Here is a 72,089-nt window from a genome sequence, read left to right on the forward strand (position 1 = left end):
CAACGCACGAATAGAGAGCGCACTGATACCACAGCACGGGCTCAGACTGCAGTATACCTACCGACTGCGACACTATATCTGCCGACTGTGAACCACTCTTGTTGCAAAATTCTCCACCATAACCGATGATTGTGTGGTCACCAAGTGGTGTAATATTTCTCTGGTCAGTTCCTGCAACTGATGTGGTTTGGGAAAATAGCAGTAATAGGTCATGGAATCATGGAGTATTAAAGAAGGCCATTCAGCCCATTGTAAATGGGTCAGCTGCTTGAAAGAGCAAAGAAATTGTTTGATCAAATTTGGAGGATTAGTGAACTCAGAAATTCTTCCTTCATTCAAGCTGCGGTTACATAATGGGAAAGGGGAGCCTGGTGCCTTCCATTGTCTGGATCAATGAAAGTGACTGAATTTTCACCATAGTCCATGTTTATAATCTGGAAATGGGCAAATATAATTATGTCCTCTCTAAACTCAGGTTCCAGGTTCAGAAGAAAATTCATACTGGACTTGAAACATTAACTCTGTTTCTCTCGCAACAGATGCTGCTGGACCGGCTGAGTTTCTCCAGCACTTTCTGGGACCGGCTGAGTTTCTCCAGCACTTTCTGCTAAATCACAGTAACCTGAGATTTTATCTGTTCCCTGATGTGCAGACACCCCCTAGGGGTAGGCTCAGGATTCTCAATGCAGCGTGATTGTCAGGTATTCTGCGCTTTAGTGGCAAGTCATAATTTTACATACAATTTTCACTTCTAATCATTAAAGTCCATGCCACTTTAGTTCAGGCGTACCAAGTGGGCGATTGACCAATACATTTTGATACAAATTTCCGAATAGCATTTTAGTCGATGGGGAACTTATATTTATAAAGTGGCATTCGCAACCTCAGGATGTTCCAAAAGCCTGTACTGTTAATGAAGTACTTTCGAAGTGTGGTCACTGTTATAATGTAGACTAATGGAACATGAAGGAAGTTTAATACCATCCAGGGCAAAGTAGCTCACTTGACTTGCAACTGATTCACTACCATCACCATCAACTCCTTCTACTAACAACTTTCAGTAGCAACAGTGTGTACCTTCAATAACACCTTCCAAACCAGCAACATCTACCAGCTAGAAGGTCCAGGCCAGCAGATACAACTCTTGCTAACTGTTGCAAGTTCCCCTCCAAGCCACTCACCTTCCTGACTTGGAAATATATCGCTGTTCCTTCACTGTCACTGGGTCAAAATCCTGGAATTCCTTCCCTAAGGGGCATTGTGGACTGCAGCGGTTCAAGAAGGCAGCTCACCCCCACCTTCTCAAGGGGCAAACTATGGATGGGCAATAAATGCCGGGTCCAGCCAATGATGTAAGAGCAAATGAAGTGTCAGAAAGTGTGCTTTGATGAGTCTGGTTTCACCATAAATGTTTTACAAGGACACACGAGAGAACCAAGATATATTTTTATGGAAATCACAGACAAAAACAAGGATTAAAACAGAATGTGAAGAAAATATTCCACAGGTTGGATGACATTGGTGAGTTCGAGTTTTAAGTCAGTGAAGTGGAGCTTTGATGCACTCCTCAAACTGCTGTTTGTAAATACATAAATGACAGAATTACAGAAATGTTAGAGTGCAGCAGGCCATGCAGCCCATGATGTTTATACTGGCTCTCCAAATGAGCATCATGATTTTGTACCTATCTTCTGCCTTTTGCTCCATACCTTGCACATTATTTCTATTGAAATAATCCTCCAATGTCCTCTACAATGTCTCAGTTGAACCTGCCCCCACACTCTCCCAGGTAGTATGTGACGGCAAAATTTGTATCCATTAATTAATTCATAAAACAATTCCTTCATTACCCAGATTTTGGTGTGAAAACAAACTGATTGCAACCTGAGATGTGAACTCTCAACTTGCTGACAATTTTTGGCATTTTCAGATTTCCAGCAAATGCAGTATTTTGCTTTCATATGAGGGGGAAAGGTTTCCATGTATTGGGAAAGGCAAGGGTTGATTAGGAATAGTCAGCATGGCTTTGTACGTGGGAAATCATGTCTCACTAGCATTTTCAGATTTCCAGCAAATGCAGTATTTTGCTTTCGTATGAGGGGGAAAGGTTTCCATGTATTGGGAAAGGCAAGGGTTGATTAGGAATAGTCAGCATGGCTTTGTACGTGGGAAATCATGTCTCACTAGCATTTTCAGATTTCCAGCAAATGCAGTATTTTGCTTTCGTATGAGGGGGAAAGGATTCCATGTATTGGGAAAGGCAAGGGTTGATTAGGAATAGTCAGCATGGCTTTGTGCGTGGGAAATCATGTCTCACTAGCTGACTGAGTTTTTGAAGAAGTAATGAAGATGATTGATAAGGGCCAAGTGGTGGATATGATCTACATGGACCTCATTAAGGCATTCGACAGATTTTCTCATGGTAGACTGGTTAGCAAGGTCAGATCACATGGAATACAGGGAGAACTAGCCATTTGGACAAAGGATTGGCTCGAAGGTAGGAGACAGAGGGGATGGTGGAGGATTGTTGTTCAGACTGGAGGCCTGTGACCAGGGGTGTGCCATAAGGATTGGTGCTGGGCCCACTAGTTTTCATCATTTATATAAATGATTTGAATGAGAACATAGTGGGTACGGTTAGTAAGTTTGCAGATGACACTAAAATTGGAAGTGTAGTGGACAGTGAAGAAGGTTACCTCAAAGTACAACAGGACCTTGATCAGATGGGCCAAAGGGCTGAGGAGTGGCAGATGGAGTTTAAGTTAGATAAATGTGAGGGGCTGCATTGTGGAAAGGCAAATCAGGGCAGGGCTTATACACTTAATAGTAGGGTCCTGGGCAGTGTTGCTGAACAAAGAGACCTTGGAATGCAGGTTCATAGTTCCTTGAAAGTGGAGTCACAGGAAATAGGATAGTGAAGAAGGTGTTTGGTATGTGTGTCTTCATTGGTCAGTGCATTGAGTATAGGAGCTGGGAGGTCATGTTGTGGCTGGACAGGACATTGGTTAGGCCCCTTTTGGAATACTGTGTTCAGTTCTGGTCTTGTTGCTATAGGAAGGATGTCATGAAACTTGAAAGGGTTCAGAAAAGATTTACAAGGGTGTTGCCAGGGTTGGAGGGTTTGGGCTATAGTGAGAGGCTGAATAGGGGTGTCTATTTTCCCTGGACCATTGGAGGATGAAGGGTGACCTTATAGAGATTTATAAAATCATGATGGGCATGGATCAGGTAAATAGACAAGGTCTTTTCCCTGGCATGAGGGAGTCCAATACGAGAGGGGCACAGGTTTAAGGAGAGAGGGAAAGATTTAAAAGGGCCCTAAGGGGCAACGTTTTCACACAGAGGGTGGTGCCTGTATGGAATGAGCTGCCAGAGGAAGTGGTGAAGGCTGGTGCAATTACAACATTTAAAAGGCATCTGGTTTGTATATGAATAGGAAGGGATTAGAGGGATATGGGTCAAATGTTGGCAAATGGGACTAGATTAATTTTGGGTATGTGTTCGGCATGGATGAGTTGGGCAGAAAGGTCTGTTGCCATGCTGCCCATCTCTATGACTCAAAGTGTTGAATTCACTGTCACTTGTCTTCCAGGGAAAGTTGCTGAGAACAGATCCTGCTCTTGGACATTTCTTTCTTTTATCAGCTTTGTTGGAAGCTCATTATGATGTGGAATGCACACTCTAGTTTGTTTACCTCACACTCTGCCTGATCTCTTTGGTATTTCCAACGTTTTCTGTTACGATTTTCAGATTTGCTGCAGCTTCAGTATTTTCCTTCACCAGGTGTGAAGAACGGCCTCTTATCTTTGGACTGTATAACACCTGAGGCTAAGGTATTACTCATAGGATCGAGCTGAGAGACAAGTCAGCGAGACAATTACCACCAGAAAGAATGTCCAGCAGCAGCCAAGCCTAATCCCACATAGACCAGGAATAGTCTTCCCAACTGAAAATTCTTCTCATTATACTCAACTGTTGAAGTAAGTAAGTATTTATTGGAGAGATTCTTGGACTCAGAAGAGCTGAGAAGGTTAAGGGGAAATTTAATGGAGTTGCCTAAAATCATAAGGATTTTCATGCAGAAAATAAACCAGAACTATTTCCACTGGCAGGAAGGTCAGCAATTGGAGATATTGAAGATAATTGACAAAAGTATCAGAGGGGAAGCGGGGGGGAAGAGTGTTTTTGATGCAGTGAGCTGCTGCGATCTGGGACACTCTTCCTGAAAGGTGGTGGAAACTGATACAATGGGAACCTCCAAAAGAGAACAGGATAAACACCATAAAGGAATACATTTTCAGAGCTATGTGGCACTAAAGCCAGAAAGTGAGGTTAATTGGGTAACTGGTTCAAAGGGCTGGCACAGGTACAATGGATCAAATGGCCCCCTGCTGTTTTGTACATTATTCCAACCAAAATAAAGGTCTGTAGCAACAACCGAAAGAACTGCAGATGCTGCAAATCAGGAACAAAAACAGAAGTTCCTGGAAAAGCTCGGCAGGCCTGACAGCATCTGTGAAGAAAAGAATCAGAAGTGACGTTTTGGGTCCGGTGACCCTTCTGAGGAAGGGTCAGCGGACCCGAAGTGTTAACTCGGATTTTTTCTTCCCAGATGCTGCCAGGCCTGCCGAGCTTTTCCAGCAACTTCTGTTTTTGTTAAAGGTCTGTAATGTTTTCCCCACCCTTACAATTCTGCTCTTGACACTCAACCACAAACCCCATGGTTCACAAACTTGAGTATTTACCTTTGACTATACTTATCCTTACAACCTTCAAACCCTCTCTCAAACAAATAATTATGTGTCGTTTTATCCAATTTCATCTGCACTGTGTGTATAGAAATATTTTTCCCTGCCACACCATTCATGTTGAGAAGTAAACCTTGCAATCTCTAAGCTGGCTTGATGTTATTCGGGAATGTAGTCTGCTTGTGGGTGCTTTGCATCGCGAAGTGATAGCTATTCCAAATGTCCCCTTTCTCACTCACACATTTCACAAAATAAAATCTCCAAATATGACGATGACATCTTAAATCGACTCAGCTTGAAACCAGGTATCCTTTCATAAATTGTTACAGCATTCAGAATGAAAACCTTTAACAGAAATAAGCTGTTTATTTTAACAACCAAAGTCATACCAGTTTACCATAACCTGACTTAGTGATTTGATCACAGCATGTGATTTCCCTCTAGAATATTCAAATAAAAGAGAATTATAAACAGGTAGTTAGAACTGCCAATGCTGGAGTCAGAGAGAACACAGTGTGGAGCTGGAGGGACACAGCAGGCCAGGCAGCATCAGAGGGAACGCAGTGGAGAGCTGGAGGGGACCTCAGGCCAGGCAGCATCAGAGGGAACACAGTTTGGAGCTGGAGGGACACAGCAGGACAGGCAACATCAGAGGGAATGCAGTGGAGAGCTGGAGGGAACAGCAGGCCAGGCAGCATCAGAGGTAACACAGTGTGGAGATGGAGGAACACAGCAGGCCAGGCAGCATTACAGATAACGCAGTGTGGAGCTGGAGAAACACAGCAGGCCAGGCAGCATCAGAGGGAACACAGTGTGGAGCTGGATGGACACAGCAGGCCAGGCAGCATCAGAAAGAACACAGTGTGGAGCTGGAGGAACACAGCAGGACAGGCAGCATCAGAGGGAACGGTGTGGAGCTGGAGGAACACAGTAGGCCAAGCAGCATCAGAAGGAACACAGTGTGGAGCTGGAGGAACACAGCAGGCCAAGCAGCATCAGAAGGAACACAGTGTGGAGCTGGAGGAACACAGCAGGCCAGGCAGCATCACAGGAGCACGAAAGCTGACATAAAGGGGTAGTTGTTTCAAAGTTTTCCTTGAAAACATTGGATGTTTGTAAACATTGTGTATTTATCATTTATATCCACATCAGGACATAATTACACTCCGAAATCTCATTCCTTCAAGTTTTGATGAGAAGGGCATGTTGTAAAATGTTAACCTGTGTCTAATATTTTTCAAATGCGTGACTGACGGCCAATTTTTCGCACTTTCAGCACTTCTGTCCTTTTTGTTATCATTTGAGACGACACTGATGGAGAAAAGGGTTTATAAATTGAATGATAATATTTTACAATGTGGTGCAGAACTGAGAGACATCAAGGACCAGATTTTTAAGTTTAGAAAGTGACAAGGCAAGCCAATGAAGTTGAAAAAACGCAAATGAGGCTTGAAGTTTTGTAATTAAGAGAATTGAGTACACCCTAGCTCTTTCATAAAGATCTTGCTAACCCTGTCCTTAATCCCCTGCAATTTACTTCACTTATTCCTGATGATGTGGCCATGAAACATCTTTCTACACTTACAATATGTCAATGAAGGTTGTTACGATGCTAAACATTTACAGATCATTGATTAAGCTAATAACAAATGGGAATGGGAGAAAGCTATTCAGGCCCTCTAACTCATGTCTAGTCCCTACTTTCCTGCCTTACCGCATAGTCCTTGGTTAGACCACAGTTGGAATATTGCCTCCAGGCTGAGGTGCCCTAAATCAAAAAGGATATGTAATCTATGGAGAAAACACAGACGAAATTCACCAGAATGATAACAGAGACCAGTTATTTTAACAATGAGGTGGAACCAGAGAAGTCGAAGCAGTTTTCACTTAAGGAAGTAGGCCATTCAGCCCATCAGAGATAATGGGAACTGCAGATGCTGGAGAATCTGAGATAACAAAGTGTGGAGCTGGATGAACGCAGCAGGCCAAGCGGAACTCTGAAAGGAAACCTCAAAAGCTGCGGATGCTCTAAATCAGGAATAAGAACAGAAGTTTCTGGAAAAGTTCAGCAGGTCTGGCAGCACCTGTGAAGGAAAAAACAGAGTTAATGTTTCGGGTCCGGTGACCCTTCCTCCGTTCTGAGGAACGGTCACTGGACCCAAAACATTAACTCTGAAAGGGACTACTAAGGTCATTCAGCAAAACACTATTTCCACTGTCTTATGAGTCAGGACATAAAAGGCATACATTCAAATGCAACACCGACGTAGAAAACAAAAGAACAATCCTGGAGGGATTTATTTAAAATAGTAATGTTACTAGGATATTGAGTGCCATTTCAGAATAAATCATCAGTTGTAATGGAGAACATGATAAATATGTTAAACGTGTAACAGGAGAAGGGGCGAAAGAAATAAGACAAAGTGGATCGCTCATTAAAGGGCCAAAAGTATTATGATGTGCCAGAAGACCAGCCTTTGGCATTATAAAATGTAATAATCTCAATGAGAATTTAGACTCTCCTGGGTTGTAATTCCACCCTGCCCTATCTAATTATTTGTCAATATAAATGTTAACAAGTGTGTTACAAATTTTAGGTTTTTGTATGGTTATCTACTGTATAAAATTACATACAATTTAAAGTACAGAAACATTCAACCCAACCAGTCTATTTTGATGTTAATGCCACACACAAACCCCTTTCTTTCAACGTGTCTCTCATTCCTTTCTCCCTCTTGTGTACCTTTAGCTCCCACTTAAATGTATCTCTGCAATTCACCTCAACAACCCATCCAATCATTTCCTATATACTTCTTTCCCACCTTGTATCCTGAAACCGTTCCTTTCCCATTGCTCTGCTCCTTATTTTAGTCACATCTGCTCCAATGGGCACAACCCATCTCCAGGGCTGTCCTGCTTACTGTTCTGCCCAGGGTTTTCTGTTCAGGGCCCAAAGCTGGAGTGTCCCATTTCCCACACTTTTACCCCATTGCTTCCCTCTCTCAGAATCTCCACCCCACTGGCTTCCACAGTCTATCAAGCCTCTTTCATTATCTCTTTGAGCAAATCAAAACAGGTCTAGGCAGATTTTTTAATCAGTAAGAGAATCAAGGGTTATGGGGAAAAGGGAGGAAAGTGGAGTTGGGGATCGTCAGATCTGTCACGATCTCATTGAATAGTGGGGCAGACTCAAAGGGCTGAATGGACCACTTGTGTTTCTCTATCTCATGGACTTATTTTTTAAACTCTTTTTTCTATAGTCCAAAGGCTCTGCTGCCACCAATACACCTGAATGGCATTCTCTCAATCGTTACCTTCTGCTCCAACAGTTAACAAAAAAAATTCCAATCGTTAGACAGGAAGAGACCATTCAGCCCCTCCATGTCTAACATTTCATGTGATCATGGCTGATTTGCAAAAATACAGCATATGTTGGAAATCTTGAAGTAAAAGCAGAAAATACCAGCAATACTCTGTTTGAGGGAGAAAAAGAATGAATGTTTCAGTTCCTTCTGAAGAGTCCCAAGCTGAAACATCAACTTTCCTGCTCCTCTGATGCTGCCTGGCCTGCTGTGTTCATCCAGCTCAACACTGTGTTATCTCTGACTCCAGCATCCGCAGCTCTTTCTATCTCTGAATGTTTCAGTTCAGTCTCTTTCATCTATTTCTCTCTCCACAGATGGTGCCTGAATTGCTGAGTATGTGGACATTGCTTTTACTTATAACTCACTTGTAACGACATGTATGCAAGGATAAAATAAAAATTGTTGGAGAAACTCAACTGGTCTGGCAGCATCTGTGAAGAGAAAAACAGAATTAATGTTTCAGTACAATATTATATGTGGAATGTCACAGCAGGCCAGGCAGCATCTGGAGGAAAGGAGCAGTCACCGTTTCGGGTATTACCCTTCCTCAGGGCTGGATGTGGGGTTAGGGGGAGCTGCAGATAAAGAGAGGTGGGGAAGGGGGTAGCCAAATGGTGATGACAGATGGACACTTGTACAACATACGACCTAGTTTGTCAATGGAAGAGATTAATCCGGTTGGTGGCTGGAAGGGAGGTGAGAAGGTGGAATGGAAGGGAGGAGGTGGGGCTGGAAAGGGAGCTGGGGGATGGGTGGAAATGTTATTCTTCAAATGGGCTTTCTGAGTCTTTGTGGCACCGGAGGAGGCCCTTTCAACTCCATCTTCCACTGCCCCTCCGACATGTTCATCTTTGGCCTCCTCCAGTCACGTGAACACAACTCTTAAGAACAACACCTTACCTTCTGCCAGGGCACCCGACAGCCCAGAGGACTCAACACTGAGCTCTCCAATTTCAAATAACCTTCCCATCCATCCCCCAGCTTCCTTTCCAACCCTTGCTCCTCCCTTCCTGCCACCAAACAGATGCTGCCTGGCTTGCTGTGTTCTTCCAGCCTCCAGTTTGTCTACCTTGGCTTCCAGCATCTGCAGTTTTTTTCTCTGGATATTTGTATTTGGAATGTTAGCTCTGTTTCTCTCTCCACAAATGCTGAGTTTCTCCAGAATTTAGCAGGCCAAGCAGCATCTCAGGAGCACAAAAGCTGACGTTTCGGGCCTAGGCCCTTCATCAGAGAGGGAGATGGGGCGAGGCTTCTGGAATAAATAGGGAGAGAGGGGGAGGCGGACCGAAGATGGAGAGAAAAGAAGATAGGTGGAGAGAGTATAGGTGGGGAGGTAGGGAGGGGATAGGTCAGTCCAGGGAAGACGGACAGGTCAAGGAGGTGGGATGAGGTTAGTAGGTAGATGGGGGTGCGGCTTGGGGTGGGAGGAAGAACAGGTTAGGGAGGCAGAGACAGGTTGGACTGGTTTTGGGATGCAGTGGGTGGGGGGGAAGAGCTGGGCTGGTTGTGTGGTGCAGTGGGGGGAGGGGACGAACTGGGCTGGTTTAGGGATGCGGTGGGGGAAGGGGAGATTTTGAAACTGGTGAAGTCCACATTGATACCATTAGGCTGCAGGGTTCCCAGGCGGAATATGAATTGCTGTTCCTGCAACCTTCGGGTAGCATCATTGTGGCACTGCAGGAGGCCCATGATGGACATGTCATCTAAAGAATGGGAGGGGGAGTGGAAATGGTTTGCGACTGGGAGGTGCAGTTGTTTGTTGCGAACTGAGCGGAGGTGTTCTGCAAAGCGGTCCCCAAGCCTCCGCTTGGTTTCCCCAATGTAGAGGAAGCCACACCGGGTACAGTGGATGCAGTATACCACATTGGCAGATGTGCAGGTGAACCTCTGCTTAATGTGGAATGTCATCTTGGGGCCTTGGATAGGGGTGAGGGAGGAGGTGTGGGGGCAAGTGCAGCATTTCCTGCGGTTGCAGGGGAAGGTGCCGGGTGTGGTGGGGTTGGAGGGCAGTGTGGAGCGAACAAGGGAGTCACGGAGAGAGTGGTCTTTCCGGAAAGCAGACAGGGGTGGGGATGGAAAAATGTCTTGGGTGGTGGGGTTGGATTGTAAATGGCGGAAGTGTCGGAGGATGATGCGTTGTATCCGGAGGTTGGTAGGATGGTGTGTGAGAACGAGGGGGATCCTCTTAGGGCGGTTGTGGCGGAGGCGGGGTGTGAGGGATGTGTTGCGGGAAATGCGGGAGACGCGGTCAAGGGCGTTCTCGATCACTGTGGGGGGAAAGTTGCGGTCCTTGAAGAACTTGGACATCTGGGATGTGCGGGAGTAGAATGTCCACAACCTCCACAGCCAGCAATCCCAGAGGAGACAGCCACACTGAACCCTGCCGCATCTTCACCATACCCCAGACCTCCCACTAACTGAGAACGAACGGTCAGTCCTCAGTAAGGGGCTCACCTTTGTCCCCCTACAACCACACATCAACGAATACCAGTCACGATTGGACATAGAGCAGTTTTTCTGCCATCTTCGCCTCCATGCCTACTTCTTCAACCGGGAGCCTAACCCTCCCTCCACTGACCCCTTCACCCGCTTCCAACACAAGTCCTCCTCCTGGACACCACCCCCAGGCCTCCTACCCTCCCTCGACCTCTTTATCTCCAACTGCCGTCGAGACATTAACCGCCTCAACCTCTCCACCCCTCTCACCCGCTCCAACCTCTCCCCTGCAGAACGGGCAGCCCTCCGCTCCAACCCCAACCTCACCATCAAACCCACAGACAAGGGTGGCGCAGTGGTAGTATGGCGCACTGACCTCTACATTGTCGAGGCCAGACGCCAACTCTCCGACACCACCTCCTACCGCCCCCTCGATCATGACCCCACACCCGAGCACCAAACCATCATCTCCAACACCATTCATGACCTCATCACCTCAGGGGACCTCCCACCCAAAGCCTCCAACCTCATTGTTCCCCAACCCCGCACGGCCTGTTTCTATCTCCTTCCCAAAATCCACAAACCTGCCTGCCCTGGTCGACCCATCGTCTCAGTCTGCTCCTGCCCCACCGAACTCATCTCCACCTATCTGGACTCCATTTTCTCCCCTTTGGTCCAGGAACCCCCTACCTACGTCCGTGACACCACCCACGCCCTCCACCTCCTCCAGGACTTCCAATTCCCTGGCCCCCAACACCTCATATTCACCATGGACGTCCAGTCTCTATACACCTGCATTCGGCATGGAGATGGCCTCAAGGCCCTCCGCTTCTTCCTGTCCCGCAGGCCCGACCAGTCCCCCTCCACTGACACCCTCATCCGCCTAGCCGAACTCGTCCTCACACTCAACAACTTCTCTTTTGACTCCTCCCACTTCCTACAGACTAAGGGGGTGGCCATGGGCACCCGCATGGGCCCCAGCTATGCCTGCCTCTTTGTAGGTTACGTGGAACAGTCCCTCTTCCGCGCTTACACAGGCCCCAAACCCCACCTCTTCCTCCAGTACATTGATGACTGTATCGGCGCCGCCTCTTGCTCCCCAGAGGAGCTCGAACAGTTCATCCACTTCACCAACACCTTCCACCCCAACCTTCAGTTCACCTGGGCCATCTTCAGCACATCCCTCACCTTCCTGGACCTCTCAGTCTCCATCTCAGGCAACCAGCTTGTAACTGATGTCCATTTCAAGCCCACCGACTCCCACAGCTACCTAGAATACACCTCCTCCCACCCACCCTCCTGCAAAAATTCCATTCCTATTCCCAATTCCTCTGCCTCCGCCGCATCTGCTCCCACAATGAGGCATTCCACTCCCGCACATCCCAGATGTCCAAGTTCTTCAAGGACCGCAACTTTCCCCCCACAGTGATCGAGAACGCCCTTGACCGCGTCTCCAGTATTTCCCGCAACACATCCCTCACACCCCGCCCCGGCCACAACCGCCCTAAGAGGATCCCCCTCGTTCTCACACACCACCCTACCAACCTCCGGATACAACGCATCATCCTCCGACACTTCCGCCATCTACAATCCGACCCCACCACCCAAGACATTTTTCCATCCCCACCCCTGTCTGCTTTCCGGAGAGACCACTCTCTCCGTGACTCCCTTGTTCGCTCCACACTGCCCTCCAACCCCACCACACCCGGCACCTTCCCCTGCAACCGCAGGAAATGCTACACTTGTCCCCACACCTCCTCCCTCACCCCCATCCCAGGCCCCAAGATGACATTCCACATTAAGCAGAGGTTCACCTGCACATCTGCCAATGTGGTATACTGCATCCACTGTACCCGGTGTGGCTTCCTCTACATTGGGGAAACCAAGCGGAGGCTTGGAGACCGCTTTGCAGAACACCTCCGCTCAGTTTGCAACAAACAACTGCACCTCCCAGTCGCAAACCATTTCCACTCCCCCTCCCATTCTCTTGATGACATGTCCATCATGGGCCTCCTGCACTGCCACAATGATGCCACCTGAAGGTTGCAGGAACAGCAACTCATATTCCGCCTGGGAACCCTGCAGCCTAATGGTATCAATGTGGACTTCACCAGTTTCAAAATCTCCCCTTCCCCTACTGCATCCCTAAACCAGCCCAGTTCATCCCCTCCCCCCACTGCACCACACAACCAGCCCAGCTCTTCCCCCCCACCCACTGCATCCCAAAACCAGTCCAGCCTGTCTCTGCCTCCCTAACCTGTTCTTCCTCTCACCCATCCCTTCCTCCCACCCCAAGCCGCACCCCCATCTACCTACTAACCTCATCCCACCTCCTTGACCTGTCCATCTTCCCTGGACTGACCTATCCCCTCCCTACCTCCCCACCTATACACTCCTCTCCACCTATCTTCTTTTCTCTCCATCTTCGGTCCGCCTCCCCCTCTCTCCCTATTTATTCCAGAACGCTCACCCCATCTCCCTCTCTGATGAAGGGTCTAGGCCCGAAACGTCAGCTTTTGTGCTCCTGAGATGCTGCTTGGCCTGCTGTGTTCATCCGGCCTCACATTTTACTATCTTGGATTCTCCAGCATCTGCAGTTCCCACCATCTCTCTTTCTCCAGAATTTTGTGTTTTTAGAATCAAAACATTTTACAGCATAGAAAAGGGCCCTTCAGGCCATCACACCTGTGCCAGTTTTCAAATATCATTTATTCTAATTCCAGTTTTCAGCACTTGGCCCCTAGCCTTGTATGCCATGGTGTTTCAAGTATTCATCTAAATATTTCTTAAATATCATCTCTACCTCCCTTTTAAGGAATGAATTCCACATAAATACAAACTTCTGGATGAAAATTCCTCAAATCCCCTCTAAACTTTCTGCTCCAAAGGGGAAAATGTTTCTATTTACCAATTCTATGCCTCTCAGAACAGTTTGCTTCAGATCTCCAGCATCTTGAGTTCTTTGAGAAATTCAGCAGGTCTGGCATTTAAGTGTGGAAACAGAGCAAAAACTGAGTTCTGGTGAAGAGTCACTGGACCTGGACCTTTAACTGTGCATTCTCACGCAATTTCTGTTTTTCAGATTCTCAGCATTGGCAGTTTTTTGGTTTTTTTTAAAAAATATGGTTCCTTGTTTAATTATCCCCACCTCTCTACATAGCTGATCACTCTATCCCAGGCAACATTCTGATGATAAAATGTGAGGCTGGATGAACACAGCAGGCCAAGGAGCATCTCAGGAGCACAAAAGCTGACATTTCGGGCCTAGACCCTTCATCAGAGAGGGGGATGGGGAGAGGGAACTGGAATAAATAGGGAGAGAGGGGGAGGCGGACCGAAGATGGAGAGTGAAGAAGATAGGTGGAGAGAGTATAGGTGGGGAGGTAGGGAGGGGATAGGTCAGTCCAGGGAAGACGGACAGGTCAAGGAGGTGGGATGAGGTTAGTAGGTAGATGGGGGTGCGGCTTGGGGTGGGAGGAAGGGATGGGTGGGAGGAAGAACCGGTTAGGGAGGCAGAGACAGGCTGGACTGGTTTTGGGATGCAGTGGGTGGGGGGTAAGAGCTGGGCTGGTTGTGTGGTGCAGTGGGGGGAGGGGACGAACTAGGCTGGTTTAGGGATGCAGTAGGGGAAGGGGAGATTTTGAAACTGGTGAAGTCCACATTGATACCATATGGCTGCAGGGTTCCCAGGTGGAATATGAGTTGCTGTTCCTGCAACCTTCAGGTGGCATCATTGTGGCAGTGCAGGAGGCCCATGATGGACATGTCATCTAGAGAATGGGAGGGGGAGTGGAAATGGTTTGCGACTGGGAGGTGCAGTTGTTTGTTGCAAACTGAGCGGAGGTGTTCTGCAAAGCGGTCTCCAAGCCTCCGCTTGGTTTCCCCAATGTAGAAGAAGCCGCACCGGGTACAGTGGATGCAGTATACCACATTGGCAGATGTGCAGGTGAACCTCTGCTTAATGTGGAATGTCATCTTGGGGCCTGGGATAGGGGTGAGGGAGGAGGTGTGGGGGCAAGTGTAGCATTTCCTGCGGTTGCAGGGGAAGGTGCCGGGTGTGGTGGGGTTGGAGGGCAGTGTGGAGCGAACAAGGGAGTCACGGAGAGAGTAGTCTCTCCGGAAAGCAGACAGGGGTGGGAATGGAAAAATGTCTTGGGTGGTGGGGTCGGATCGTAAATGGCGGAAGTGTCGGAGGATGATGCGTTGTATCCGGAGGTTGGTAGGGTGGTGTGTGAGAACGAGGGGTATCCTCTTTGGGCGGTTGTGGCGGCGGCGGGGTGTGAGGGATGTGTTGCGGGAAATACGGGAGACGCGGTCAAGGGCGTTCTCGATCACTGTGGGGGGAAAGTTGCGGTCATTAAAGAACTTGGACATCTGGGATGTGCGGGAGTGGAATGTCTTATCGTGGGAGCAGATGTGGCGGAGGCAGAGGAATTGGGAATAGGGGATGGAATTTTTGCAGGAGGGTGGGTGGGAGGAGGTGTATTCTAGGTAGCTGTGGGAGTCGGTGGGCTTGAAATGGACATCAGTTACAAGCTGGTTGCCTGAGATGGAGACTGAGAGGTCCAGGAAGGTGAGGGATGTGCTGGAGATGGCCCAGGTGAACTGAAGTTTGCGGTGGAAGGTGTTGGTGAAGTGGATGAACTGTTCGAGCTCCTCTGGGGAGCAAGAGGCGGCGCCGATACAGTCATCAATGTACCGGAGGAAGAGGTGGGGTTTGGGCCCTGTGTAGGTGCGGAAGAGGGACTGTTCCACGTGACCTACAAAGAGGCAGGCATAGCTGGGGCCCATGCGGGTGCCCATGGCCACCCCCTTAGTCTGTAGGAAGTGGGAGGAGTCAAAAGAGAAGTTGTTGAGTGTGAGGACGAGTTCAGCTAGGCGGATGAGAGTGTCGGTGGAGGGGGACTGGTAGGGCCTGCGGGATAGGAAGAAGCGGAGGGCCTTGAGGCCATCTCCATGCGGAATGCAGGTGTACAGGGACTGGACGTCCATGGTGAATATGAGGTGTTGGGGGCCAGGGAATTGGAAGTCCTGGAGGAGGTGGAGGGCGTGGGTGGTGTCACGGACGTAGGTGGGGAGTTCCTGGACCAAAGGGGAGAAAATGGAGTCCAGATAGGTGGAGATGAGTTCGGTGGGGCAGGAGCAGGCTGAGACGATGGGTCGACCAGGGCAGACAGGTTTGTGGATTTTGGGAAGGAGATAGAAACGGGCCGTGCGGGGTTGGGGAACAATGAGGTTGGAGGCTGTGGGTGGGAGGTCCCCTGAGGTGATGAGGTTGTGAATGGTGTTGGAGATGATGGTTTGGTGCTCGGGTGTGGGGTCATGATCGAGGGGGCGGTATCTTCTCTGCACCCCTCCAGTGCAAACACGTCCTTCCTACAGTGTGGTGATTAGAAGCATAACACCAAAGGATGATAACAAATAGGCTGTTCGGCTCCGCAAAACTCTGCGGAATTTCAACAGGATCACGGTCGACCTGGCATTCCTCACATCCATTTTTCTGCCCTTTCCCCATTATTCATCATTCCCTGACCGATCACGAATCTATCTCAACTAACAAGGTGTGGAGCTGGATGAACACAGCAGGCCAAGCAGCATCTCAGGAGCAGGAAAGCTGACATTTTGGGCGAAACGTCAGCTTTTGTGCTCCTGAAATGCTGCTTGGCCTGCTGTGTCCATCCAGCTTCACACTGTGTTATTTCAGATTCTACAGCATCTGCGGGTCCTATTGCCACTAATCTGTCTCATCCTGAAATATTCCACACACAACTTTATTTTAGACTTCCAGTATCTTGTTTTTATCCACACGGACGTAAGTCTAAAGGAATAACCCTTATCTTTCCCCAGCACTGGATAAAGCCTAACACACCTAAAATCTTCTCCCATTCAATGTATCAATCCCGCCCTCTTCTGTATCCATTTTCACTGTAACCAGTTCCGCGCCTGCGCACAGTACAGGTTCCGCCACGCCGTCGGCCCTGCGCTTGCGCACATTGCCATGATTCTTCCACGCCGCCGGTTTTACGTTTGCGTACAACGTCAGGGTTTCCTCGCCATCGGCCGGTCCTGCGCCTGCGCCTTCGCCTTCACCTTCACCCTGCCGGCGGGGTGGCGGCACTGCGGCTGCGCGATTCGTCTCCAGGTGACGGGGCCTAATGGCGGCGTTGGAGCCTGGGTGCGCGCTCCTGAAATGCTCTCATTATACCCGCTCCTGCAGGCTTCAGGTAAGCGGGATCTCAACCTCCCACGGGACATCTGGGTGGGAAGGAGAGGATACCTGCGTTTGTTCACCCCACCCTAATCAGTGCACAGGAAGATCCCAGACTGCAGGTTCCCTCCCCCACCTTTAACGATAGTGTTGGCCGAGGAGAACTCCCTCATCCCCCTCAAGTTTAAAACCACAAGAAATCGCATTAGGTGCGGGCTGTGTCCCCATGCGCGGGGCCAGTGCTGTTTCAGAGGGTTGGTGTTGATTCGATGGACCGAATGGACCACTTCCATGCTGCAGGGATTCCCTGAAATTCTCTTCCTCAGCGAGTCATAGAACCAAAGATTCTTCACCCTCTGAGAAATCTCTTGTAGAATACTGTGCCTAGTCCTGGTCGCCCTGCTATAGGAAGGGTATTATTTAAACTGGAGAGGGTTCAGAAGAGCTCTACCAGGATGTTGCCAGGAATGGGAGGGTTTGAGATATAAGGAAGAGGCTGCATTGGCTGAGACTTGTTTCACTGGATTGTGTGGGAGGTTGAGAGGTGACCTCCATGGAGGTTTATAAAAATCACCAGGGTTGTAGATAAAGTCAATAGCAGGTGTCTTTCCCCAGGGTGAGAGATTTCAACATAAGGGGTTGTACTTTTAAGGTGAGAGGAGAAAGATTTAAAAAAAACATGAGGGACAATTTTTTTTACCACACCAGGAGTGGTTCATGTTTGAAATGAACCTCTGGAGGTAGTGGTGGATGTAGGTACTGTTAGAGTTTTTAAAAAATTGAATATGTTCATGAATAAGTCTATTTGAATCTATCATTTAGGAAGAAATAGGAAAACATCTGGATATAAATTGTCCCATTGGGAACACCCAGTATGGGTTCATGAAGGGTAGGTCACGTATAACTAATTTGGTGTAATTCTTTTGGGACATTACTTGCATGGTAGTCAATGGGGAACTTGTGGATGTGGTGTATCTGGATTTCCAGAAGGCAAGTAATGTATTGGCATAGAGAGAGGATTGGTTGACCAGTAGAAAGAAAAGAGCAGGGGTAAATGGGTGTTTTTATTTTGTTTGGTCGGTGGCTAGTGCTGAGCCGCAGCGAACAGTGTTGGGACTGCAATTGTTTACAGTTTACATGGATGATTTAGAGTTGGGTACTAAGTATAGTGTGTCAAAATTTGCAGATGACACTAAGGTGAGCGGTAGAGCAAAGTGTGCAAAAGATACTGCAAGTCTGCAGAGGGATGTAGATAGTTGGTGAGTGGTAAAAAGGTCTGGCAGATGGAGTACACTGTTGATAAGTGTGAAGTCATCCATTTTGGTAGGAATAACAGCAAAATGGACTATGTTTTACATGGTAAAAAATTGCAGCACGGTGCTGTGCAGAGGGACTTGGGTGTCCTTGTACATGAATCGCTAAAAGTAGGATTACAGGTGCAGTGGGTTATTAAAAAGGCAAATGGAATTTTGTCTGCCGTTGCTCAAGGGATGGAGTTTAAAAACAGGGAGGCTATGCTGCAGCTCTCTAGGGTCCTGGTGAGGCCGTTTGGTCTCCTTACTTGAGAAGAGATATACGAGCACTCGAGGGGGTGCAGAGGAGATTCACTTGGTTGATTCCAGAGTTGAGAGGTTCGGATTATGAGGAGAGACTGAGTAGACTGGAATTATACTCATTGGAATTCAGAAGAATGAGGAGAGATCTTATAGAAACACAAGATTATGAAGGGAATAGATAAAGTGGAGGCAGGGAGGTTGTTTCTGCGAGCAGGTGAAACTAGGACTAGAGGGCATTGCTTTCCTTTATATTGAAGCAGATATATGACTGAGGCCCAAGAGGAGCTTTTTCATGCAAAGAGTTGTGAATCTGTGGAATTCCCTGCCCAGTGTAGTGGTTGAAGCTACCTCACTGAATGTTTTTTAAGGCAAGGCTAGATAAATTTTTGAACAGTAAAGGAATTAAGGGTTATGGTGAGTGGGCGGGTAAGTGGAGATGAGTCTCAAAAAGATCAGCCATGATCTTATTAAATGGTGGGGCAGGCTTAACCGGCCAGATGACTCTACAAAATGGGAAATACCAACATTTTAAACTGTGCCCTATGTAGTCCTAGTATCCTCTGCAAATGAAGGAATCGTCTCAAATGTCACCTTATCAGTCAACAGCCTTTTGTTGATACTTGTACAGTTCTGAGGGGACGTGGCAGGCTGGATGTTGAGAGGATATTTCAATTTATAGGGGAATCTAGAACTAGAGAATATAGTTTCTGAATAAGGATTTTCCCATTGAGGACAGAAATTAGGAGACATTTCTCAAAGCCATGACCTGTGGAATTTGGTTTGCCATTGAGCACTGTAGTTTGGATTGTTGAATGTATCAGTAGTCGAGTTAAACAGATTGTTGATCAATAAGGGACTGTAGGCTTGTGGGAGACAGGCAGGAAAGTGAAGTTGAGGCCACAACCACAGGTACATCACCTGTGACCATATTGAATGACAAAGTGGGCTCAAAGGAGCCAGATGACCTACTTGAGTTTCTAATTTCTGTGTTCTTATTGACCAGAGCTGATAACATTGAAATAGTATATCTGAGTTATAGAAGTTGGCTGTAAAGCACTGAGATCTCCTGATGTTGTGAAAAGCACTATATGTGGAGATAATGGTCTGGTGGTACAAACTCTACGCTTATAATCCAGAAACCCATGAAACAATCAAGGGACCCAGGTTCGAATCCTGCTATGACAGAATTGAATTCAATAAAAATCTGGAATTAGGAATCTGGTGATGACCATGAAAGTGTTGCCAATTGTCAGTGGGGGGGACAGAAAGCACATATGATTCACTGATGTCCTTTACAGAAAGAATCTGCTGTCCTTACATGGTCTGGCCTACATGTGATTCCAGACCCACAGCAATGTGGTTGACTCTTAACTGCCCTCTAGTCAATTAGGGATGTGCAAAAAATTTGTCTGACCAGCAATCCCACACCCCATAAATGAATTTTAAAAATTGCAAATATTTCTTGTCTCTTGATGGGGCTAAGTGTTGTAGATGCAATTCTGGAGACACGCTGTAGCCTCCTTCCTTCCCCAGCCAACTGTGCTTGACATCCCACACCTAATCAACTACACACCAGGGCCATCTTCCCTCCTTCAAACAGGGAGGGCCAGTTGGAACCTGATTTAAGTAGGTTCTAAGATGTCATATTCTATTCACCATTTATCCTAATGAACATACCTTACTTCACTAACAGTGAGAAATATAAAATGCTGTGTTCTCAATGGTCAGGAGATGGCCTCAGGTGAAGGTCTAATGGTGTGGCTACCTGTTGAAACAAGAGTGGTTTACTCCTTGAACTACCTCAATATGACTTTCCTGCACACTCTTCACATTCTTCGCTGTCATTAGTCTGCAGAAAGCTATTAATTTCTGTCTTTACACTGCTCAGTGACTGAGCGCTCTCCACCTTATGAGTGGAAAAATACCCCATCATTTCAGTTTTAAATGGCGTATACCTTCTGAGATTATGCTCCCTGGTTCTATACTCTCCAACCAGGAGAAACATCCTATGTACATCCAGCTTGTCATGGCCCTGTAAGAATTTTGTAAATTTCACTGGCATCACCTCTCATTGCTTGTTTCATCCGCATGCTTTTAGTGACTTGTGGACACAGACATCCAGATCCGTTTGAAACCCCATTATGTCCCATTGTCTCAACTATTTAAATATTTTCATCTTTGTTGTTTCTACCAGAGTGAATACTTTCACATTTACTCACATAATATTTCCCCTGCCATGTTCTAGCCCAGATTAGCCTGGCCGCATCCTCTTGAAGCTTCCTTGCAGCCTCTTCACAGCTTGTGTTCCCATTTGGTGTTGTCAGCAAATTTCGAGATTTGGTCGCCAGGTACTGATCATTTGTATCAATTGTGAACAGTCGTGGACCCAGCACTGACATATACTTTGCTTCACAAATAAAGTAATGCCCCCTGAGACTTGTTGGTTCAGCCCTACTGTTCGCTTTCTGTCTGTTAATCAAGTCTTATCCATGCCAATATGTTCTTCCCAATCCCATGTGCTTTAATTTCGTTTACTAGCCTCTTGTGTGACATGCTATCAAAAGCCTTCTAAAGATATAAATGCTTCACATCCATTGAAGCCTATCCTGACACACTGAAGGTGTTTTTAAATTTCAGTGTTGATGTCTGCCATTGGTGTCAGTTGGCTCCCAGGATAAAGAAAGTGATCCATGTTGCCCAAGGCTGTCTCTTGGACTTTGATAACGGGGGGCCGTGCACAGTAGTGGAGCCAATTTAGTACAGGACCTTTGTTCACAAATGTTTAATGAAAAGCCCATTTTCTTAATTGCCTTGGTGGCATGTTAGACAGTAGCAGAGTTAAGCCACTAGTTGCGTTGTACAATAGATCTATGAATTTTCCGTGTGTTATCCTTTAGATTTATTCTTTTTCATTTTTAGCATTGAATTTTACTGTGTTTTATTCCTCTGACTTCAACTTTCTTGTAAATGGGGATTAGTTAAATCTCGAAACTGGCTAGCTTTAATTTTTAATAGAAGCTGCTGAAAAGGCAATGGCTAATTACTTCATCACAAAATAGAGATTTGTTTTACCACATTCAACAAATTAAGTAAACACGTCAAAGACTGAGCTGTGCATTGCAAGCTCTTGGTGAATTTTTAATTCGTCTTGGAAAGTGACAAAAGAAGCCTACAATGCTGTGCTCTTTATCTGTTAAAAACTACAATATCTCTGAATTCTTTGTCCTATCAATCGGTCCTCTAAGTTGGATGTAACAGATCCCTGAACTCTATTTTGAAGCAGTCTTGGAGACTTCGCCTCAGTGTCTGTCCAATAGTTATTACTTAACCACAAAAACCAGACTATTTTGTCGTAATCGCATTGCGGATTGTCAGAATTTGCTGTATTTCTAACATTACAGTGACAAAACTTCAAATGTAAAGTCACTACGGAAATACAAGTTGCTGCTTCAGTTAGAGGAAGCCAGGATTCTGATCTGGAGCTAATTCTCTAACTGCATTCAAGAATGTAGAAATCATTGTACATTCCAGCCTTAAAGAGATAGACATGTTAATTCTAATTCGAACATGATCTTGTCATTACGAAACAGCACACCAACATTAGCATAGGTCAGCACTGTTGAGAAATCCATCAATATCTGTATGCAATAAAGAAAACTGATCTGGGGAAATGAGAAGGACGTTGTTTTAATTTTTCAGGCACCATGCTGCGGGAATTTTTACATTTGCCGACTATGTCACGATGACACGGAGAATCATCAGATGGATCGCTTCAAAGTTACCCAGGTTCAATGTGCAAAGTGTGAGACCATTCAGCAGGTTGGTAAATACCGGAAAATCTGTTTCAGAGCACCAGTGTACCAGTTAAGCTGTGAGCTGTGGAGCATGTTAACAAGTGAAGTGTGTGTGTCGATGTGGAAGCCACTGTACAGCAATGGTTTCACTTTCCACAGTTTAAAGAATATCCTGCTGTTGGTAATTATACAATTTGTACAAAGCAACACCATTAATAACATGGAATAATATGGAAACTAGGAGCAGGAGTTGGCCATTTGATTCTTTGAGTCTGCTCCACCATTTGATATGCTCACACTGGTCCTCTATCTCAATGACATATTCAATTTTCTCCCCATAACCTTGAAGCTTTTGTCATCCAAAAACACAATCACTCTCCTGCTTAATCTCCATGTTCCCTCACCCCTTAAGTGTCCAAAAAATAGTATACAGACTATCCTGTGGAATTTTGCAGTGTTGCAGTATGTTTCTGAAAAACATAGATATAGGGAACACACCATTTTGGAGGGTTAGCTGAAAAAGAATAAATCTTAAGTACAGTTTTGAAAAACAGGAATACTTGAATATGCAGTTAGAGTTGGGCCAATGTGATGGGAAACCCACAGTAGGGATGAAGCTTGCTGGAGGGTAACTGGTAGAGGCTGCAGTGGGTGTGTGAGTGAGGTCATGGTATAAATCAAGAGGAGGAGGAGGAGGAGGATCATATAGTAATAGGCAAGGCTCCTTCCACTTTCCATATTAAGCAGAGGTTCACCTGCACATCTGCTAATGTGGTGTACTGTATCCATTGTACCCGGTGTGGCTTCCTCTACATTGGGGAAACCAAGCGGAGGCTTGGGGACTGCTTTGCAGAACACCTCTGTTTGGTTCGCAATAAACAACTGCACCTCTTAGTCGCGAACCATTTCAACTCCCCCTCCCATTCTTTAGATGACATGTCCATCATGGGCCTCCTGCAGTGCCACAATGATGCCACCTGAAGGTTGCAGGAACAGCAGCTCATATTCCGCCTGGGAACCCTGCAGCCCAATGGTATCAATGTGGACTTCACCAGCTTCAAAATCTCTCCTTCCCCCACCGCATCCCAAAACCTGCCCAGCTCTTCCCTTCCCCCCACTGCATCCCAAGACCAGCCCAGCCTGTCTCTGCCTCCCTAACCTGTTCTTCCTCTCACCCATCCCTTCCTCCCCCCTCAAGCCTCACCTCCATTTCCTATCTACTAACCTCATCCCACCTCCTTGACCTGTCCGTCTTCCCTGGACTGACCTATCCCCTCCCTACCTCCCCACCTATACTCTACTCTACTCTCCACCTATCTTGTTTTCTCTCCATCTTCGGTCCGCCTCCCCCTCTCTCCCTATTTATTCCAGAACCCTCACCCCATCCCCCTCTCTGATGAAGGGTCTAGGCCTGAAACGTCAGCTTTTGTGCTCCTGAGATGCTGCTTGGCCTGCTGTGTTCATCCAGCTTCACACTTTATTGTCTTGGATTCTCCAGCATCTGCAGTTCCCATTATCACCAAGGCTCCTTCCAGCTTCCCTTCCCTGTGTGTAACCTGTTTGGTGAGCTCCATATTACATAGAAACAGAAAGTGCTGGCAAAACTCAATACGTCTGACTCATCTGAAGAAAGAGAAACTGTTAATGTTTTGTGCCCAGTATGACCATTCTTCATTCTCCCTTGACAACTTCAACAGGTGCATGCCATAAAAGAATCACTTTTTGAGCCCAGTCGGTTTGTCCCTTGCCCGTTAAACTCTGGACTGATGTGTGGCCATGCAACTTCGAAGCAAATATTGATGGGAAAGAAACTGGTACAAATTCATGACAAAAGAAATGATGGATATATTGGGGTTTGTGTGAAACAGATGCATACAGTGGTGTTTTGATCAAATGGAATTTATGGAATATGAAGGCCAGTAAGGGGAACTTTGGAATTGGTAAATACTTCTAGCTACAGAAACTTCATGGGTGTTTGAAAACTTAAATATTGAAATTCAGGATCACAAGCACGACAAGTCTGTTGTCTCTCTGTCATTAAATCATTTATTCTAACTTGATGTTTCTGGTTGCAGTATTGACTAAGGAACTGTTTGTTCAAGTTTAGTAATTAGCACACAACTTTTGAATGTTGGTACAGCTACGAATAGTTATCCTTTGAGCATAATTCAATGGAATAAATTCAATGAGCATGCATGTTAAGTTTAGATTGGTTTGTAAATACTACACTCTATAGGATGAATTTAGTCGTTCTACAAAATCTAGCAATGCAATGTATGGTTTGAATAATGGAAGTTTTCTTTTCCAGATCCTTATTAACTTTGCACTCCTTCTTGATTTCTTGAAGGCATTTGTTAAGAGGATGGATTTAGGAACAGCAAAATAAATGCTTTAATATTTTATGGTTAGTCCAAACCTTGTACTGCATTTTAGATTGTACAAACAGGACGTTCGCCGTATTGCAACTAACAGGCCAGCTTAGCAACCACAGATAAAGATTCAGAATTTTTAAATAATTGCATATGTGTTGTCATAGAGTCATGGGGGGATCTATAGCACTGAAAAGGGCCCTTACGCCCATCGAGTCTGCAACAGTTAAAAACAACAAACTAATAAATTGAGTCCCAATTTTCAGCCCTTGCCCCATAGCTTTGTGTGCCTTGGCATCACAGGTGCTTATCTGAATATGTTTTAAATGTCATGAGGGTTTCTGCCTCTACGATCTTTACAGGCAGTGAGTTCCAGATTCCCACCATCCTCTGGATGAAGAAGATTTTCCTCACATCCTCTCTAAAGCTCATATCCCTTGCCATGAATCTGAGCTCCCCCCCCCCCCCCCCCCCCAGTCATTGATCCCTCCACCAAGAGGAAGGTTCTTCTTACCTACCTCATTTATGTCCCCTATAATTTTGCCCATCTCAGTCACGTCCCCTTCTCAGTTTTTTCTAGAACATAGAACATAGAACAGTACAGCACAGAACTGGCCCTTCAGCCCACAATGTTGTGCCGACCATTGATCCTCATGTATGCACCCTCAAATTTCTGTGACCATATACATGTCCAGCAGTCTCTTAAATGACACCAATGACCTTGCTTCCACAACTGCTGCTGGCAACGCATTCCATGCTCTCACAACTCTCTGCGTAAAGAACCTGCCTCTGACATCCCCTCTATACTTTCCACCAACCAGCTTAAAACTATGACCCCTCGTGCAAGCCATTTCTGCCCTGGGAAATAGTCTCTGGCTATCAACTCTATCTATGCCTCTCATTATCTTGTATACCTCAATTAGGTCCCCTCTCCTCCTCCTTTTCTCCAATGAAAAGAGACCGAGCTCAGTCAACCTCTCTTCATAAGATAAGCCCTCCAGTCCAGGCAGCATCCTGGTAAACCTCCTCTGAACCCTCTCCAAAGCATCCACATCTTTCCTATAATAGGGCGCCCAGAACTGGACGCAGTATTCCAAGTGCGGTCTAACCAAAGTTTTATAGAGCTGCAACAAGATCTTACGACTCTTAAACTCAGTCCCCCTGTTAATGAAAGCCAAGACACCATATGCTTTCTTAACAACCCTGTCCACTTGGGTGGCCATTTTAAGGGATCTATGTATCTGCACACCAAGATCCCTCTGTTCCTCCACACTGCCAAGAATCCTATCCTTAATCCTGTACTCAGCTTTCAAATTCGACCTTCCAAAATGCATCACCTCGCATTTATCCAGGTTGAACTCCATCTGCCACCTCTCAGCCCATCTCTGCATCCTGTCTGCTCCAAGGAAGCTAACCCCAGTATATCCAACCTGTCTTCAGAACTAACTGTGCATTTTTTTTCTTTTCACTCATAAGATGCAAGGCCAGAGTTTATTGCCAGTCCTTAATTGTTTTCAGAAGGTAATGATGAGTTGCTTTTTTGAACAGCTGCAGTCCATGTGGTTTATGTACATCCACAATGCTGTTTGGGAGGGAGTGCCAGGAGTTTGCTCCAGCAACAGTGAAGGAAAATGGCATGTAGCTTTGAGGAGTTGGGGTCTCAAGCTAAAATGTTGGTGTCACGAGCTCTGAAGTAGTAACGGTCTCTGAGGAGCTCTGCCCTCCTTTGCCCCCTTCTTCCCCACAGGTGGTCTGTCTGCCCCTCTGCCTTCATAGTTTTTACTGAGGGATTCTGACAGTTTGCACTTCTCAAAATGAAATCATGTTGGGGAGAAAGCTTGGGAAACACTGTTCTAGGCAGGAGAGGTCCCTGCTTTGTTGTGGATCAAAGAAATTTATGTGTATGTTTCACAGGAATTGATTATCTCCATTAACATTACTGGATAATACAAACCTGGAGACTGAAGGTTTCTTTTTTTCTTAGCATCATTTTTTTCAATATGTGTAATAACATTGTTTGATAATTTATTTGTAGGTTACTGTTTTGCATGTGTGATCTAAAAGACTAAAGCTTTCTGGAATCTGTTACTTTACCCAATAGGTGAAAAAGACCTGTGAAAAGTGTAAAACTGTGTTTGGAGAATACTACTGCGACATCTGTCATCTCTTCGATGTAGACAAGAAGCAGTATCATTGCCCTCCATGTGGAATTTGTAGGTGAGCTTTAAAAGAGCTGACTCTAGTATATTATTTTAGCATATTTTGTATTTTAATAAACTATGTTTATTTATAATGAGCACGGTGGCACAATGCTTTAGTTACTCTGCTAGTAATCTAACGGTTGCTTTTAAAAATCTGGAAATGTGATTTCAAATTCCAGCAGCTGTGGAATTTAGATTCAATCATTAAAGTCTAGAATAAACAGTTAGTGGCAGTGATGGTGAACATGAAACTACTGCATTGTTGTCAAGAGTCATCTAGTTCACTCATGTCCTTTAGTGAAGGACTTACCAGAGCTGGCCTACATATGGCTCCACAGCCTCCTAACTATTCTCTGAATTGGAGATAGTAGGAACTGCTGATGCTGGACAATCTGAGATAACAGGGTGTAGAGCTGGATGAACACAGCAGGCCAGGCAGCATCAGAGGAGCAGGTAAGCTAACGTTTCGTGTCAGGACCCTTCTTCAGAAATGCATTTAAAGTTGATTATCACTGATGTACCATCAAAGAATGATTGTAAGGTGAATATTTATGTACGTAGCTAATGAAGCCAAAGGGCAACTTAGGAGTGTGGTGAGAATGTGGCAATTGTTGCCCCATAAATGTGTTATAATCCCAGCCAATGAACAAATCAGATACCAAAATGAGACCTGGCTTGAAAGACCATAATTTTTGTTTTGATTTTTTTTTTTACTGTAGTGGTCAGTCACAGTGATTTCACAAGAGGCTGCCAAAGTATTTATAAGGGAGGTTGCAGATAGATTACATCATACAAGAACTGTATGGAAAACTCATTTATTACAAATATGAGAAATAAAGGTTCAGCCTTTCACCCTCAACAGCAATCTTACGGATACTCAAACCTCAGTGAAGGGCCACCCTTACTCTGTTTACAAACTCCTTGTTCAGTTGACACAACCATAATTGGTTTCTCTTTGCCAAATTTCTGAATTCACGCAGTGTCTTTTTTAAAAGGTTCATGTCTCTTCCTGAACTACTTAAACTGGTAAAGCAACTTACCTACTTCTAAGATAGGTTCTTTAAATGTCTCTGCCATAACCTTCTGTCTCTGGAGATTTTCTCCTCACTTTTAAGTTTGTCAGGACTTCTTTTCAGCACAAACTGTTTGGAGACTACCAAGCTAACAGAATCTCTGCCGCTACTGATCTGTTCTTTCTGACTGCAAGCTGCTCAATTTCCTCTGGATGTTTCTGTCTTTGTATTACTGGAGGATTTCTTTTTCCTCTACCCATTTTTTCATCATACATTGAACTGTTCACCTCCAGGGTTTAACCACCACCTTAACGTGCACGTAAGCAAACTTGGACGCCCCAGCACTACTCTCAGAGCAAACCTAAGATGATACTAAAACTGTCTTCCTCTTTCCAAACCTGCGCAGTGTAGCAATACAAATCGTGCCTAAAGGCATGGAATGCTCTTCCACTTCTCGAACTCAAGTTTCCAAATGGAAATAATACTACAAGATGAATATTCATCACAAATCAGGCCAAGAGGTGCAAGTCCAATAAAGATACGAGGCAAAATGGAATTGTATGATCCGTCATTGGGTAAGATGAAAATGAACTGGAGGAAGGTTAAGCAGAGTATAAACTCAACCAGGAATCAGATAGGCTGAACAGGCTGTTTCTGTGTTATACGTTCAATGTAAATTACAACCTGCAAACAACCTGTTTGCCCAAGCATTCTGTGTTTATCCTTCATTTCCTTTTAAGTGTTTATTCCGGTTGAGCTTTAATAAGTATTTTTGAGATTATAGTATTTTCTGCAAACATTGTAGTTAGCCTGTTTTGGACCATGAAGTATCCAGGTAACAGTATGAATCCCAAATTTAGGAAACTGAAGATTGTCAGTTCTTTGTGACAAACTGAAATGATCAGTTTGGACACGAAGGTTGCTGATTGTGCCGTGCCAACGGATAGCAGATGTTGACAGAATGAAATGTCTTGTGCCTGTGGTATAGTGATAGTGTCCCTACCACTGAGCCAGGCGGTCCAGCTGCAAAAGTCCCACCTGCTCCAGAGAGATGTAATAACGTTGCTTAACAGGTTGATTAGAAAATAACTTATTCTGCAAATGACCTTTATCGATATAGATAAGTTAAATGTTAGGCCCTTATTAAATAAACTCTTCTAGATGTTCAGCTTATAACAATAAGTCTCCTTTTTCGGCTGAAGCAAACACTGGGTTGCTTGAAATTGTAGAAAATCTTGCAACACAGAAATCAGCCCATTTAATAAACAGTGAGAACCTCATAGGAGTTCGTGCAGCATTTACAGAAACAGAGCTATTGCTTTTGGTTCTGACAACAAATAATCAATCTTAATTCATATCTCTGCCATTGAAATTGGGTGAAGGTAATGTTTTTGCTCCTTTTTCTTAGCCTGTCTATCAACAATATATAGTAAAATTAGTAAAAGCTAACAAAATGAACAGAGACCAGAGTAGGTTGTTAAATATGGGTTCAGGCTTCCTCAGTGAGATGGAAAAATTTTTTAAAAAAGAAAACGTTTTTACCTGCTTTGTAGCATCAGCCGGAAATGGTTTAGCCTCAAGGAGGAGCTGTGTAATTGTAACAGTGTTAAGTAAAAGTGTGCAAAATATTGAATTGTTAAATCCTGGAAGTTACAATGTTAGTGAGACAAAAGTTCTTTCATTTACTGTACCAGATGGAGTTTTACTTCACCTCACACCGAACATCCACTGTCGTAATGAGACCATACAAAAATTGGAGGAACTACACCTTATTTCGCCTCCGGAGCTTACAAGCCAACGGTCTCAACATAGAATTCACTAGCTTCAAAATCTCCCCGAACCCCGGCCTCATCCCATGTCCACCCCTCCCTCTCATTCCCTGCCTCCTTGACCCGACACAACCTGTTCATCTTCCTTCTCACCTATCTGCCCTACTCTTCCCATTGACCAATTTTCACAAACCCTGTCTGCATTCACCTATCATCAACCCACATTCCTTCCCTAGTCCCACCTCATTCCTTATTTATTTTTGAGCTCCTTTCCCTCCCCCTAGCCCTGAAGAAGGGTCCTGACTCGGAACCTTGACTTTCCTGCTCCTCTGCTGCCTGACCTTTTGTGTTCCTCCAGCTCCACATTGTTATCGACTCCAACCCCTTTGATTACTGGTTCCCCAGATGTCGATGTTTTTAATCTATTTGTTCAGACATGTGTGGACACAGTCAATCACTCTCCCAGTTAATTCATAATTAACATATAGTCATTAGCTGTTTCTTAGTTCCAATTGGTCTTGGGTATCCTTGCCAGGCCCTACCAGATTATAATGCAAGTGACTTCTTCGCTTGTTAACCCTGTTTCTGTCTCAACACATTCTGTTGGATCTGAATGGTTCCAGTATTTACTTCTTGATTAGATTGGTTCTTTACCTAACTTAACTAGATTCACAAATTTATACCACAAGTGCCAGGCAGAATGGAGATGATTAGTTGAGTTTTGCCATTGATTTTGCCTGGCGTAAATGACAGAGATTGATTTGTATACTTGTACTGTATGATGAAGCTAATGGACAATCGCTGCATTTTGTTGGAGAAATACCCCCACACTATAGTTCCATCTATGTGGACAGTGTGCCACTGGTGCGTGTGCAGGACCTCTCCATGGGATCACCATCGATGAAAAGGTCCAGCATCAAGTCAACAGCTGCCCTCTTCAAACTGTGACAATATCTCTTTGACAATAGTGACTTCTAGAAGTCAACACATGAACCTGGTCAATAAGGCTGTTGCGTTGCCCACCCTCCTCTGATGCAGCAAAACCTGGATAATCTTTGAGAGCTTTAACCAAGCTAAATTGAATCCTCTGAGCCAGATTACAGGTTGGTCAGGCAAACGCAAGCATCTTCTATGAAGCTTTGTCTACCTCTGTCAAAACCTGGCTCCTGAAGAACCAACTCTAATAGACGGGCCATTGTCTCTAGATGCCTGAAACTGATTTCTCTTGAAAGACTCTCCTCCTAGCTCTCTGTTGTTCAGTACTAAAGAGCAGCTAGAGGAAAATGTGTACGGATGCAGTCAAGTTGTTGTTATACACAGACATATGGACTACAAGATGGAAGTCATGTTGCAGCTGTATAAGACTTTAGTGAGGACACATTTGGTGTATTGTCTTCAGTTTTGGTTGCCACACTGAGGGAAGGATGTGGAGGCCATGGAGATGGTGCAAACAACATTTTTTACCAGGATGTTGCCTGAATGGAAGTGTATTATTTGTAAGGAAAGGTGGGCCAGACTTGAATTGTTTTTGCTAGACCATTCAAGGTTGAGGGGTGGCCTCGTAGAAGTATACAAACTTATGAGAGGCATGGATAGGATAGGTAGTCTGTCAAATACCAGGGGACATAGGTTTAAGATGACGGGGGAAGGTTTAAAGGAGTTGTGTGAAGCGCATTTTTTACACAAAGGGTGGGTAGGTACCTGTAACGTACTGCCATGGGAGGTGGTAGGATCAAACTCGATAGCAATGTTTCAGAGGTATTTAGATGGACACACAAAAATGCAGGCAGTAGAGGTATATGGACTACATGCAAAACAGCAACATAGTTAATGAGTCATTACAGCATGGAAATAGACCCTTCGGTCCGATCAGTCCCGCCAACCATGTATCTCACATTAGGAGTTTAATTTGGATAAATGCGAGGTATTGCATTATAGAAAAACAAACAAGGGCAGACTTTATTAAATTAATGGTAGGGCATTTTGTATAGTTGGAGAAAAGAAAGACTTAGTGGCTCAAGTACATAATTCTTTGAAATTTGTGTCATGGATAGACAGGGTGGTTAAGAAGGCCTTTAGCATACTTAGCTTTGTTGCTCAGGCCTTTGAGTATAGGAATTAGGATGTCACGTTGAGGTTATACGGAATGTTGGTGAGGCCACTTCTGGAGTACTGTGTGCAGTTCTGGTCACCCTGCTACGGGAAGGATATTATTAAATTGGACTGGGCTCAGAAAAGATTTATCAGGATGTTGTCAGAAATGAAGAGCTTGAGTTATAAAAATAGGCTGGATGGGCCGGGGACTTTTTTCGCTGGAGCGTACGAGTTTGAAGGGTGACCTTCTTGAGTTTTATGAAATCATCATGGGTATAGATAGGGCGAATAGCAAGAGAATTTTCCCTAGGGTAGTGAAGTTCAAAACTAGGGGGTACATTTTGAAGGTGAGAGGAGAAAGATTTAAAAAGGACATGAGGGCACTTTTTTAAACAGTGTTTCCTGTGTGGAATGAACTGCCGTTGAAAGTGGTAGATACAGTTCCAGTTACAAATTTAAAACACATTTGGATAAGTACATGAATAGGAAAGGTTTGGAGGGATATGGGGCAAGCATAGGCACGCAGACTACTTTAAGTTGGGAGCATGGTCAGCGTGGACTAGTCGGATTGAAGGATCTGTTTCCATGCTGTCTGACTATATGATTCTATAAACTCCATCTGGCATTCCTTAGCCCGTTGACTTCAGTATCTTTAGTCTTCCATTGTTTCCTAATCTTACCAGCCTTGCCTCTCACTCTAACAGGAATATAATGCCTCTGAACTCTTGTTATTATACTTTTGAAAGCCTCTCAATTGTCAGTCATCCCTTTACCTGTCAGCTGACTCCAATCAACTTTTGAAAGTTCCTGTCTCGTACCGTTAAAATTAAAAGTTGGCATAGACTTCGGGGGCTAAAGAGCCCGTTCCTGTGCTGGACTGTTCTTTGTTCTAGGAACAGAAGTAACTCATATCGTAGATAGTGGGAACTGCAGATGCTGGAGAATCCAAGATAATAAAGTGTGAGGCTGGATGAACACAGCAGGCCAAGCAGCATCTCAGGAGCACAAAAGCTGACGTTTTGGGTCTAGACCCTTCATCAGAGATCTGATCTCTGAACTCATACCGTGTCTGTTCTACCATTCAGTGAGATCAAAGCTGATCTCATCCTGAAATCCACTTTCCTGCCTTTCCTCCCTCATTTTAGATTTTGTGACTGATTAAACATCTGTCTCCTCAGCCTTGAATGTGCTGAATGACCCAGGCTCGTCAGCCCTTTGTAGTGACATGACTGGCTGGGAGGAGGAAGCTATCAACTGCTCACCATGGCACTTCCTGATCCATTAAGAAGCAAACCACTTTGAGTCTCAGTGACTTCTCCGTGAGGTAGAGTGTTGCCAACAGAAGAAGGAAAAGGAAGACAACCCCAGACGCAAATTCCATTTCCCCACATAACAACATGCCTCACTGCAGGAAAATTTGTGGATCCAAATTGGGTTTACAAGTCATCTGAAGACTCCTCTAGCCTCTCACATGTCATCTCAGCCCAAGGGGCTGCCAACATCAGTAAATACTTTAAAGATATGTTGTGTGGCACTGTATCATATATATTTGCAGTGAAGCAAGAGATATGAGTATACTTTAAATTTTACTTAATTTCAGGGCCAGTTTACAGTACTGTTTGCATTCCATTGTTACCCCTTTATCACTCTTTAGATTTAGATTTTATTATCACTGTATTCAAGTACAGGAGTTCAGTGAAAGGTATATAATATTGCCACACATGGTGTCCTCTTGCGTATCAATGTAAAAAAAAAAGTCTTAGGTGCAAAGTAGTAAAAGAAATGAGAGTTAACAAGTTAAGCGTTACTTCATAGAATAGTAGAAAATTAAAAAAGGTAATGATTACATTAAAGTCACTTGTAGTTTTCTAGGAAAATAAAAGAATAGGTTAAAAGTTCAACAGTCTTTGAGCCCTCTGCTTTACTTGCTGCCCAGGAGGCCTCAGCTTGTCTGTGCTTGATGCCATCACCACAGATACAGTCACTGCTGCTGAAACTGCCGCCTCTCTGATAACAAAGTGTAGAGCTGGATGAACACAGCAGGTCGAGCAGCTGCCTCTGCAATCTCCCCCAGTGGCTCTGGTTCCTGTCAAGGCAGGATCCACTTACACACCAAGCCAAGACACCTTCATGAGCTGCTGAGAGACCAGGCCAGGGCCTGCCATGAGCACTTTACACAGCTAAAATGGTTAAAGGATTAGAACAGGCAGTAAATAATATTATTTGGCAAAATTATTATTCAGATAATTTTTCAAAATTACAAATGAAGGAATTCTATATGAGCTATGAAATAAACTTGTTTCAAATCGTAGTTCTTTGCTAACGTTGACTTATCATGTCGTCTTTAGTGGTAGTATAGTTTGCAGTTTGCAGTGTACATGACATGCTGTACACTTGTCAGAGCTGACCACATTGCTGTCTAAATGGATTATAGAAGGTTCTTAAAATCTGCAGCACATCCCAAGCTCAACTCTATTTTCATTTTCTACAATTCTTCTAAGTTTGGGGAAATAACATGAAGCTGATGTTTACAAAAATATTTCATGGAACGTGCATATCACTGACAAGATGAACATTTGTTGCTTGTTCTTAATTGTCCTTGAGAAGGTTTGTTTAGAACATTGAAGGGACAGTTGTTCTCATCTCTCAGTACATTTCCATCTGTGGTAACAAGAAAAATGATCAAGTGATTGCTCAAACATAGTGGGGAGCATGGTTATCGATAGCAGTGTATTAATGTAATTATGCTGTTTCGTAATACTTTTAAAATATCTTCCAAGCAGAATTGGGCCTAAAGATGATTTTTTCCACTGCCTGAAGTGTAACCTGTGTCTAGCTACTCATCTCCGTGGGAACCACAAGGTAAATCATACTTGTTTACTGCGATTGTCATGGTTTCACTGGGCAATGTGCATGTATAACCTAGAATGTGATCAGACACAAATTGACTTCAAGATAAAACTTAAAATGCTTCAGTTGCAACCTGAAAGGCTTTGGTTCAAATGCCACTTTGTTTCCATTGCATCAGTGTTGTTACAGCATTAATATAACACAAAAGCGTCATTAGGTAACTTGACTACATAGCAGAAATGGGTTCACTTGATGATCCCTTTAGCAGAAAAAGCTGCCAATGCAGTGAAGTAAAACCAGACTAATTTTGGTTTCATCACAGCTGAGTAAGAGTCCATTGTGCCTGTGATGACTCTTTGGTAGAGCTAGCCTATTAATTCCACACTGTTGCTTCTTCCCTGCAGTCCCCACACTACTCTGGATCTGAGTGATTCCGGCTTTTGGTTGTTGATAAACTGGTTTTTGAATAAATTGGATCTTGGTTTATATATGAAACAATAGTATAGCTGTTAATCATATTAATTTATTGAACTTGCATTATAGATCTTCGCACAACTAATTCTTGTAGATTATTTCTTTACATGTGTTTGTACAGGTTAGTTTAATCTAAGCTAACTTTATTAGATTCACAAATTAGCACAAGTTCTATCCATATGAAGATGATTGGCTAAATTTTCCATCAGTTTTACCTTATATAAATGGCAGGGACTATTTGTGTGCTTACATTGTATGATATAACTATCATCTAGAAACTGCATTCACATAGAACAGTGCAGCAGAGGAACAGGCCACTTGTCCGTACTGACCACGATGCCCTTCTAAACTAATCCCATCTACCTGCACATGATTTGTATCGTTCGGTTTCCTGCCTGTTCATGTGTCAGTCTAAATGCCTCTGAACTGTTGCTGTCCTCTCTGTTTCTACCACCTCCCCTTGCAGGACATTCCTGGAGAAATAATTCTAGTTTTATTGTGAGCCTTGTAACTCGGACAGTATGAACTCCTGCCCGCAGGTGGCAGCAGAGGCACAAATGTCAAAGGACAACAGTGCAAAGAAAAACCATTATTAAAAAACATAATTTGATTGAAAGGAGATTTTGGGTTGATATGAATAGCTGCCAAATAAACAATATTTAAGAGGAAGTTAGATGAGCACCTGAAGGGCAAACTGCATGTAGGATTGTACTGTATGGGTAGCAACTCCTGAGATTGATTTCTTTGGTGTTAAGTCTGGAAAACACTTGATAGATCCTGCCCTCATTTACACACTGCAGAATTTGGGGCACTACCTTGATATGTTTAAAAACGAACTGGCAACAGTATTTCAATCATGCTACCTACTGATTGTATAATGAACACACATGATTACCATTGGGTGTGAAACAATGTGCAGTCTTTGTAGAATCTCCTGTAAATATGAATTAAATATTATCTTTCAGCTGGCTAATATTTTGAAAAGTTAATTAAACCTTTTGAGTAGTAAAATGTTTACTTTCCTCACTCAGCACTAGAATTTAAACATTATTTCATAAATTTACATATATAGCAATTTTGAACTGTTCTGTACATAGAGGACAGTATCATTTTTCCTGAGTGTTCAACTTGGATTTCATGCTGAAGGTACTGGAATAGGCTCTTTTGAAACACTACTGCCTGACTTTCATCAAGAGTTCATTCCTTCCTTATTTATAACATTCCCCAGCTCAACAGCCATTTGAGGTCTCAGTGCCTTTCCAAATCGGACCTCTTGAGCATTTCCATCACTGGACGTCATGCCTGCAACTGCATAGGCCTTGAGCTCTGAAATTTCTTTTCTAACCTTTTACCTTTCTTAAGAAACTCCCAATAACCTATCTCTGACTAGCCTTTTGACCCTAATATTACCTTATGTGACACAATATAAATTTTGCTTTGCAATGCTTCCGTGCAGTAGCTTGAGAATTTTTGTGTGTTCAAGAAGTTGTCTAAATACACATTGTTGATTTGGGCAAACCTAGTGAGCCAAGCTGACAGGTAGATGATTGATATTGTGCCTGTTGTGCATTGATTCTGAAAGAGTAACTGTGCAAGTTGCTCTTCTCTGAAGTTGTAATGACAGGGCTTATCATTTTAAAACATTTTAATGCCGTGTTTGACCAGAGTCTGGAAGAAACTGAAAACTTGTAGACTGCACAGGAATTGATATGCTAATTTGATGCAGCATTAGCTCTGTAACTCCTGTTGGATTTTCACTAACAATGTGTAACTGTGTTCTGTGATAATCCACCTGTGTGCTTTCCTTGGTTAGCAGATCAGAAGTTGAAATGAAATTAGTGTGTGATCAGACACAAATTGACTTTAAGATGAAACTCAAAATGCGTTGGGTTCAACCTGAAAGGCTGTGGCACAAACACACTTTTGCTTCCCTGGCCTCAGTGTTGTCACAGCATAAATGAAACATGAAAGCATCCTTAAGTAACTACATGACAGAAATAGGTTCACTTGATCCCTTGAGAACAAAAAGCTGATGGTGAAACTAAATTTAAAAATAAGACTTACTTTAGTTTTCATCAGCACAAAAAGTGCTGGTTCTGCCCATATTGGTTCTTTAGTAGAGCTGCCCTGTTAATTTGCTCCTTGCTCCTTCCCTGGAACCTGATAAATATTTTGCTTCAAGTATATTTTGAATCCTGTCTTGGAGGTTTAATCTGTTTCCACACTTTTCCACCCCCTGTTCTATGTTGCAACCCTGTAAAATGCTCTGAATTTCCCCTGTACACAAGGAATGCCAGGGAGGATGCACATGTGTTTATCTAACATGGAGATTTGTCAATGACATTAATTTTTCTTTGATACCAGTTTCAATAATGCTTACAGTGACACCAGTATTTTTAATGCTGATAGGTTTAAGCTTTTGTTCTGGTATTTGACGTAAGCTGAGATTTCAGAAAAGAACTTATGGTTAATGATGTTTGAATATTGACAGTCAGTTTCCTTTTTGTACAGTGTGTTGAAAATGTTTCCCGACAGAACTGTTCCGTGTGCATGGAGGTAAGATCGGACTTCCCAAGAGTGGTTGTTTAATATGAAACTGGCCTTCAGTTTGTTTCTGGAGCGAGTGAATATTCCCCTATTTGCCTTACTGTGGGATTGTCCTACATCATGATTGTAACAAACTAGTTGAACTGCTTTTCCAGCATTTACAAAGTATCCAATTTATATTTGATGGATTGGGCAGTTGGTATGCCTGCCTCTTTGTAGGTTACATGGAACAGTCCCTCTTCCGCACCTACACTGGCCCCAGACCCCACCTCTTCCTCCGTTACATTGATGACTGTATCGGCGCCGCCTCTTGCTCCCCAGAGGAGCTGGAACAGTTTATCCAATTCAACAACACCTTCCACCCCAACCTCAAGCTCACCTGGGCCATCTCCAACACATCCCTCACCTTCCTGGACCTCTCTGTCTCCATCTCACGCAGCCAGCTAGAAACTGATGTCCATTTCAAGCCCACCGACTCCCACAGCGACCTAGAATACACCTCCTCCCAACCACCTTCCTGCAAAAATTCCATCCCCTATTCCCAATTCCTTCGCCTCCGCCGCTTTTGCTCCCAGGATGAGGCATTCCACTCCCACACGTCCCAGATGTCCGCGTTCTTCAAGGACCGCAACTTCCCTCCCGCAGTGGTTGAGAACGCTCTTGAACGCGTCTCCCGCATTTCCCGCAACACATCCCTCACACCCCGCCCCCGCCACAACCGTCCAAAGAGGATCCCCTTGGTTCTCACACACCACCCCACCAACCTCCGGATACAACGCATCATCCTCCGACACTTTCGCCATTTACAATCCGACCCCACCAGTAAAGACATTTTTCCATCCCCACCCTTGCCTGCCTTCCGGAGAGACCACTCTCTCCGTGACTCCCTCGTTTGCTCCACACTCCGCTCCAACCCCACCACACCCGGCACCTTCCCCTGCAACCGCAGGAAGTGCTACGCTTGCCCGTACACCACCTCCCTCACCCCCATCCCAGGCTCCAAGATGACTTTCCATATCAAGCAGATGTTCACCTGCACATCTGCCAATGTGGTATACTGCATCCGCTGTACCCGTTGTGGCTGCCTCTACATTGGGGAAACCAAGCGGAGGCTTGCGGACCGCTTTGCAGAACACCTCAGCTCGGTTTGCAATAAACAACTGCACCTCCCAGTCGCGAACCATTTCCACTCCCCCTCCCGTTCCATGGACGACATGTCCATCCTGGGCCTCCTGCAGTGCCACAATGATGCCACCCGTAGGTTGCAGGAACAGCAACTCATATTTTGCTTGGGAACCCTGCAGCCCAATGTGGACTTCACCAGCTTCAAAATCTCCCCTCCTGCCACTGCATCCCAAAACCAACCCAGCTCGTCCCTGCCTCCCTAACCTGTTCTTCCTCTCACCTATCCCCTCCTCCCACATTAAGCCACACCTCCATTTTCTACCTACTAACCTCATCCTGCCCCCTTGACCCGTCCGTCCTCCCTGGACTTACCTATCCCCTCCCCGCCAATACTCTCCTCTCCACCTATCTTCTCCTCTATCTATCTTCGGCCCACCTCCCCCTCGCTCCCTATTTATTTCAAAACCTACTCCCCATCCCCCGCTCTGATGAAGGGTCTAGGCCCGAAACGTCAGCTTTTGTGCTCCTAAGATGCTGCTTGGCCTGCTGTGTTCATCCAGCTCCACATTTTGTTATCTTGATGCCGTAATGAGTTGTTTTAATGGATTTTTTAAAAAAATAGGTTCTGAGAAAAGCTGCTTACTTCTCAAAGTAAATGTATATTTGCTGCACTAATTGAAAAGCAGCTTGAAATAACCCTACTGAGATTGGCACCAGGTCACCCTTTATTTACATGTAGAAAGTCCTTGACACTGATCCAGCTCCCGAGAGCCAGCTCTGAGTGAACAGAACCTCTGACACTCCTCTTTATATCTGCCAGCCAGGACTCTCTAATTGGACCAGATTAACAGCCCCAATTAGGGTTCTCACCTTCTGTGAGGTTCATCTGGCTGACCTTGTTCCAATCACTACACATCTGGCCAGATTTGTGACTGGATCTGTAACTATAGTGGATCCTTGATGATGCAGTACTGCTCGGTTTTTGCTCACACCAAGCCAGATGCTCCAATACTGCTTTGTTAACTGACTGTTGACTCTCGGTCGAGCAATGTTTTGATTTTAAACTTCTAGTCTTTGTTTTTAAATCCCTCGGATTTATTCCTGTCTTTCTGCGAAACCTCCTCCAGCCCCACAACCCTGAGAGATACAGGAACAGAAATTCTGGAAAGGCTCAGCCGGTCTGGCAGCATTTGTGGAGAGAATGTATAATTAACATTTCTGGTTTGGTGACCCTTCCTGAGAACTGATAGTTAGGAAATGATTGGTTTTCATGCACAAGATAGGGTGGGGTGGAGGAGGTAAGGAATAAATGATAGGTGGAGATAGAGCCCAAATTCAGAGCATTAACTCTGATTTCTCTCCACAGGTTCTGCCAGACCTACTGAACCTTCCTAGCGATTTCTGTTTCTGAAATCCAGCATCCAGTATCCTTGAGATACCCACACTCTTCTAATTCTGGCCTCTTGCACATCCCTGACTTTAATTGTTCCACCGTTGGTAACTGTGCCCTCAGTTACCTCAGTCCCAAGATCTTGAGTTCTTTCCCTACACCGTCTCTCTACCTTGTTCTCCTCCTTTAAGCCACATTCTAAACTTACTTCTTTGACCAGGCTTTTCATTTTCTGACTTAATATTTCCTTTTGTGCTTCAAGTATTATATTTTGTTGTCGCGTAATGCTCCTGTGAAGCACTTTGGACAGCCCTTGCTTTATTATGTTAAAGGTGCTATATAAACACAAGTCGATGTTGGTTACCTTGATAATAGCATAATCGAACTGATGTATGGCAGTATAGAATTCAGTCTTTGAGTAAGAAATTAGATTCCTGTGACACATGCGCCCAGTGATAACATGCTTCTGGGAGAGTGGCACACTCAGAAGAATAAAGATGGATTGCATATGTAACTCACAAACGGGCCGTTTGGCCCAACTAATCTGTGCTTGTGTTTCTCCTTGTTTTAGAGCAGTGTTCTGTAGCTTCTCTGACTTGTGCACTTTCAGCAAATCCCTGCAGGAACTGCTGAATTCCATCTAATAGTCTAAAATGCCCCTTTTGTTTTATACTGTTTAATCATTTTCTGGTTCAATTTTGTTGTCATAGGATATTCATACTTCTCGTATTGGGGCTCATGTCCTGACCTGTGGTCACCTTCTTCACAAGTAAGTGTACTGAATTCTTTCTTTGACCACATATTGGAATATAGGACAAAGAATACAGTACTGTAAGATCAATACTGAGAGGAACTGATGAGAGTGAGAGACTTTCAGCTGTTGATTTAAAAACAATTTAAAAGAGCATATCTTCTGAAATAACCTATGGTGTTTGTCAGTTACCAAAAGTGAAGCAAACAATGAAATGAAAGGTAGGCACAGATTAAAGAATTGACCATTGGAGTTGGCTCCTCTTCTATTTTTTGCAGTTGGACGCTCTCAGAACAGTGGATACACTATGGGCTTCAGCTGGCTAATATATTGCTGCCTGGAAGTAAATGTAAGGAATTAAAAAGTCAGTTCTTCTTAAATCCATTAGTCAATGCATTAGAATTAAATTTCGCTTCAAACAAGCAGTTTGAGAATTTCTCATCTCTATACCAACTCAAGAGCAAGACAGCAGCCTCCTTACATAACTTAGGAAGTGAGTCAGCATCCTCCTTGTCCCAATCTAAGCAACATGAAAATTTGGACTCCCTGTTTTAAACAGTGTGCCAGTAGCCTCCCTGTCCAGAAATTGGGGTTAGTCCCTGTCTTCCAGTTTACATCAAAACATGAAAGTCAGTGTGAAACAGAAACTGCATTGCAGTTTTGTTAGAGTTCCAGTCCATGCGTGAATAAAGGTTTACCAGCTGCTAATAAGCTGCCTCTGACATCCCCTCTATACTTTCCACCAACCAGCTTAAAACTATGACCCCTCGTGCTAGCCATTTCTGCCCTGGGAAATAGTCTCTGGCTATCAACTCTATCTATGCCTCTCATTATCCTCTATACCTCAATTAGGTCCCCTCTCCTCCTCCTTTTCTCCAATGAAAAGAGACCAAGCTCAGTCAACCTCTCTTCATAAGATAAGCCCTCCAGTCCAGGCAGCATCCTGGTAAACCTCCTCTGAACCCTCTCCAAAGCATCCACATCTTTCCTATAATACGGCGACCAGAACTGGACGCAGTATTCCAAGTGCGGTCTAACCAAAGTTTTATAGAGCTGCAACAAGATCTCACGACTCTTAAACTCAATCCCCCTGTTAATGAAAGCCAAAACACCATATGCTTTCTTAACAACCCTGTCCACTTGGGTGGCCATTTTAAGGGATCTATGTATCTGCACACCAAGATCCCTCTGTTCCTCCACGCTGCCAAGAATCCTATCCTTAATCCTGTACTCAGCTTTCAAATTCGACCTTCCAGGCTCTGGGGTGACCTTTATAGAGGTTTATAAAATCATGAGGAGCATACAGCCAAGGTCTTTTTCGAAGGGTAAGGGAGCCCAAAACGAGAGGCCTTGTGTTTAAAGTGAGAGGGGAAAGATTTACCAGCGACCTGAGGGGTAGCTTTTTTCCACAGAGGTTGGTACTTGTCCGAAATAAGCTGCTATAGGAAGTGGTGGAGGTTGATACAATTACACATCGAAAAGGTGTCTGGATGAGTACGTGAATAAGAAGCGTTTAGAGGGAGAGGGCTCAAATGCTGGCAAATTTAGGATATCTGGTGGGCAAGGATGAGTTGGACCAAAGAGTAGCAGTCTCAAGTTTTACGAACAACTGCACCTTGCAGTTGCAAATCATTTCAACTCTCCCTCCCACTCCTTGGATGACATGTCCATCATGGGCCTCCTGCAGTGCCACATTGATGCCACCCGAAGGTTGCAGGAACAGCAACTCATATTTCGCTTGGGAACCCTGCAGCCCAATGGTATCAATATGGACTTCACAAGCTTCAAAATCTCCCCTTCCCCTACCGCATCCTAAAACCAGCCCAGCTCATGTCCTCCCACCTCAAGCCCCACCCCTATTTCCTGCCTACCAGCCTCCTTGACCTGTCCATCCTCCCTGGACCGACCTATCCCCTCCCTAATTCCCCACCTGCACTCACCTCTACTGGCTCCAACACAGCCTCCTTGACCTGTTTGTCTCCTCTGCACCTATCTTCTCCTTTTTCCATCTCCTATCTGCCTCCCCCCTCCCTATTTATTTCAGAACTCCCTTGCCCTCCCCTATTTCTGAAAAAGGATCTAGACCCGAAACGTCAGCTTTCCTGCTCCTCTGATTCTGCTTGGCCTGCTGTGTTCATCCAGCTCCACACCTTGTTATCCCTGAAGTTTTATGCCATCAATCTTGTAGTTGCATCTTTCAAAGTTAGAATTCAAAGAAAATATTTTACTAGTTCATACTATTGACCTATCTACATGAATCACATTTCCAGGCTTGCTTCCTGCCAACTTTTACTTTTAGTTTCCATGTTGCTATTCCATCCATTTAAGCTGAGCTACCAAAATGAAAGAAAAACTTACATTTGCAGAGCACCTCTGTGCAACTTCTGAACTCTCTAAAGCATCTTGCAAACAGATGTAGTATTTTCTAAAAATCTGGACACCTTATTTTTAATGTTAAAAGAAGATAAATCAATTAGCTCTCATAATGGGCAAGAAGATACCAAATGAATGCCATTTGAGGGATTAATGTTGGTTAGGGCAACTGATTTTTTTTCAAAGTCTTTTACATTCACCTCGAGCAGTAATGCTCCAGTCTCTGGAGTGGGTCTCGAACTCATAATCTTCTGACGCAAGGCGAGTGTTCCCAGTGAATTCCAGCTCTTTTTATTAAAATTCTTCTGACATCACCCCTTTATTTTTCCCTCTAGTAATAATCATAAGCCGACACTTACTCTGTTGGTTTTCTGACCAGTAGAAGCAACATTTCACTCAACACACTCTCTGATCGTACAGTCATGCAGCACTGCAGCAGAAGCTTCGGTCCAACTTGTTCGTGCTGACCACATCCTAAACTGACCAAGTCCTATTTGGCCCATATCCCTCTAAACCCTTTCTGTTCATGTGTGCCCATCCAGATGCCTTTTAAGTGTTGTAATTGTACCCACCTCCACCATTTCCTCTAGCAGCTGATGCCCTGCATGCACGTACCACCCTCTGTGTGAAAAGTCGTCTCTCAGGTCCCTTTTAAATTTTTCCCTTCTCACCTTAAACCTATGGTCTCTAGTTTTGGACTCCCCTAGCATGGGGAATAAAAGACTGGACTATTGACCCTATCCGTACCCCTCAGGACTTTTGTAACCTTATAGAGGTTTATATAGACAATAGGTGCAGGAGTAGGCCATTCGGCCCTTCGAGCCAGGACCACCATTCATTACGAGCATGGCTGATCATTCACAATCAGTATCCTGTTCCTGCCTTATCCCCATAACCCTTGATTCTAAGAGCTAATCTTAGAGCTCTATCCATCTCTTTCTTGAAAGTATCCAGAGAGTTGGCCTCCACTGCCTTCTGGGGCAGAGCATTCCATATATCCACCACTCTGGGTGAAGAAGTTTTTCCTCAACTCTGTTCTAAATGGCCTACCCCTTATTTTTAAACTGTGTCCTCTGGTTCTGCACTCACCCATCAGCGGAAACATGCTCCCTGCCCCCAGACTGTCCAATCCCTTAATAATCTTATACGCCTCAATCAGATCCCCTCTCATCCTTCTAAACTCAAGTGTATACAAGCCCAGTCGCTCCAATCTTCTAACATATGATAGTCCCGCCATTCTGGGAATTGACCTCGTGAGCCTACGCTGCACTCCCTCAATAGCAAGAATGTCCTTCCTCAAATTTGGAGACCAAAACTGCACACAATACTCCAGGTGCGGTCTCACCAGGGCCCTGTACAGCTGCAGAAAGACCTCTTTGCTCCTATACTCAATTCCTCTTGTTATGAAGGCCAGCATGCTATTAGCTTTCTTCACTGCCTGCTGTACCTGCATGCTTGCTTTCATTGGCTGATGTACAAGAACACCTAGATCTCATTGTACTTCCCCTTTACCTAACTTGACTCCATTTAGATAGTAATCTGCCTTCCTGTTCTTGCCATCAAAGTGGATATCCATACATTTATCCACATTGAACTGCATCTGCCATGCATCTGTCCAAGTCACCCTGTATTCTCATAACATCCTCCTCACATTTCACACTGCCACCCAGCTTTGTGTCATCAGCAAAATTACCTGTCAGCCTCTGGCAGTCCAGGTAAAACAGCCCCAACCTATTCAATCTCTCCCTACAACTCAAATCTTCAACCCTGGCAACATCCTTGTAAATCTTTTCCGAACCCTTTCAGTGCATCGAGTATAGGAACCGGGACACCACACTTTGTCTGCGCAGGACATCAGCGAGGCCACCCCCAGAACCCTTTTAAAATATACCAATCTCTGTTGGAAATGTCTGCAACCAGTGAGGACAGAAATTTTAAACATAAATCATGAATGATAATCTAAGAAAGCTATGACACATATTTATAAAAGACTGGTTAGACCTCTGCAGGAGAATTGTCGCCAATTCTGAGTATCTTTTATTCAGACTTTGCGCAGGTTTTCAGAACAGATTTGCCAGGATGATACCAAGGATGAAGAATGTCAGTAACGAGGAGAGACTGGAGAAGCTGAATTTTGTTCTCCTTGAAGCAGAGATTAAATAGAGCAGATCAAAATTGTAGAGGGTTTTACTGAGTAAATGCGGAAATACTGTTTCCACTGGCAAAAGATTCAGTGACCAGTAAACACGCATTTAAGATAATTGTCAAAAGAACCAGAAGTAGCATGAAGGTAGTGGGCAAATTTACACAGTGAATTGTGAGATCTGAAATGCTCTGTGTAACGGTGGTTTTAACATTAGCAGATGCTTTTAACATTAACCTTTGGCATTTGTACATAATCGTTTGGAATATTTTGCCATTTACTCAGAGACTTCATCTGATCATTTGATTGGACTGCAGGTAATGGAAGTTAGAAAGTCTAAATATCAATAAAAAGTCATTTTATTCTTTTTTTAATCTCTCCTAGGACATGTTATGAAATGCTGTTTAACAAAGGGTGAGTGTTTTGAAGTGTTATTATTGGTTACAGTTATGGAAGGGCCATAAGTGATCTTTAAGACATAGTTTACAGTTTTGTCAGGTTGCACGTCCTGGCTGAGAGAATCGGCCCTGAATTCGTGTGGTTTCACTTCAGGCATGAACTACAATTGACATGCTAAAGAGAACTGTCTGTCTTCTGAAGCTGCTCAGTGTGATCTCTGCTTTCCATGACAGTAAGATGGGTACAGTTGGCTATATGATACAACATGGGTTCCTTTTGAGATCTGCTGTGGAGTCAAACGGATTTGTATTCTGGTACCATCACTTGTTGGCATAGTCTTCTCTACTGCTGTCATGTGCCTTTGCATTCAATACACAGGATACTTAATTACCAGAATTGAGTGAAAGCTGTTCAACATTGCTGATCTGAGATACGAGGTACAGGTGTGTCAAGTTACCAAGTTCTATACTGCTGATGCAATCCGTAATGAGCAACACCTTCAGCCAAAAGTGGGCAGACTCTTGTTGAGTTTAGTTTGGTCATCAACACCGTGCCAGAACCCCCTCCGTCACCGTTGGAGGTTGATGGTCGCTTCACATGTCTTGTCTTCACAATCATCAGCAATGTGCACCATGATGCTGAAATCAGTGTACTCATCGCAAAATCGGCACCTGTTCTGTCAAAGCTAGTGAGAGAATGTGTGTCAACAGCACCCCAACTGAGAACAGGTTTAAACTGCAGTTTTATCAAGTCTGAGCTCTTTTCTGCCCCAAATGGTGAGACTTGGACAACATTTATTGAACAGGAGGAATGTTTGAACAGCTTCCACCTTCACTGCCTCAGGCATACTCTCATACCACTTGGCAGGACAGCATCACTGGCTCAGGTTCTGGAGTCTGCTCATTCTGATAGCAGAGACTGCTGTTAGGGCTATTATTTTCATATTATCCACCAAACATGACCAGAAAACAGTTAGGGCCAATATATTTGGCAGTGAGTGAATTTTTAAAGGGGCATACAGTGTTCATTTGCTGTCAACAATTATGGATTCATTCATCAGAATTTAGTGTTAGACATTTAAAACAAAAGGATCTTTAAACTAATCTGATTGAAGCATCATTAACAAGTAACAATATTCTAAATCAGGATATGCAATTTAGAATTCAGTATCAAATCAAGTATAGAACTTGAAATGCAGAGGGAAATATAAGGATTAAAAAAAGGAATTTGCTGTCTTCTTTGTGTGTAAATATTGACCAAGTGCCACTTGTGGTTATTTTTACACCAAATTCCATCCATTGTGTTTCGATTCTGCTTTGTACAAGCATTTCTGTAACCCTGTTGTTGCAGAGCCTATCGATGTCCTTTGTGTATGCAATCCGCTGTGGACATGACAAAATATTGGGAGGAACTTGACTTGGAAATAGCTCAAACTGCAATGCCATCTGAGTATCAGAATATGATTGTTAAGGTAAGAGCTGAGTTTTACTTTCCATAATTAACATCCAGCATTTGCAATAATCTCCAACTGATAGTTAAGATTGAGCATAAACTGCAGTAAGAATCTTATTAAGGCAGTGTCCTCCTGTAGCTTAAAACCATTTACTATTTTCACTGTGAATTGTTCCTGATATTGGAAAAATAGACCGTCGTGGATAATCTCTCCCTTTCAGATGGATGTTGATGCATGACAGCAAATGGCCAAAAGTAGTATTTATATACAACCTTATTAATAAACAATCCCATCGGTTTTCACAGAAGCAGTACAGACCAGATTTAACTCAGCCATGTGAGAAGATGTTATGGCAGTGGACCAAAGTCAAGAGCTAGGTCCATCTTAAAGGAAGAGTGATAAATCTATCACCTATATCTGGTCAGTCTGTCATAGACAGTAGACAATAGGTGCAGGAGTACGCCGTTCGTCCCTTCGAGCCAGCACCACCATTCATTATGATCATGACTGATCATCCACAATCAATATGCTGTTCCTGCCTTATCCCCAAAACCCTTGATTCTGCTATCTTTAAGAGGTCTATCCATCTCTTTCTTGAAAGTACCCGGAGAGTTGGCTTCCACTGCCTTCTGGGGGCAGAGCATTCCATATATCCACCACTCTGGGTGAAGAAGTTTTTCCTCAACTCTGTTCTAAATGGCCTACCCCTTATTTTTAAACTGTGTCCTCTGTTTCTGGACTCACCCATCAGTGGAAACATGCTTCCTGCCTCCAGAGTGTCCAATCCCTTAATAATCTTATACGTCTCAATCAGATCCCCTCTCACCCTTCTAAACTCAGGTGTATACAAGCCCACTTGCTCCAATCTTTCAACATATGATAGTCCTGCCATTCTGGGAATTGACCTCGTGAACCTATGCTGCACTCCCTCAATAGCAAGAATGTCCTTCCTCAAGTTTGGAGACCAAAACTGCACGCACACCTCCAGTTGCGGTCTCACCAGGGCCCTGTACAGCTTCAGAAGGACCTCTTTGCTCCTATACTCAATTCCTCTTGTTATGAAGGCCAGCATGCTACTAGCTTTCTTCACTGCCTGCTGTACCTGCATGCTTGCTTTCATTGACTGATGTACAAGAGCACCTAGATCTCATTGTACTTCCCCTTTACCTAACTTGACTCCATTTAGATAGTAATCTGCCTTCCTGTTCTTGCACCAAAGTGGATAGCCATACATTTATCCACATTGAACTGCATCTGCCATGCATCTGTCCAGTCTCCTAGCCTGTCCAAGTCACCCTGTATTCTCATAACATCCTCCTCACATTTCACACTGCCACCCAGCTTTGTGTCATTGGCAAATTTACTAATATTACTTTTAATGCCTTCATCTATATCATTAATGTATATCGTAAACAGCTGTGGTCCCAGCACTGAACCTTGTGGTACCCCACTGGTCACTGTCTGCCATTCCGAAAGGGACCCATTCATCACGACTCTTTGCTTCCTGTCAGCCAGCCAATTTTCAATCCAAGTCAGTATTTTGCCCCCAATACCATGGGACTTTATCAAAGGATTTCTGAAAGTCCAGGTACACTACATCCACTGGCTCTCCCTTGTCCACCTTCATAGATACATCCTTAAAAAATTCCAGAAGATTAGTCAAGCACGATTTCCCCTTTGTAAATCCATGCTGACTCTGACCTATTCTGTTACTGCTATCCAAATGATTCGTAATTTCATCTTTTATAATTGACTCCAGCATCTTTCCCACCACTAACGTCAGGCTAATCGGTCTATAATTTCCTGTTTTCTCTCTCCCTCCTTTCTTGAAAGTGGGACAACATTAGCCGCCCTCCAATCCGCAAGAACTGATCCTGAATCTGTGGAACCTTGGAAAATAATTACCAATGCGTCCACAATTTCTAGAGCTACCTCCTTAAGTACCCTGGGATGCAGACCATCAGGTCCCGGCGACTTAGCGGCCTTCAGACCTAACAGTCTATCCAACACCATTTCCTGCCTAATATAAATGCCCTTCAGTTCGTCCATTACCTTAGGTCCTTCAGCCACTATTACATCTGGGAGATTGCTTGTGTCTTCCCTAGTGAAGACAGATCCAAAGTACCTATTCAATTCTTCTGCCATTTCCTTGTTCCCCATAATAAATTTACCCCTTTCTGACTTCAAGGGCCCAATTTTAGTCGTAACCATTTTTTTTCTTTTTACATAGCTAAAAAAGCTTTTACTATCCTCCTTTATATTTTTGGCCAGTTTGCCTTCAGAGCTAATTTTTTCTCCGTATTGCCTTTTTAGTTATCCGCTGTTGCTCTTTAAAACCATCCCAGTCCACCAGCTTCCCGTGCATGTTTGCTATGTTATACTTCTCTTTTATACAGTCCTTAACTTCCCTCGTCAGCCACGGCCACCCCTGCCGCCCCTTAGGATCTTTCTTCCTCTTTGGTATGAACTGATCCGGCACCTTCTGCATTATATCCAGAAATACCTGCCATTGTTGTTCCACTGTCATCCCTGATAGGGTATCGTGCCATTGAACTTTGGCCAGCTCCTCCCTCATAGCTCCATAGTTCCCTTTATTCAACTGTAATACTGACACTTCCGATTCTCCCTTCTCCCTCTCAAACTGCAGATTAAAACTTATCATATTATGGTCACTACCTCCTAATGGCTCCTTTACTTTGAGGTCCCTGATCAAATCCGGTTCGTTACACAACACCAGATCCAGAATTGCCTCCTCCCTGGTAGGCTCCAGTGCAAGCTGTTCTAAGAATCCATCTCGGAGGCACTCTACAAACTCCCTTTCTTGGGGTCCAGTACCATCCTGATTCTCCCAGTCTACCCGCATGTTGAAATCCCCCATAACAACTGTAATGATACCTTTGCGACAGACCAATTTCAACTCCTGATTCAACTTACACCCTACATCCAGACTACTGTTTGGGGGCCTGTAGATAACTCCCATTAGAGTCTTTCTACCCTTAGAATTTCTCAGCTCTATCCATACTGACTCTACATCTCCTGATTCTCTGTCCCCCCTCGCAAGGGACTGAATAGCATTCCTCACCAACAGGGCCACCCCACCCCCACTGCCCGTCAGTCTGTCCTTCCGATAGCACGTATAGCCTCGAATATTCATTTCCCAGGCCCTGTCCACTTGAAGCCACGTCTCAGTTACCCCCACAACATCGTACTTGCCAATTTCCAACTGAGCCTCAAGCTCATCCACCTTATTTCTTATGCTTCATGCATTCATATATAATATTTTTAATCTGTTTGCCTCTCAACCTTCCTATCAATCCCTATTTCACTTGGCCATACTGTACGATCCCTTCTTGAGTTTTCTGCTCCGTTGATTCTGTTGTCTTTCTTAACTTCTCTTATTCTCACTTTCCCTTTAACTTCATTCTTAAATTTCCAGTTTGGCCCCTCCCCCCCATTACTTAGTTAAAACACACCTGTACTGCAGTGGCAAACCTGCCTGCCAGAATGCTGGTTCCCCATCTATTAAGATGCAAACCGTCCCTCTTGTACAATTTGTCATACGACTGCACCACCCCTCCCCACCAAACTGCAAACTTGATTGGTGATGTCCTCCAATATGGTTTAATAAGTCATTCAGATACTACAGTCGAGGTAATTAAATGAGAACTAGCCATTTCACGCAAGATCCTATGAACCAGTAACTTGATCCGTGCAGTGTGCATGGTTATTTAGATTGCCATCTATGTGACAAGTTCTTGAAAGTAGCATCCATTCATCCCACCATTTACCAGAAGCTTGTGGTTTCATGTCCTACTCTAGAGCCTTGAGCATAAAATAAAGGCTAACATTCTTGGTCTCATTGTTGGAGGAATGCTGAGTTGTTGGAGGTGATGCTTTTCAAATTAGACATTAGCTGAGCTACTAAGGTGAACGTAAGAGATGCAGTTACATTATTACAAGATGACCTATGGAATCCTACCCAATATCTTGGCTAATAATTATCTCCCAACCAACGTTACTGAGAAAAGTACTTTATTAGTTGTGGGGCCTTGCTGTCCAATGGCTGTATATTTCCTACATTACAACAGTGCCAGTATCAAATGGTAATAAAATGTGAGGCTGGATGAACACAGCAGGCCAAGCAGCATCTCAGGAGCACAAAAGCTGACGTTTCGGGCCTAGACCCTTCATCAGAGAGGAGCTCTCTGATGAAGGGTCTAGGCCCGAAACGTCAGCTTTTGAGCTCCTGAGATGCTGCTTGGCCTGCTGTGTTCATCCAGCCTCACATTTTATTATCTTGGAATTCTCCAGCATCTGCAGTTCCCATTATCTCTCTCCAGTATCAAATGGTGCTCCTTTGGCTATAAAACAGTCTTGAGTAGCTAGAGGTCACAAACACCACTAAATAATGATCAATTGTTGCTTTCTGGCATGCAGGGATGATGGAATGTAAATGTGATTGTGCAATTTCTTCCACAGATCATGTGCAATGACTGCCAACTGCATAGCACCACACCTTTTCATGTATTGGGTCTGAAGTGCAGTGGATGTGGGTCTTACAACACTGCCCAAGATGGAGGACCAGTCTCAGCCGAGGGAGAGCAATGATGCGCACACAGCCTGCCAGCCTCTAGAGTTTGCAATTAAAACTCTTGAAAGTGGACTTGAAATACCTGGTTGACTAACTTCCTTCTGACAATTATCCAACTAGCAAGCAGAAAACATCCACGATTAATGTTTGTAAAATACAAATTTATAGTCGAGTGTGCCAGTAATCCACTTAAATCCTTGCACTTCTTTGTGTATTCTACTTTTCCCCATTTACTCTGTACGTGGCAGGTAAAGTTGAAATAATTTTCCAGTTTACGTTAGGATGGAGAAACTGGCTTGTCTTACACTTAGGCCAGCTGATCTTTCAATTCAAGTTGGTGCACTAAATGATGCTTGGTTACTTTCAGATGTGGTTTCACACCCATGTGTTCTGCAATCATGGTTATTGGAAAACAGTCTATTATCCTGTAGCTCAAATTTCAGAATAGAATTTCTTGATTTGTTTGGCAGAACATATTTGCACCTCAAATCAATTGCTGCAGCTAAGTCAGTGTAGTAATACAACCTTTAAATCGATGCTGTACATGAATTTAGCATTTAGAACTATTTTCAGGTTTTATTCAGTCCTGTATGTCATTTTGTCTTCAAGCATCAGGTTTACAGCTTTAATGCTATGTTCAGGATTGCCTGCCTGAGCAAGTTCTCTAATGTCCCACAACTGACTGCGGTGTGGACCATGCATTTTTTAAGGTACTGATCAAGCCCTATAAAGGTATAAAAAGCACTAAATTGTGAATATTGTTTACACTGACATTTTCATATCACCAGTCTCACTTGAAACTTTAAATACTTTGAATAGTTTTGGCAGTCTTCTGCATCATTGTTTTAGGCATGTTTTATAACTTCTGGAATTTTAGTATGTAATGTATTATTTTTCAATATGTTTTTCTTTCTCTGGTTCCAATGGGCCTTTCATCTGCCACTCCCAATGGGTGGTGACCTTCCATTGAGTGCAAGCCAAATAAATCAAAGGCTGACTGCTCAGATGCACTTTTGTCAGTATGGATCAATAGATAACATTTGCATTTTTGAGTCACAATCTATAGCTCCGAGATCCATTCCAAACCTTGATTGCATAAACCAGACTAATATACCCAGTGGAATACAGATGCAGTGCTGCACTAATGGAGGTGCTGTCTTTCAGATTAAATGTTAGAGCAAGGCCCCGCCTCCCACATCAGGTTGCCAGAGATGACCTTGCACTTTCAAAGAGGAACAGATGCATTCTTACCAGTGGTCAATATTTAACCATTAGCCAGTATCTGTCAAGCACGTTGTCTGTTCAAGATATCATCACTGTTTGTGGAGGTTTGGTATATGCAAACCTCTGCCACTTTTCCAGCTATACAACAGTGACCACGCTTACTTCACCGGCTGCTGTAATTATTGTAACAAGATCAGCCAAGCGGACTTCATAGAATGAGTTTCCCTGATTTGGGCTGTAATCTGGCCCAATCAGGGAGCCCTGGCTCACAGAAACAGGTGTCAGCGGTTTTGTTCACTCAGAGTTGGCTGTGAGGGAGCTGGAGCAGTCTCAAGGACTTTCCATGAGTAAATAAAAGGTGACTTGGTGATGGGATACTGGCCTCTGGATTTATTTTAGCTGCAATGTGGTTTGAGTTGACCTGAAGTCATGAAAGAACTACACAATCACAAATTATTCTTTTTCTTTAATATGCCTCTTATTGCTTGGGTGTAAGTGGCAAATTTGTACCCTGGAGCTGAATGCACATGAGCAGCACTCTAAAGATCAGTCGGAGTCTAAACAAACACAAGACGCTTCAGACCCTCAATGGATGCTATCTATTCACTCATGCTAACAATGAAATTTGTTGTGAATACAGATAAATGCACAAAACTTCCAAAAAGGGTGGTGCCAGCAATGTAGGTAGCATTTGAGTACCTGAGTCTGTCCTGCTGCATTCGTTCTTCCCTTTTCATCACCAACTTTCTTTTTCATTTTCTTGGTGGTGGAGGAGGCTGGAGCGGGATTCATGGCGAAGGTGGCAAGGTGGTAGCTTATGTTGTGGTAGACCCCGAGCAGGGACTCCTGGTGATGTTGACAAGGTGGGGACTCCTGATGCATCGGTTGGACCCAGAATAAGGACTCATTCCAGCCCAGACACTGGAGCACCTTACACAAACCCCAAAGACCTGAAGCCCTGGGCCGGATGGGATTTATCCTCGGATCCTCTGGGAAGCCAGAGAGGAGATTGCCGAGCTTTTGGCATTGATCTTTAACTCGTCATTGTCTACAGGAATAGTGCCAGATGACTGGAGGATAGCAAATGTGGTTCCCCTGTTCAAGAAGGAGAGTAGAGACAACCCTGATAATTATAGACCAGTGAGCCTTACCTCAATTGTTGGTAAAGTGTTGGAAAAGGTTATAAGGGATAGGATTTATAATCATCTAGAAAAGAATAAATTGATTAGGGATAGTCAGCACGGTTTTGTGAAGGGAAGGTTGTGCCTCACAAACCTTATTGAGTTCTTTAAGAAGGTGACCAAACAGGTAGATGAGAGTAAACCAGTTGATGTGGTGTACATGGATTTCAGCAAGGCGTTCGATAAGGTTCCCCACAATAGACTATTGTACAAAATGCGGAGGAATGGAATTGTGGGAGATATAGCAGTTTGGATCAGAAATTAGCTTGCTGAAAGAAGACAGGGTGGTAGTTGATGGGAAGTGTTCATCCTGGAGACCAGTTACTAGTGGTGTGCCACAAGGGTCGGTGTTGGGTCCACTGCTGTTTGTCATTTTTATAAATGACCTGGATGAGGGCGTAGAAGGATGGGTTAGTAAACTTGCAGACAACACCAAGGTCGGTGGAGTTGTGGAGAGTGATGAAGGATGCTGTAGGTTGCAGAGAGACATAGATAAGCTGCAGAGTTGGGCTGAGAGGTGGCAAACAGAGTTTAATGCAGACAAGTGTGAGGTGATGCACTTTGGTAGGAGTAACCAGAAGGCAAAGTACAGGGCTAATGGTAAGATTCTTGGTAGTGTAGATGAGCAGAGAGATGTTGGTGTCCATGTACACAGATCCTTGAAAGTTGCCACCCAGGTTGGCAGGGTTGTTAAGAAGGCATAGTGTTTTAGCTTTTATTAATAGAGGGATCGAGTTCCGGAACCAAGAGGTTATGGTGAAGCTGTACAAAACTGTGGTGCGGCCGCAGTTGGAGTATTGTGTACAGTTCTGGTCACCGCATTATAAGAAGGATGTGGAAGCTTTGGAAAGAGTGCAGAGGAGATTTACTAGGATGTTGCCTGGTATGGAGGGAAGGTCTTACGAGGAAAGGCTGAGGGACTTGAGGCTGTTTTCATTAGAGAAGGTTGAGAGGTGACTTAATTGAAACATATAAAATAATCAGAGGGTTGGATAGGGAGAGCCTTTTTCCTAGGATGGTGACAGCGAGCACGAGGGGGCGTAGCTTTAAATTGAGGGGTGAAAGATATAGGACAGATGTCAGAGGTAGTTTCTTTACTCAGAGAGTAGTAAGGGAATGGAACGCTTTGCCTGCAACGGCAGTAGATTCGCCAACTTTAGGTATATTTAAGTCGTCATTGGACAAGCATATGGATGTACTTGGAATAGTGTAGGTTAGATGGGCTTGAGATCGGTATGACAGGTCGGCACAACATCGAGGGCCGAAGGGCCTGTACTGTGCTGTAATGTTCTATGTTCTAAGACTGAGAGCTGTGCTTGACAAGAAGGACTATAAAGTTGAACATTATTTCTTATTTTTCTGCCTTTATTTTTCTGTCAATTGAGCAGACGATAAAGCTCTTTGAAGTAATTTATTTTTACTCATGTTGTAATTACAAATGGTGCCGGATTGTGGCGACACAACATTTTTTTTGCTGTATTTTCCCAAATACATGTAACAATAAAGTCATTCATTCAATCAAAACCCCAGCTGTGGCTCAACAGATTGGCAGATGTGCAGGTGTAATGTGGTATATTGTATCCATTGCACCCGTCGTGGCCGCCTCTACATTGGGCAAACCATGTGGAGGCTTTGGGACTGCTTTGCAGAACACCTACGCTCGGTTCGCAGTAAACAACTGCACCTCCCCATCGTGAACCATTTTAACTCACCCTCCCATTCCTCAGACAACGTCCATCCTGGGCCTCCTGCAGTGCCACAACGTTTCCACCCAAAGGTTGCAGGAACAGCAACTCATATTCCAATTGGGAACCCTGCAGCCCAATGGTATCAATGTGGCTTTCACAAGCTTCAAAATCTCCCCTCCCCCTACTGCATCCCAAAACAAGCCCAGCTGGTCCCTGCCTCCCTAACCTGTTCTTCCTCTCACCTATCGCGCCCCCCCCCCCCCCACCTCAAGCCGCACCTCCATTTCCTACCTACTAATGTCATCCCGCCCGTTGATCTGCCTATCCTCCCTGGACGGACTTATCTCTTCCCCACCGACACTCACCTTTACTGGCTCCATCCCTGCCTCTTTAACTTGTCTGTCACCTCTCCACCTATCTTCTCCTCTATCCATCTTCAATCTGCCTCCCCCCTCCCTATTTATTTCAGAACCCTCTTCCCCTCCCCCATTTCTGATGAAGGGTCTAGGCCTGGAGCCTCAGCTTTCCTGCTCCTAAGATGCCACTTGTCCTGCTGTGTTCACCCAGCTCCACACCTTGTTATCTCAGTGTAGACTGATTGTAATCTCTGGAATGTTTTTAATGCAGTTATTATATAAAAGCCAGGTAGCTTAATGTTGCCTTACTTCATCCACCTGTAATTGTATTTCTGTGATTTCTAGTATTTCTATTTTTACTCCATTGAGTTAGTCTCAGATGTGTATTGAGCCCTAAAGGGCTACAAATGCGGAGAAAGCTTCTTGGACTACAATTGGATTGGAGTTGTACAAGGTTTTTATGAGACCTCATTGGAACACTTTGCATATCTTTGATCCCAGGGCACGAAGAAGGATATATTCTGCTTCAAGACAGCATTGTTAACTGGATTATTCTGTCTTCACTGTAGAAAAGGAGAATGTCGATATGGAATTCAGGAAAAGGAATTGTGAGGAACTTGCACAATTTGACAAAAGAAATGTGGAGGTATTAGAGACTCTGTCAGGCTTAAAACAGGCAAATTCCCTGGCCCAAATGAATTGCATTCCAGGCTGTGTTTGAGATGAGACAGGAAATTGCAGGGGCTCTGACACAATTTGTAATTCCTCTTTGGCTGTGGGGCAAGTGCCAGAGGACTAGGAGACTGCTTTTGTAGTTCTACTTCTCATGAAGGGTGGTGAGATGAACCAGGAAATTACAGACTGATGAGTTTTGTGTCAGTGGCAGGGAAGCTGTTGGAGAAAATTCTGAAGGAGCAAACTAACACCCACTTGGAAATGGGTTAATCAGGGTCGGTCAACATGCCTTTGTCAGAGGGAGGTCATACCTAACACATTTGTTAGAATTTTTTGAAAACTGTGATTGTCGGGATGAGGGAAATCCAATTGATGTATTTTATGTAATTTTAGTAAAGCTTTTAACAAGATCCCACGTAGACTAATGATAAAGGTTGAAACAGTGGAATTGAGCAAAACTTGGTAAAATGGCTTGGAAACTGCCTTAGTGATAGCACCCAAAGGATAGAGGTAGGAGGCTGTTCAAGTGGCTGGAAATCAGTTTCTAGTGGTGTACCTCAAGGATCGGTACTGGGATATTTATTGTTTGTTAAATACATAAATGATGCAGATGAAAATACACGGAATATTAAGCAAATTTATGGACAAAACCAAGATTGGTAGAGTAAAGAAATTAATAGTGAAGAAGATGGTTTTAGGTTACAGGAAAATATAGATGAGTTGATCAAATGGGCAGACCTATGGCAGATGGTATTTAACCCTGATAAGTGCAAGGTGATGCACTTTGGAAGAAGAAACAAGATGAGGGAGTATTTAATGAATGGCTTAGAGGAAAAGAGGGATCTTGGGGTAATTATTCACAGATCCTTGAAGTTGGCAAAACGTGAAGAGATCATTAAGAAGGCATATGGGACACTTGCTTTCACCAGTCATGGCATGGAGTATAAGAGCAAGGAGGTAATGTTGGAGTTGTACAGTGTGTTTGTCAGGGCACAGCTAGAGTACTGCATGCAGTTCTGGTCACTTTATTACAGGAAGGATGTGATAGCACTCGAGTACAGAGGATGTTGCTTGGAATGGAGAAATAGGAGAGACTAGATAGGCTTAGAATGTTCAGAGCAGAGAAGAAAGGGTGTGGAGACATGATTAAGGTGTATAAGATTATGAGTACAGACAGGAAGAATAGAGAGTACCCCTTGGTTGAGAGGCCAATCGCACAAGGGCATAGTTTTAGGGTAAGGGGCAGGAGATTCAGAGGAGGTTTGAGGGGAAAAATTGTTTTCACTCTGGTTGGTGGGAATCTGGAATGTACTGCCTGAAAAGGTTGTAGAGACTGGAAACATAACAACTTTTAAAAATATTTGGGTGAGCACTTGAAACAACATTGAAGGATATTGGACAAGTGCAGGAAATGGGGCAATGGGTAGTCATGTAGGTACAGACTCGATGGGCCAAAAGTTCTTTTCTGCATTGTATGACTATGAAAGGCTGTGTTTTCAAATAAACCTGTTGGACTATAACCTATGAAAGCACAGCAGAGGCTCACAAAATTGGTACCTACAGTTGTACTATGATGAGAGGCTGAGTAAATTAGATCTTCAGCTCTGTGGCGTTGAGAAGAACGAGGGGTGATTTCACTGAAATGTTGAAGACTTTAAAGGATGAGCGGTGCGCTTGACACATTGTGACACTGAGAGGTTTGTTCCTTGACTGGGAATCTAACAGGTTGGGACATAGTGTCAGGATAACAGGTGCAGACATTTCAGGCTCAGATCAGAAGAAACTTCTTCATTGAAGGTTTGTTAATCTTTGGAATTATCTATTTCAGTGTATTCTTAATGTTCCATTGTTGAGTATATTTAAGGTTTAAGTAGATTTTTGGTCTTTGAGGAAATTAGGCAGTTAGAAAGTGACATTGAGGCAAAAGATCAGCCACGATCATATTGAATGGTAGCAGACATGAAGGGCTGTATGGTCTAATATTAATTTCTTGCCGTCAATAATTACAGATTATCATAAAATTCCCGGTTTACCACTGCCCTTCAGGAGAGGAAATCTGCTGTCGTTACCCACTCTAGCCTGTTTGTGACTCCACACCCACATTGACTCTTAACTGACCTGAAATAGTCTCACATTCACTCAGATGTATTAAATCATGACAGCAAACTACGACCATGGTTTAAGAGGACAGCTCACCACCACCTTGGGCAGTTCAGGATGGACAATAAATGCTACACTTGTTGATGACTTCCAAATGCCATGAATGAATAAAAAGTTAGTCTCCATTTAACAGTTGGTTTGGCTGAGCCTTCTTTCTCAGTGATTAGTTTCATGCTTTGGCTTCTCTTTTTCCTGCGTCGTGAGCTGGGAGATTTGTTGTGGTTTGACAAAAGATCAGTGTTTTAATGCTGAATTGCCAGAAGCTGGCACTGCTCAGGGGAAGTGTGCACAGTGGAAGTGAACAAAGAGATGAAATGTGCTCAAAGGCAGTGAATTGTCACAGGAGTAAAGGCTGGACTAGGTGGATTTGAAGCTGGGGCTGAAAAGTGATGTGAGCAGAGATAATGGGAATTGCAGATGCTGGAGAATTTGAGCTAATAAAGTGTGGAGCTGGATGAACACAGCAGGCTAACCAGCATCTTAGGAGCACAAAAGCTGACATTTTGGGCCTAGACCCTTCATCAGATTCATGCACAGATAAGATGGGTTTTAGCAGAGTTTTTAAAGTGTGGTGGAAAAATAGGTTTAAAGAAAATCAGGTGAATCAACAGTCTGAGCCACAAGAGCTAGAATGAGATGGCTTTCTCACATTCTTTTGGTTTCCTTAGACAAACCATGTTGCTGTTGGTTGCAGTTTGATAAAGGGTAGCTGGTCAGTTAGACCTGGATGTTTTATTGAATTAGCAGTTCAGTTTTAGAGTATGGAGCATTAACTCCTATTCACAGAGACAGAGTGTGAACAATGCTTCCTTGAAAATCTCTTCAAAACTGCAAGGTCTTTTCTCTTTTCCAGGAAAGGGAGAGAGACTAAACTTTGCTGCTGTTTCTTGGAGACAGCACAGTGTGGACGTGGAGGAACACAGCAGGCCAAGCAGCATCACAGGAGTAGGAAAGTTGACATTTTGGGTTGGAACCCTTCTTCAGAAATTTCTGAAGAAGGGTCCCAACCTGAAACATCAACTTTCCTGTTCCTCTGCTGCTGCTTGGCCTGCTATGTTCCTCCAACTCTATTCTGTATTGTCTCTGACTCCAGCATCTGCAGTTCTTGCTATCTCTGCTGTTTCTTGGAGGTGTTTTTCAACTGCAACACTCCTCAGTCTGAGGCAAACCGGAAACTAACAGTCCGAAAGCGGTTATTTTAATTATTCGGTGAATATGGGCATTGCTGGCTGGGTCAGCATTTATTGCTTGTCCTTACTTTCCCTTGAAAAGGTGGTAGTGAGCTGCCTTCTTGAACCGCTGCAGTCTACCTGCTGTGGGTTAACCCACAATGCCATCCCAGGGTTCTAGGTTCCAGCTACAGGAGCAATGATATATTTCCAAATCAGTATAGGGAGTGGCTTGGAGGGGAACTTGCAAGGGATGGTGTTACTATATATCTGCTGCCCTTGTCCTTCTATATAGAAATGGTCATGGGTTTGGAAGGTGCTATTGGAGGATTCTAGGTGAATTTCTGCAGTGCATCTTGTAGATTATATACACTGCTGCTACTGAGCGTCGGTGGTGGAAGGATTAAATACTTGTGGATGTGGGGCCAGTCAAGCGGCTGCTTTGTCCTGGATGGTGTCATGCTTCCTGAGTGTTGTTGGGGCTGCATTCATCCAGGCAAGTGGGGAGCATTCCATCACCCTCCTGAATTGTACCTTGTAGATGGTGGACAGGTTTTGGGGAGTCAGGAAGTGAGTTACTCGCTGCAGTATTCCCAGCTTCTGGCCTGTTCTTGCAGCCACTATGTTTATGTGATGGGTCCATTTGAGTTTCTAGTCAATGATAACCTCCAGGATGTTGATATTGGGGGATTCGGTGATGGTAACACCATTGAATTCCAAGGGGCATGTTGTAAGGGCCTGTAGCCTTTGCAGTATCCAGTATCTCCAACTGTTTCTTGATATCACTTGGAGTGAATGGAATTGGCTGAAGACTGGTATCTGTGATGCTGGGGGCCACTGGAGGAGGCCAAGATGGATCATCCACTCGGCACTTCTGGCTGAAGATTGCTGTGAATGCTTCAACATTATCTTTTGCGCTGATGTGCTGGGCTCTTCCATCATTGAGGATGGGGATATTTGTGGAGCCTCCTCCTCCAGTGAGTTGTTTAATTGTCCACCACCATTCAAGACTGGATGTGGCAGGACTGCAGAGCTTAGATCTGATCCATTGGTTGCGGGATCGCTTAGCTCAGTCTATCACTTGCTATTTATGCAGTTTAATGTTCAAGTAGTCCTGTTTGATGGCTTCACCAGGTTGACACATGTATGCTGGGTATGCCTGGTGCTGCTCCTGGCATGCCCTCCTGCACTCTTCATTGAACCAGTGTTGATCTCCTAGCTTGATGGTAATGGTTGAGTGGGCGATATGGTGGGCCATGAGCTTACAGATTGTGCTGAAGTACTATTCTGCTGCTGTTGGTGGCCGCAGCATCTCATAGATGCCCCAGTCTTGAGTTGCTAGGTCTACGCAAAGTCTGTCCCATTTAGCACAGTGATAGTGGCACACAGCACAATGAAAGTTATTCTCAATGTTAAGGTGGAACTTCATCTTCACAAGGACTGTGTGATGCTCACTCGGACGGATACTGTCGTGGTCAGATGCATCTGCAGCTGGCAAGTTGGTAAAGATGAGGTCAAGTATGTTTTTCCCTCCTGTTGGTTCGCTCACCACCTGCTGTAGACCCAGTCTAGCAGCTATGTCCTTTAGGACTCGACCAGCTTGATCGGTAGTACTGCTGCTGAGCCACTCTTAGCGATGGATATTGAAATCCCACACCCAGAGTACATTTTGTGCCCTTGCCATCCTCAGTGCTTCCTCTCAGTATTGTTCAACATTGAGGAGTACTGATTTATCAGCTGACGGAGGACAGTATGTGGTAATCAGCAGGAGGTTTCCTTGCTCATGTTTAACTAGAAGCCATGAGACTTCATGGGGTCCAGAGTCAATGTTGAGGACTCCTAGAGCAACTCCTTCCCGACTGTATACACTGTGCCCTCATCTCTGCTGGGTCTGTCATGCCAGTGGGACAGGACATATCCAGGGATGATGATGGTGGTGTCTGGGTCATAGTCATACTCATGGAATGATACCTTAAGGACAATGTCAGGCTGTTGCATGACCAGTCTGTGAGACTAGTTACCACAAGACGATGAGATATAGGAAGAGAATTGGGCCATTTGGCTCACTGAGTCAGGACTACCTTTCAATCATGGCTAATTAGTTTCTCAACCCCATTCTCCTGCCTTTCCCCGTAATCCTTGATTCCCTTACTAATCAAGAACCAATCTATCTCTGAGTCAATCAGACTTGATGACTTGGCTTCACAGCCTACCAGGGCAATGAGTTCCACAGACTCACCACCCTCTGGCTGAAGAAATTCCTCCTCATTTCAGTTGTCCCTTCCCTCTGATGCTATGCACTTGGGTCCCAGTCTCTCCTACTAGTGGAAACATCTTCTCCACATCTATGCTATCCAGGCTTGTCAGTATTCTGTAAGTTTCAATCAGATCCCACCCCCATCCTTCTAAATGGTGTTGAGTACAGACCCAGAGTCATCAACTGACCCTCATGTGACAAGCCCTTCATCCCCAGGACCATTCTTGCAAACCTTGTCTGGTTCCTTCAAAGGCCAGCACATCTTTCCTATGATTGGGTGGGGGGCAGGGTCTCGCCAAAACTGCTTGCGATATTCCAAATGTAGGCTGAACAGTTTTACAGCCTCAGCAGTACACCCCTGCTCTGGTATTGTAACCCTCATGAAATGAATGCTCACGTTGCATTTGTCTCCCTAACTGCCAACCGAGCCATGATTTGATTTGATCTATTTATTTATTGTCCCATGTATTTTGTTAGAAAGTACAGTGAAAAGTGTTGTACAGTGTCATCACTTTCTGGTGCCGTCTTAAAACACTGAAACATAAACCGAAACATAGAATATGAAGGCAGCAGAATAGACAAATGAAGTGTTCAACTTTATAGTCCTTCTTGGTAAGTGCTCCCACATGGCCCATGGGCCTGGTGACCAAGCGCAGGTTCCTTCATCATCCCACTGCTGCTGGAATCAAAGGCACCACACTTCGGTGCCACCTTGCATGTGAACCTTAAGAGAATCCTGAACTAGGACTCCCAAGTCCCATTTGCTTCAGATTTCTGAAACCTTGCCACATTTAGAAAATAGTTTACCCTATCGCTGTACTTCCTACCAGCCACGCATAACTACACACTTTCCACATTGTATTCTATCTGCCACTTTGTTCACTCTGCTAGCCTGTCCAGGCCCTGCTGCAGCCTTCCTGCCTCCTCAACATGACCTGTCCCTCTACCTAAACTTTGTATCTTTATGTGGTAATCTGCTGCCCAGTTTTGTTTCCACCAATTTGTCTAGCAAAGTTAGCAAGTCCATCTTATGTTTAAGCACCTCTACTTTTCAATAAGTTACTCTGCCTTTCGTTAACAGTAAGCGAAACACAACACAGTTTCAGTTTAGAGATAGCAAGAACTGCAGATGCTGGAGTCAGAGATAGCACAGTGTGGACCTGGAGGAACACAGCAGGCCAGGCAGCAGAGGAGCAGGAAAGCTGACATTTTGGGTCAGGACCCTTCTTCAGAAATAGAGAAGGGGAAGGGAGCTCAGAAATAAATAGAGAGGAGGGGTGGGACTGGGGAAGGCAGGTGGGATGGTGATAGGTGAGCGCAGGTAGGCAGTGGTGGGGATTGGTCAGTCAGGTGGGAGGGGTGGATAGGTGGGAGAGAAAATGGACAGGTTGTGTCAGGTCAAGAAGGCAGGGATGAGGCCGGGGGGTGGAGAAATTTTGAAACTGGTGATTTCCACATTTAGGCCATTGGGTGGTAGGCTCCCGAGGTGGAATATGAGGTGCTGCCCCTCGCGTTTCCAGGTGGCATCATTGTGACACTAGAGGAGGCCAAGAATGGACATGTCGCCCTGGGAGGGGGAGTTGAAATGGTTCATGACTGGGAAGTGTTGTCTTTTGTGGTGTAGAGCGCAGATGCTGTACATTACAGTGTCTGAGTCTCTGCTAGGTCTCACCAATAGAGAGTTTCACTTTGTTCTTTGTGTCCAAAGATCGTGTGGCAAACCCTCTGCTCAGCAGGTGTTGCCCAGCTTCCATTTTTCAGTTTCATTCCAAAATATGACCTGAAAAGAGACTAATTTGATTCTGAGATAGTAAAAACTGCAGATGCTGGAGTCAGAGATAACACAGTGTGGAGCTGGAGGAATACAGCAGGCCAGGCAGCATCAGAGGAGCAGGAAGGCTGACGTTTTGGGTTGGGACCCTTCTTCGGAAATAGGGTCCCCATTTACTTAGATACTTACGCCCCATTTCTGAAGAAGGGTCCCGACCCGAAATATCAGCTTTCCTGCTCCTCTAATTTGATTCTGCTAGGAGTTGGTCTTCCAGTGGCATTCAGCCACTAGATGGTGTTAATTCCCTAAAAAACTGTTAGGGAGTGTTACAGAGATAATAAAGTGTGAAGCTGGATGAACGCAGCAGGCCAAGCAGCATCTCAGGAGCACAAAAGCTGACGTTTCGGGCCTAGACCCTAGGGAGTGTTACAGATGTGCCTTCATGATGCATAAGGCCCTCTTTGCTCTCGAAAGTGGATCTAAAGGTTCCCACGGCCACAGTGCCAACAAAGACATAGGGGACTCGTCCCTTGTGTTCTGAGTGATATTAATATTGCTACCACTATCACTCAGAACAGACTCATCTTCTCATTGTCACATTAAAGGGGCGGCACGGTGGCTCCGTGGTTAGCACTACAGCCTCAAAGTACCAGGGACCCGGGTTCAATTCCAGCCTCAGGCGACTGTCTGTGCGGAGTTTGCATATTCTCCCCGTGTCTGTGTGGATTTTCTCCGGGTGCTCTGGTTTCCTCCCACAGTCCAAAGATGTGCAGGCTAGGTGGATTAGCGATGCTAAACTGCCCGTAGTGTTCAGAGGTGTGTGGGTTATAGGGGGATGGGTCTGGGTGGGGTATATCAAGGGGCGGTGTGGACTTGTTGGGCCAAATGGCCTGTTTCCACACTGTAGGGAATCTAATCTAATCAAAGTTTGATGGAGCTGGCTTTGCACAGGCATATTTCTAGATAACAGCACTTACTATTTTGAAAAGCTCTAAATTGGCTGTGAGATGTTTTGTAAGTGGAGCTGTACAAAAACAGATGATTTATTTTGTTCCAGTAATTTTTTTTTCAGTCAATCTCAGAGCAGTTTACTATATATTCAGTCCGTCTCAGTGTGTGTTGTGGTATATGTGACAGGTTACTAAGGTGCATCTACATCTATGCAAGATGGTGACAGGACATTTTAATTGATTTTAGACCAGCAACTGTTAGGAGAAATTCAAAACCAGCTTATCTGAAATTATCATGGTGCAAGTATAAAGCTAATAAGATTGGAGAGGATTTATTATCAAACAGAGGTCCAAGTTGTGTCCTACATCATGAATTTTCTTATCCATTTTACAAGATCACAATTATATAGAGATGAACCATTTGTCCAGTTGTAATTCACCAGCCCTTGAATAGGGATAGGCTAAATGGAGATTTGATTGAAGTTTACAAAAGCATGAGGGGGCTGGATAGAATGGACATTGAGAAACTGTCCCAGCTCATACAAGGATCAAGAACACGATGTTGCGCTTAAGTTTTACCCTAAACCTAAGGTCTATCTAACCTCCACCCGTCCCTTACACTACCATCCATATGCCTATCTAATAGCCACTTAAATGCCCCCAATGAGGCTGACTCCAATACCCTCTCCAGTAATGCATTCCATGCCCGACCACTCTGAGTAAAGAACCTACCTCTGACGTCTCCCTGATATCTACCTCCATTCACTTTAAAACTATGTCTCCTCGTAATAGCTACCCCACCCTACGAATAAAAGTCTCTGGCTGTCTCCTCTATCTATGCCTCTGATCATTTTGTACACCTCTATCAAGTCACCTCTCACACTTCGTCATTTTAAAGAGAAAAGCCCTAGCTCTCTCAACCTTCCCTCCATTCCAGGCATCAACCTGGTAAATCTCCTCTGCACCTTTTCCAACACTTCCACATCTTTCCAGTAATGAGGCAAACAGAACTGGACACAATACGGAAAAGAAAAAAAGCCAACATTGCAAGGGGACCAGACTGAGGATGATTTTCTAGTTGAGATCATGACCAGATGAACATGCACACATTGTCACCCCTTGATTGGCAATTGCTCCCATTATTGATCATTTAAATGGCACCGTTCATTTTTCTCTTTCATTCATTCTCTTCTTGTCTGCTTTGTTTTCTCTTGGTGTTTCTTCCAGGCCTCAGCACAGACCCAGTGAGGCGCCCATGTCTCGGCCAGGTCTCTCGGCAGCCTGTGGCAGTGTCTGAGCTCAGCGTCTGAGTGGGTTCTGCCCGGGGCATGTTCCTGAGGCACCGGGGCAGATTGGGGAGATGGCAGCTTCGGAAGCAGTGATGGGATCGCAGCCCAACGAGGGAAGAGTGAGCGGTGAGGAAGGTCCCCTGGAATCTGTGGTGGTGGCAGCAAGAACAGGCAGCTGAGATCTCCCAGAGAGTGAGCTAAGCAGAGAACCCGTCAAAGACTGTTGAACTTTTAACCTAATTCCTTAATTTTCTAGTTTAAATCTAGAAAGACTATAATGTTAATTTTGACCTTATTTCTTTATTCTTCTGTGAAAGTGATACTTAGCTTTTTAACTCTGTCTTACTATGTACGTATGTTTTTTGTACCCAGGGTAGTACCATGTATAGTGACATTGTTCACTTTTCACTGTACTCCTGTACTTGAGTACAGACGACAATGAAATGTAAATCTAAAATTCTTTCGAACTCTACTACTCGGACAAAGTCTTTGACAAAGTCCCTGTGCCCTCTTGTTTTGAGGGAGAAACAATGATTCATTTTTCCGTTGATTTCGTTATCTTATGCACCCTATTTTCAGACAAATGATGGCTACCCATGCATCGTCCTTTGGGAATGTTCCATCACTTACAAGATCACTGGGAGAGGATTGCATAAAAACTTCAGAGGTCAGGCAGAATAAGGATGTCTAATGTACACTTGACCTGACCACAACATCTACATTAGTGATGTGACTGTAAGGTGTCACCTGATTGAAAACGTCCAAAAAGAGGATGCGTTGGGAGAGGCGAGTACAGCAGACCTCATTTTCACTGCTCAGAAAGAAGGGACATTAGTATTGGTAAATTATTGATTCTCGAAGAGGTACTTCAATTCTGAAAATTTGCATTGGCAACAGGCAGTAGGAGGAACAGTTGGATCTAATGGAAATGCATCCGAAATAATTTGTGAGAAGTTGGTAAAAGAATGTTCAGTTTGGAAGATTAGATTAGATTAGATTCCCTACAGTGTGGAAACAGGCCCTTCAGCCTCACAAGTCCACGCCGCCCCTTGAAACATCCCACCCAGACCAATTCCCCTATCACCCACACACTCCTGAACGCTATGGGCAATTTGGCACGGCCAATCCACCTAACCTGCACATCTTTGGACTGTGGCAGGAAACCTGAGCACCCGGAGGAAACCCACGCAGACACGGGGAGAATGTGCAAACTCCACACAGGCAGTTGCCTGAGGCTGGAATTGAGCCCGGGTCCCTGGCGCTGTGAGGCTGCAGTGCTAACCACTGAGCCACCGTGCCACCCCTTTCTGGTCAATGGTAACACTTAGGATGTTGACAGTGGGTGATTCAGTAACCCTACTGAATGTACAAGGGTGGAGGTTAGATTGTCTCTTATCAGTGATGGTCATAGTCTGGCACTGCGATCCCATCACTGCTTCCGAAGCTGCCATCTCCCCAATCTGCCCTGGTGCCTCAGGAACATGCCCCATGTCACTTGCCACTTGTCAGCCCAAGCCCGGATATTGTCCAGATCTTGTTGCATTTGAACATGGACTGCTTCAGTCTCCAAGGAGTCATAAATGGTGCCAAACATTGTGCAATCATCGGCGAACAACCCCAATTCTGACTTTATGATTTTGGGAAGGTCATTGATGAAAGCAGCTGAAGATGGTTAGGCCTGAGGAACTCCTGAAGGGATGTCCTGAAGCTGAGACAACTGGCCTCCAACAACCATAGCCATCTTTCTATGTGTCAGGAGAGTTTGCCTGCTGATACCCACTGATTCTAGTTTTGCTAGGGGTCTTTGATGCCACACCCAGTTGAATGCAGCTTTTCTAAAAAGAGCTGTCACTCTCACGTCACCTCTGGAATTCAGCTCTTTTGTCCATGTTTGAACCAAGGCTGTAATGAGGTCAGGAGCTGAGTGGCCCTCACGGAACCCAAACTGGGCATCACTGAGCAGGTTATTGCTGAGTAGGAGCTGCTTGATAGCACTGTTACTGACACCTTCCCTCACTTTACTTCTCATTGAGAGTAGACTGATGGGCTGGTAATTGGCCAGGTTGGATTTGTCCTGCTTTTTGTGTACAGGGCATTCTTGGGCAATTTTCCACATTGTCAGATAGATACCAGTGTTGTAACTGTACTGAAACGCTCCACACTGCCCTCCAACCCCACCACACCCGGCACCTTCCCCTGCAACCACAGGAAGTGCTACACTTGTCCCCACACCTCCTCCCTCACCCCCATCCCAGGCCCCAAGATGACCTTCCACATTAAGCAGAGGTTCACCTGCACATCTGCCAATGTGGTATACTGCATCCACTGTACCCGGTGCGGCTTCCTCTACATTGGGGAAACCAAGCGGAGGCTTGGGGACCGCTTTGCAGAACACCTCCGCTCAGTTCGCAACAAGCAACTGCACCTCCCAGTCGCAAACCATTTCCACTCCCCCTCCCATTCTCTTGATGACATGTCCATCATGGGCCTCCTGCACTGCCACAATGATGCCACCCGAAGGTTGCAGGAACAGCAACTCATATTCCACCTGGGAACCCTGCAGCCATATGGTATCAATGTGGACTTCACCAGTTTCAAAATCTCCCCTTCCCCAACTGCATCCCAAAACCAGCCCAGTTCGTCCCCTCCCCCGACTGCACCACACAACCAGCCCAGCTCTTCCCCCCCACCCACTGCATCCCAAAACCAGTCCAACCTGTCTCTGCCTCCCTAACCGGTTCTTCCTCTCACCCATCCCTTCCTCCCACCCCAAGCCGCACCCCCATCTACCTACTAACCTCATCCCACCTCCTTGACCTGTCCGTCTTCCCTGGACTGACCTATCCCCTCCCTACCTCCCCACCTATACTCTCTCCACCTATCTTCTTTACTCTCCATCTTCAGTCCGCCTCCCCCTCTCTCCCTATTTATTCCAGAACCCTCACCCCATCCCCCTGTCTGATGAAGGGCCTAGGCCCGAATCGTCAGCTTTTGTGCTCCTGAGATGCTGCTTGGCCTGCTGTGTTCATCCAGCCTCACATTTTATTATCTTGGGGTCCAGGGTATGCTAGCTAGATGGATAAAAACTGGCTGGGCAACAGGAGACAGAGGGTAGTAGTGGACGGGGGTTTCTCAAATTGGAGACCTGTAACTAGTGGTGTTCCACAGGGATCTGTGATGGGACCACTGTTGTTTGTGATATATGTAAATGACCTGGAGGAAGGTGTAGGTGGACTGATCAGCAAGTTTGCAGATGACACTACGATTGGTGGAGTAGCAGAGAGTGAAGGGGACTGTCAAAGATTACAGCAGAATATAGATAGACTGGAGAGTTGGGCAGATAAATGGCAGATGGAGTTCAATCCGGGCAAATGCGAGCTGATGCCTTTTGGAAGATCTAATTCAAGAGTGCACTATCCAGTAAATGGAAAAGTCCTGGGGAAAATTGATGCACAGAGAGATCTGGGTGTTCAGGTCCATTGTTCCTTGAAGGTGGCAACGCAGGTCAATAGGGTGGTCAAGAAGGCATATGGCATGCTTTCCTTCATCAGACAGGGTACTGAGTACAAGAGTTGGCAGGTCATGTTACAGTTGTATAAGACTTTGGTTCAGCCACATTTAGAGTACTGCGTACAGTTCTGGTCACATTACCAAAAGGATGTGGATGCTTTGGAAAGGGTGCAGAGGAGGTTCACCAGGATGTTGCCTGGTATGGATTGCGCTAGCTATGAAGAGAGATTGAGTAGATTAGGATTATTTTCATTAGAAAGATGGAGGTTGAGGGGGGACCTGATTGAGGTCTACAAAGTCATGAGGGGTATAGACAGGGTGGATAGCAAGAAGCTTTTTCCCAGAGTGGGGGACTCAATCACTAAGAGTCATGAGTTCAAAGTGAGAGGAGGAAGGTTTAAGGGAGATATGCGTGGAAAGTTCTTTACGCAGAGGGTGGTGAGTGCCTGGAACGCGTTGCTGCGGAGATGGTAGACACAGGCACAATAGCGTCTTTTAAGATGTATCTGGACAGGGACATGGATGGGCGGGGAGCAAAGGGATACAGACCCTTAGAAAATAATTGACAGGTGTAGACAGAGGATCTCGATCGGCGCAGGCTTGAAGGGCCGAAGGGCCTGTTCCTGTGCTATAATTTTCTTTATTCTTTGTTACAGATTGCGCTGGAGTACAATTCTGCTACTGTTGATGGCCCACACTGCCTCATGGATGCCCAGTCTTGAGGTGCGAGATCTGTGCAAAGTCTGTCCAATTCAGCACGGTCATTGTGTCACACAACACGATACAGGTTGTTCTCAATGTGAAGGCAGGACTTTGTCTTTACATGGACTGTGCAACAGTCACTCTTACCGAAACTGTCATGGACAGATGCAACTGCAGCTGGTAGCTTAGTAAGGATGAGGTCAAGTATGTTTTTCCATCTTGGTTCCCTCGCCACCTGCCGCAGACTCAGTCTTGTAGCTATGTCCTTTCAGAACCCACTAGCTCGATGACTAGAACTGTTATCATGCCACTCTTGGTGGAGGACATTGGAAACCCCCCCCCCCCCCCCCCCCCCCCACCATCCAGAGTACATTTTGTGCCCTTGACATCCTCAGTGCTTCCTCTAAGTGTAGTTCAACATGGAGAAGTACTGATTTATCAGCCGAGGGAGGATGGTATGTGGTAATCAGTAGGAGGATTCCTTGCCCATGTTTAACCTGAAGCCATGAGACTTCACAGGGTCTGGAGTCAATGTTGAGGGCTCCTACAGCAACAACTGTATCCCACTGTGTCGCCACCTCTGCTGGGTCTGTCCTGCCACTGGGACAGGACCTATCCAGGGATAGTGATGGTGGTGTCTGGGATGTTGTCTGTATGTGACGTTGTGAGTATGACTATGTCAGGCTGTTGCTTGACTAGTTTGTGAGACAGCTCTCCCAATTTTGGCACTAACCCTCAGATTTTAGTGAGGAAGGCTTGGCTGGTCGACGTAGCTGTTTCTGCTGTTGTCTTTTCCGGTGCCTAGGTCAATGCCAGATGATCCATCCAGTTTTATTTCTTTGAGGCTTTATAGCAGTTAGTACAACTGAGTAGCTTGCTAGGCCCTTTCAGAGGGCAATTCAGAGTCAACCACATGCTGAGAGCCTGGAGGCACATGTAGGCCAGACCAGGTGAGGGTGCCAGATTTCCTTCCCTAAAGGACATTAGCGAACCAGATTGGTTTTTATGACAATTGGCAATTATTTCATGATGATCAGCAGATTCGTAATTCCAGACTTCGTTTTAATTTATTGAAATCAAATTCTGCCATGGTGGGATTTGAACCTAGGTCCCCAGAACATTAGCTGGGTTTTGAAATCAAAAAGTCTAGCAATAATACCACTAGGCCATTGTTAACCCCTATATATTACAGATGGGAATAAATATTAGTCTAGTGAGGAACATCCACATCCAATGTATAAATAATTAATTAGAGAATACTGTTGTATGAAAATAAGATGGCCATTGGACCATAACTCGAGCTTTTAAGTACTTTTTGTTCAACTTTGAGAAAAAAAATAGTAGCTCCACTGGTGGCTAATGGAAGTGGATGCTAGTCAGGAGAAAATATGGGTACCCAGCATCTGACAAAATTCCCATTTCTGTCAACCACTGTCATACTACTGACCTTATGGCCTTCAGAAAATGGTACAAGTAAATATACACTTCTGTAAATGATGCAATAACAT

General features: G+C 44.6%; 1 protein-coding gene across 1 annotated transcript; it reads left to right on the plus strand.

The window, feature by feature from the left end:
* The first annotated feature begins 16,656 nt into the window (after positions 1 to 16,656).
* rchy1 (ring finger and CHY zinc finger domain containing 1) lies at positions 16,657 to 53,248 on the plus strand. The gene is made up of 9 exons (XM_059647513.1): positions 16,657 to 16,773; positions 22,013 to 22,132; positions 26,578 to 26,693; positions 34,337 to 34,415; positions 37,389 to 37,433; positions 40,650 to 40,708; positions 45,591 to 45,620; positions 46,956 to 47,076; positions 51,538 to 53,248. The coding sequence occupies exons 1-9, from the start codon at positions 16,705 to 16,707 to the stop codon at positions 51,664 to 51,666; spliced, it is 768 nt and encodes a 255-aa protein (XP_059503496.1). The 5' UTR covers positions 16,657 to 16,704; the 3' UTR covers positions 51,667 to 53,248.
* Positions 53,249 to 72,089: the final 18,841 nt, after the last annotated feature.

This window comes from Stegostoma tigrinum, chromosome 1 (genome assembly GCF_030684315.1).
Source record: "Stegostoma tigrinum isolate sSteTig4 chromosome 1, sSteTig4.hap1, whole genome shotgun sequence".
Lineage (NCBI taxonomy): Eukaryota > Metazoa > Chordata > Chondrichthyes > Orectolobiformes > Stegostomatidae > Stegostoma > Stegostoma tigrinum.

Coding starts and splice junctions, on each gene's coding strand:
- rchy1 (XM_059647513.1), top strand. CDS start 16,705: ATGGCGGCGTTGGAGCCTGGGTGCGCGCTCCTGAAATGCTCTCATTAT. Junction 45,621..46,955: donor GAAATGCTGTTTAACAAAGG/GTGAGTGTTTTG, acceptor CTGTTGTTGCAG/AGCCTATCGATGTCCTTTGT. Junction 47,077..51,537: donor ATCAGAATATGATTGTTAAG/GTAAGAGCTGAG, acceptor TTTCTTCCACAG/ATCATGTGCAATGACTGCCA.